At 34.4% G+C, this 72,089-nt stretch overlaps 4 protein-coding genes, 1 long non-coding RNA gene and 1 other non-coding gene across 14 annotated transcripts; 1 reads left to right on the top strand and 5 right to left on the bottom strand.

The window, feature by feature from the left end:
• Window positions 1–15,594: 15,594 nt before the first annotated feature.
• Window positions 15,595–18,523, bottom strand: LOC114182157 (STOREKEEPER protein-like). Of its 8 annotated transcripts, XR_003604039.1 has the most exons (4): window positions 17,206–18,523; window positions 16,489–16,654; window positions 16,272–16,316; window positions 15,595–15,847 (listed from the first exon to the last, which is right to left on the bottom strand). XR_003604039.1 is itself a non-coding variant. In XM_028068944.1 (2 exons), exon 1 carries the CDS (start codon window positions 18,430–18,432, stop codon window positions 17,221–17,223), a length of 1,212 nt encoding a protein of 403 aa, XP_027924745.1. In that variant the 5' UTR covers window positions 18,433–18,523; the 3' UTR covers window positions 15,595–15,847; window positions 17,206–17,220. The 8 variants fall into 8 exon arrangements, 3 of the variants coding, with proteins under 3 accessions (XP_027924745.1, XP_027924743.1, XP_027924742.1); XR_003604040.1 differs by lacking the exon at window positions 16,272–16,316 and having other exon boundaries at window positions 16,489–16,606; XR_003604038.1 differs by lacking the exon at window positions 16,272–16,316.
• A 2,284-nt stretch (window positions 18,524–20,807) lies between these two features.
• LOC114180972 (flavonol synthase/flavanone 3-hydroxylase-like) lies at window positions 20,808–21,992 on the bottom strand. Its single transcript, XM_028067273.1, has 3 exons — window positions 21,538–21,992; window positions 21,114–21,441; window positions 20,808–21,040 (listed from the first exon to the last, which is right to left on the bottom strand). Exons 1-3 carry the CDS (start codon window positions 21,990–21,992, stop codon window positions 20,828–20,830), a joined length of 996 nt encoding a protein of 331 aa, XP_027923074.1. The 3' UTR covers window positions 20,808–20,827.
• A 2,772-nt stretch (window positions 21,993–24,764) lies between these two features.
• On the bottom strand, window positions 24,765–26,708 carry LOC114180977. Its single transcript, XR_003603712.1, has 3 exons — window positions 26,617–26,708; window positions 26,451–26,533; window positions 24,765–25,054 (listed from the first exon to the last, which is right to left on the bottom strand). It is a non-coding gene; the product is annotated as an uncharacterized LOC114180977 (long non-coding RNA).
• Window positions 26,709–29,616: 2,908 nt separating this feature from the next.
• On the bottom strand, window positions 29,617–37,032 carry LOC114181868 (probable ADP-ribosylation factor GTPase-activating protein AGD14). 2 transcript variants are annotated; one of them, XM_028068481.1, is made up of 13 exons: window positions 36,705–37,032; window positions 36,153–36,214; window positions 35,395–35,482; window positions 35,243–35,304; window positions 35,037–35,133; window positions 34,152–34,607; window positions 32,622–33,173; window positions 32,145–32,264; window positions 31,934–32,047; window positions 31,754–31,840; window positions 31,208–31,337; window positions 30,960–31,005; window positions 29,617–30,016 (listed from the first exon to the last, which is right to left on the bottom strand). In XM_028068481.1, exons 1-13 carry the CDS (start codon window positions 36,798–36,800, stop codon window positions 29,962–29,964), a joined length of 1,965 nt encoding a protein of 654 aa, XP_027924282.1. In that variant the 5' UTR covers window positions 36,801–37,032; the 3' UTR covers window positions 29,617–29,961. The 2 variants fall into 2 exon arrangements, with proteins under 2 accessions (XP_027924282.1, XP_027924281.1); XM_028068480.1 differs by having other exon boundaries at window positions 32,529–33,173.
• Window positions 37,033–55,421: 18,389 nt separating this feature from the next.
• On the top strand, window positions 55,422–55,494 carry TRNAA-AGC. The gene has a single exon. It is a non-coding gene; the product is annotated as a tRNA-Ala (tRNA).
• A 12,530-nt stretch (window positions 55,495–68,024) lies between these two features.
• Window positions 68,025–69,636, bottom strand: LOC114181600 (protein PHYTOCHROME KINASE SUBSTRATE 4-like). The gene has a single exon (XM_028068100.1). It carries the CDS (start codon window positions 69,392–69,394, stop codon window positions 68,219–68,221), a length of 1,176 nt encoding a protein of 391 aa, XP_027923901.1. The 5' UTR covers window positions 69,395–69,636; the 3' UTR covers window positions 68,025–68,218.
• Between the last annotated feature and the right edge of the window lie 2,453 nt (window positions 69,637–72,089).

Consider the following 72,089-nt stretch of genomic DNA (forward strand, 5'->3'; position numbering starts at 1 on the left):
CAATTGGCGGAGAACTTGCCATCCTTCTTTCTAGCACTGCTGGCCATTCTCCATACTAGGTCCCCGACGACAATGATCGTGGGTGTAGGTTCGCATTGTACTTCCTGGCAGCTCGTTGTTTGGCAGCTAGGTTGCGTATTTGGGCTTTTTCTCTGAGTTCGGGTAGGAGGTCGAGATGTAAGGCCATGTTTTGGTGGTTGCGAGCTGGGTCGTATAGTTCCCGGTGCAGGGATGGTTCGAAAATTTCTACCGGTATCATGGCGTCTGCGCCGTAGACTAAGCTGAATGGAGATTCGTTTGTTGATGATTGGGGGGTGCATCTGTAAGCCCATAGTACTTCTATTGATTCTTCAGGCCATCGGCCTTTGGCGGTATCCAACCTTTTGCGCAGCTCTATGAGGATGACTTTATTTGCTGCCTCTGCCTGCCCGTTGGTTTGTGGGTGCTCTATAGAGCTTGTGATGTGTTTGATGCCTAGGCCGGTGTAGAATTTGGCTAACTCCTTGTCGATGAATTGTCGGCCATTGTCTGTTATAATGGTATGTGGTACACCATATCTGTATATAATGTCCTTCCACACGAATTGTTGGACTTGCTGGGCCGTGATGGTAGTTAGCGGCTTGGCTTCGATCCATTTGGTAAAATAATCAACAGCTATGATTAGGAATTTTACTTGCCCCTTGCCGGGTGAGAAGGGGCCGAGGATGTCCATTCCCCATTTAGCGAATGGCCATGGGGATAGTATGTGGTGTAGTTGTTCCTGTTTCTGATGAATAAGGTTGTTGTGCTTCTGACATGGCTTGCACTTCCTGACATGATCCTGGCAGTCTGCTTCTATAGTAGGCCAGAAGTATCTGGCTCTGAGAACTCTTGTAGCCATGGTGCATGCACCGGAATGATAACCACAAATTCCTTCATGTAGCTCTTTGATGATATATTGGGCTTGCTCTGCCGTGACACATTTAAGTAGTGGTTGGCCGTATCTGCGTTTGTAGAGGTCATTGCCTATCATAGTGTACCTGGCGGCCTTAGCCAGCCAAGTTTTATCCGCGTCGAGGGGGGGGTTGCCGATTTTGAGGTATTGAATGTAGGGGGTGATCCAGTTTTGGGTTTGGGAGGGGTGACGTTGTTAGCTGGGGTGTGGGTTAATATTTGGCAAGTGTGTGTGATGAAAGGTGTGGATAGTGTTTGCTGCTGTAGTAGGGATCGATTACGGTTTTTGAGCTTGGTGCTGGCCAATTTGGAAAGGATGTCGGCTCTGATGTTGTCGGTTCTCGGGATGTGTTCGACACGGATTTGTTCGAAAGCGGATTGAATAACCGCACGGACCATATGGTAATACTGTAGGAGGATGGGGTCTTTGATTTGGAATTCATCATTTAGGTGACCTACAGTGAGTTTGGAGTCGGTTTTGCATGTTAACTTTTTGACGCCGACTTCACGAGCTAGGGAAAGGCCGGCGAGGATGGCTTCGTATTTGGCTTGGTTATTTGACGTTTTGAAAGCAAAGTGAAGGGATTTTTCGATGAGGATGTCGTTGGGGCCTTCTAAGACGATGCCGGCGCCGACACCCCTTGGGTTTGAGGAGCCATCTACATGAAGCGTCCACTGGTCCTCAATGGGTGTTTGTTGTAGGTCGTTGACGAAGTCTAAAAGACACTGGGCTTTGATGGGGCCGTGAGGTTCATAGCGGATGTTGAATTCTGACAGTTCCACGGCCCATGATGACATGCGTCCGGCTAGATCCGGCTTTTGTAATATTTTTTGGATTTGGTAGTCGGTCTTAACGGTTATGGTATGGTTTTGGAAATATGGGCGAAGGCGGCGTGCTGCGTGGACCAGGGATAGGGCTAGTTTTTCTACCATCTGATACCTGGTTTCAGGATCTTGTAGTGTTCTGCTCACAAAATACACAGGATGTTGTGTGCCTTCTAGTTCTTGAACAAGCACTGCGCTGGCGGTATAGTCGGTGGTCGTGATGTATACCAGCAGGGGTTGGCTGGTGTCTGGTTTGTGGAGGATAGGCGGTGAGGTTAAGGTTGTTTTGAGTTTTTGGAAGATCTGTTCACAATCATCAGTCCACGTGAACCGGGTGGATTTCTTTAGGAGTTGGATTATGGGTTGAGTTTGTTCAGCTAGTTTGGGTAGGAAGCGAGAGATGGCTGTGAGACGGCCAATGAGACGTTGGACTTCTTTGACGGTAGTGGGGCTGCGCATTTCGATGATAGCCTTGCATTTTTCAGGGTTAGCCTCTATGCCGCGTTGGGTTAACATGAAACCAAGGAATTTACCCCAGTCGACGCCGAATACGCATTTGTCGGGATTTAGGCGGAGGTTATATCGGCGTAGCGCGGAGAACACTGCCGCTAGGTCTTCAGCGTGTTGATGATGGCTTGGGGACTTGACAACCATGTCATCGACGTATACTTCGACACAGTGTCCTGTTAGATGGTTGAAGACTTTGTCCATTAGTCATTGGTAAGTTGCCCCGACGTTTTGGAGGCCAAAGGGCATGACCCTATAGAAGTAGTTGGCATCGTCCGTGATGAAGGCGGTCTTATGCATATCTGCTGTGGCCATGGGGATTTGGTTATAACCTGAATATGCATCCAAAAAGCTAAGCACCTTGTTTCCTGTCGCGCCGTCTACGAGTCAATCAATGTTGGGTAAGGGGTAGGCGTCGCGAGGGCAAGCCTTATTCAAGTCCGTGTAGTCTACGCACATCCGCCATTTGCCATTGGCTTTCTTCACCAAGACAACGTTAGAAAGCCAAGTGGTGTATTGAGCTTCTTCTATAAATCCTGCGCTCAGTAACTTGTCGGCCTCCACCTTGGCTGCTTGTCGGCGTTCTTCCCCAAGCTTGCGCTTTTTCTGGGATACGTAGCGGGCTTCTTTATATATAGACAGCTTGTGGGATGCCACCTGGGGGTCTACTCCAGGGAGGTCAGCGGCCGACCAGGCGAAAAGATCTATGTTATTGATGAGGATGGGTGTGATTGTGGCACGCTTGTCGGAGTTTAAACTGGTGCCTAAGTTAATGGAGTGGCCATTGGGAAGCTCCAGAGGAGTGGTGTCCTCGACTGGTTCGAGGCGGACATCCCGGCCTATTCTGGGGTCAAGGTCCTCGCCGGATAGGGCTATGCTGGAACCAGGGGGTCGTTCGATATGGTTGGTTTGTTGGATTGGGAGTTGTGGTCGTAAGCTTGCCATGTAGCACTCGCGTGCCAAGCGTTGGTCACAGTGTATGGTCAGGATGTCACCGGATGGGACAGGGAACTTCATGGCCAAGTGAGGGGTGGAGACAACTACGCCAAGTGTATTGAGGGAAGGACGGCCCAGGAGTATGTTGTAAGATGTTGGCGCATCGACAATAAGGAAGTGGATTGGGATGGTTTTGGTTTGGGTTCTGTCCCGAAAGACGATGTGGAGGTCTATGTAGCCCCGGGTGGATACTTGTTCGCCGGAAAAGCCATATATGGGCTCATCATATGGGATCATGGCGGTGTCAGGAAGTTGTAATTTTTGGTAGGTGGCCCAGTAGAGGATGTCAACTGAGCTGCCTTGATCCACAAGGACTTTCTTAACAACATAATTTTCGATTTCGCCGGTGATGACCATGGGGTCATCCTGTTGGTGGTCGAGGCCGTGGAAGTCATCATCTGTGAATACGATGGGGGGCATACGGCGTCTGTGGTGGGAGTGGGTGATATGGTTGATGGATTGTATATAGCGGAGGTGTCTCTTTCTGGTAGACGAGGTGGAGCCTCCACTTGCGAAGCCACCAGAGATGGTGTTAATGGTGCCTCGTAAGGGGGGGTCGGCAGGGGTGATGTCGATGCGGGCGGGCTCTGGTTGTTGATTGTTGGGTTGGGTGGGGTGGCTATTGTGATGGGAGTCATTTGGTTGACGTCTGTGGTTAGGTCGGGAGGGGTGGCGGGATCGAGATGAGGAGGAATGGTCATCCCTACGGATGAAGCGGCGAAAGTGGCCAGCACGGACCAGTTCTTCTATTTTATCCTGGAGTGCTTTGCATTCTTCCGTAGTGTGACCATGGTTGCGGTGGTAGCAACAATATTTGGTCATGTCGGCGTTGGGAGGTGTAGTTGTCTTGCGTGGTGGAGGGATTAAATCGGCTTGGAGGGCTTCGCCTAGAATGCGGGAGCGGGCTACTGTGAGGGGGGCGTATCTGGTGAAGCGAGGTTGGCGGGGTTCACGTGGGCGGGTATCAGGGTGTGGGTTAGGTTGTGGGGTGGGGTTGGAGGTGGTGGCGGCGTAGTCGTTGCAGAATTTGGTGTGAAGTGTTTGCATTTCCTCCATGCGGACGTAGTCGGTTGCACGCAGCTTGAGTTCGTGCATGGAGGCAGATGGGTGGAGGTAGACGTTGTTGGCGAAGGGGTCGGGTTGTAGAGTAAGAGTCATGCACTGGAGAATCATCTCATGGTTGAGGTGCGGTGTACGAAGGGCGGCTTTATTAAAGCGATCGATGAACGCTTTGAGTGGTTCGTTAGGTTTCTGTCTGATACCGAGTAGGGATATAGTGGTGGTTTGATGGCGACGACTTCCGACGAAATGGGTGGAAAACATGTGGGAGAGGATGTTGAAACTATCGATTGAGTAGGGCGGGAGAGTTGTGAACCATTCTAGGGTAGGGCCTTTGAGGGTGGTGGGGAAAGCTTTGCAAAAGACTGCGTCTTGGGATGTGTACAAGGCGACATGGGTGACGTAGACTTTCAGGTGCTCATCAAGGTCGGTTTCGCCAGTATAGCGATCCAGGGTGAATGGTTCCCACTGGGCCGGGAGAGGGGTGTTGGCGATAAAATCCGTGAATGGGTGGCGGCGTCTGGGCTGGTGAGGAGGGGGCATGTGAGGTGGGGGTGGGTGGTTGATCATAGCAGGAAAAGTGGAGGTGATGTTGTGAGGAGGAATGTGTGTTGTGGGAAGATATTGTGGGTTATAGGGTGGAATATGTGTGGTGTGGAGTGCGATGGGTATGTTGTAGGGGATATGGGTGGTGGGGAAGGTGGGAGCGGGGGTTGGGGGTGCGGTAAGGCCCGGTTGACCAGATGGAAAGTGATGGGGATGGGTAGAGGTAACGGGTGTCTGTTGGGTGGTGGTGAAGGTGTGAGGGTGGGATTGTATTCACTTCTTCCTCTGTAGGCTGGAAAGCCGGAGACTTCACAGCTTCAGAGGTTTCTTTGGCTTTTCCCTTCAGGTTGGGATCCGCCTCGATCCTTCGCCTGAGGCGGGAGTTCTCTTGTCTCAACGCCTCCATTTCTTCAGAACTGCGCTTCTTCATGTCAGCGAGTTCCTGTTGCATCTTTGCTTGGCCGTCTAGGATGGTTGCCAAATCAGGGGTGATGCTAAGAGGTCCAGAGGGACCAGCATCTGCTTGCTTGTTCGCTCCAGCTCTGCTGCGGGTGGAAACCATCTTCAGAGAAAAACGGGTACTAAAGGTGTTCGTCTCGTGCCCCACGGTGGGCGCCAATTGTTCCTGCAGAACAAATAAGATAAGTTAGGCACAAGCGTCACCTTACCAAGTAGTCCGCTATCTCTTCGGTTGGTCTCTCTCTGATCGACACATGTCAGCTTGAACCTAGGAGGGGTTACCTGCAGAAGAATCTCCGAAGCTCAAGTAAGTCAAAGCTCTCAGAGAGTCAAATCAGTGATTAATGAATGCGTACCTTTAAATGATGGGGTCCACGTGTATTTATAGAGCATTAATGACATTTGACCATTCCATGGATTGGGCCTTGACTTGGGCTCTAGGTAGGGCTTGTGAGTGGGCCAGGGCCCTAACCCAGGCCCTTAAGGTTTATTGGACGCGGACGCTTCCATTATGTTGAGTTCATTAGAGTGGTCGGCTTAGGTTCTAAACTTAGCGGATATGCTGGAGTAGTCGGTCTAGGCCGGCTATTTGTCTTGATGGCTTATGCTGGTGTAGGTTATCCCTTTAGATGTTTAGTTTAGGTCAAGACTGGTATAAGTTAGGCTAAGTCGGCCTAGGCTGGATACTTGGCTGCCTTGATGTGCACATTGTTTACTTATTTGGTCAAGTTTGGCTAGGTGTGGTACATATAGTAAAGAGATCAACAGTAGCACAAAGTAAAAATCCTGAGACAAGATAATACATGGGCCATAGCCCTAAAAGAAAAGTCCAAGGAAAAGGAATCCAGCCCAAGCGGGCTATGCAGTAGAGTCACCATTTTTCTGTTGGTCACGGGGATTTCTCGCATTTGCTCACATCAATAAATTGATGATCATCGCAAAAAGAGAAAACCACACAAACAGAGCATACACAAACAAAAGGGTAAGCTAGAGCAGAAAATGATTTATCATACAGTTACATACAATTTTATAGTTCAAGATGCATAAGTCAACCAATCATGTTATGACTTGCAAACAATACACTAAGACTTAGACACGACTCATCCGGATACATATATTTAGTCAGATTCAGCGAATTCTTGCACTTGTTGTGGCTTTTACTGCTCTACCGAGCTAATTGTTCCAGTGTCTCAACCCCCACACACAAGGTTAGCCCTTAATGGGTTCCAGACCTCTTGTTACTCTCACCACTAGAGTTAGTACGCTCTACGTGGGATTAACTGGCTCTTTAGAGCGTCAGGATGCAATCTTTACCTTGAATCCTTACTAAATTATATAGATGGGGCACCACCATGAACTTCCACTAACAGGGGCCATGGAATTACGTCCCGACCAACTAAGGCACCACCATGAGATCTCACCTAGAGATTCATGGAATTACGCCCTAATCAAGTGAGGCACCACCACGAAACTATCATGGAATTACGTCCTAACCAAACCAACCTCATGTTTCCATCAATCAATATAGAATCATTTATCATGCCAAAACCATGCCACTTTGATAACCAACCATCCCATACAGATCACATGCCAATATCATATTAAATTGATCATTCACAACCCATAAACCATTTCACTCATGAATATTCATACACTTCATGCTTCAAATAAGGAATCCAAACCAAGCTCACAACTAACAACCAAAAGCATGAAAAGAACAAATTATTGAGCAATTCCCGCGTCAGTCTTGCTCAAGCTAGGGACCCTTGCTTAGGCAAAAGAAGTCTTTCGCTCAAGCTACAGGTCCTCGCTTAGGCGAGACTGTCAACATAGAGCCTTGCAAGACCCGTGAGTTCTCGCTTAGGTAAGTCCTCCTCACTTGAGCGAGGCCACCCCTCGCCCAAAAGTGAGGTTCCTCGCTTGGGATTCAATTGCAGCGACATGCCTCAAGCTCCCAGTCGTTCTCGCTTAGGCGAGCCCCTCTCGCCTGAGCGAGATAGTACCTCGCTTAAAACGAGAGCTCACCGCCTGAGCGAGAGCTCGAGTGCGAACCTGGGCCTGTTTCTTCTAGTCTCGCCTAGGCGAGACAGGCTCGCTTGGGGGAAAACACCAGATCTCGCCACTCTCCTCCCTGTATCAGCCATATATACATGTCCAAATAACATAACCAGGCATTCCACACATTCACAGTAGCATACAATCCGTACAACACATTCACAGTAGCATACAATCCGTACAACAGGTAGATTTACGGAGAGTACTAAAGACACTACCTTCCCTTACCTGGAAATAAGCTAGTACAAGACTTCGACACTAAAATAGTGAGCACAGCAGCTCCGAGAGTAGCTTAGTGAGCTGGAAATTAGTGGAACGGAAAGGAAACTAGATCAATAAGGGAAACCCCAATTGGATCCAAGGCAACAGAGCTAGAACAGAGGAAATATTAGTTGGGAGACTAACTTACGTGGAACAAAAAGTTCTTCTAGCTCAACGGAAAGCGGAAGTGAAACCCTAGTAGAGTTTAGTTGTTGTTCTGAGAGAGAATAAAGGAAACTGTTTTTCTGAAAATGAGTAGAATGAATGGGTTAGGGAAGATTAGGGTCTTTGGCTCCCTATGGGCCAACCCTAGGCCCAACTGATTGACACAACCCCTTTAAAATAAGGGCATATAATATAAGTGGGCCTTACATTCTCCCCAACAAGAAAAATTTTTGACCTCGAAAATGAAAACTTACCAGGAAAACAGATGCGAATATGACTTCCTCATATCCTCCTCTAACTCCCAAGTAGAGTCACCCATCCTCCAATCCCAGATGACTTTGACAAGACTGATTGGTTTTTCCCGACGTTCCTTAACTCTGCTATCCTCTAAAGCCACAGGTGGTACTACTATAGTGAGATCTTTCCTGATCTGCACATCCTCGGCTTCCAACACATGAGATAGATCAAACACATACTTCCTCAACTACGACATATTGAACACCGGATGAACCATCTGCGAGGGCAAAGCAATCTCGTAAGCCACCAGTCCAATCCTCCTTGAGATCTGATAAGGACCAAGGAACTTAGGAGAAAGCTTCCTCGAGCGGAGATCCTTTCCCACACCAGTGGTTCGGGTCACCCTCAAGAACACATGATCTCCAACCGCAAATTCCAAGGGTCTCCTCCTGTGGTCTGCATAGGCCTTCTGCCTACTCTGAGAGGCCTGCATCCTATCCCTCACCATCCTTACTTTCTCAGTGGTTTGTTCCAACAACTCTGGCCCAATCAATACTACTTCCCTATCCTGATACCAACATAAAGGAGTCTTATACTTTCTGCCATAAAGAGCCTCATATGGCGTCATGCCAATGCTCGTGTAACATCCCGTCAGGATATTACGGGTTTATAAATAAAATAAAATAAAATAAAATACTCAGCGCATTTAATAATACCTAATTTTCCCAAAGCGCGGGAAAATTTAAATTTTATTAAACGATCAAATAAAGTTTATAAACATCCACTACAATACCAAAATCACAATGTAATAAAATTACCCATCAAGGTTTACAACTGTTTTCAAAAGCAATAAATAACATAAGAGTTTCCCAAGTCAAACCCCTCTCCGCGACTAAGCTGCACCAGAGCCACCTGCATCATCAACATCTGCTCCCGTGTACCGCATACACGATCATCGCCAAACACACGCAGATAGGGTGAGCTTAGCAGATAAATCATATATACAATGCTACAAACATATATATCAGCATGCATACATATCACAGCACTTAACTTAACTTCCCACATTGTCCTATACTTTTATTCCTACAATCCAACCCCCAAATCAGATTATTCGTGTTCTACATCGTCTAAGGATTTCTTCAAGGTGACTTGCTGCCATACCTATCGGCCACAACCGATAGAGCATGTGCGGGAAAACATGCTACGGACCATACACCGCAACGCCAGGTAGAGTTCCCATATACGAACATAGTCCGTATCGTCCTAAGACTACCAAACTCGTCAACCAACAACTGAGGAGGGCAATCTATCTAGACCCATCCGTACTGGCCACAACCAGCACACTCACACCGGCAACACTTGCCAACCCGAGCCACAACTCTAGGGTTCCTCGTGTTCATCCGCCATCCCGAGCCACAACTCAAGAGATGTTATTATGAGCCACAACTCAAGGAATACCACGTGCTTAACCCCTATCCCGAGCCACAACTCAAGGGATACGTTCTGAGCAACAACTCAAGGAACACCAGCAACTCCACCTTTAAAGCACCACTAAACACCTCGTAGATCACAAATACATAATCAAAGTTCAAAGCTGCAGCAGTGCAAATCGCCTGGCGGGTGACACGTATCGCCAGGTGCTGCCAGCTCCCAGATCGCCTAGCGAGTGTCACGTACCGCCAGGCGCACAACGCCTTATAATTCCTCTCACCACAGCGACCGTCGGGCGGAACCGCTCCTGCCGCCAGGCACACTCAACCTCGAGACCTCACTGTTGTCTCGCTACCGCCTGGTGGTTCACATCCCACCGCCAGGCGCCATGACAGTACAGCACTTCCTGATTTTTTTGCTCATGTCTTATATAGTTTCTTACCTCATTTCCACCTGCTCAATCCCCGGTATCATCTAATTAAGAGATTACTAGCATTGGTGAGGTCCAATCCTCAACTTCCTAACTTGGTAACAGCACCCATTCAATCATAACATTAAACTCCTCCCTTCTTAACCTATTAATACTCTTAGATTCTTTACCATTAAGTTGTTGCCAAGTCTACTACACTGTTTGAACTCTCATTCCCAATAATTGGTCAATTCTTTAAACCCCCTTGCACCCAACTTATTCAGTATTCAGAATCTCTATTACCCCACAATAAAGGAAGACCCCTAATATTTAATATCACTACCTCCTAAGGTAATTCTCACCCTTGTGGCGCATACACGACTCCCTCATCAAACCTTCCCAAATATCACGAAAATTCCATCTATTGATCCTAACCCAACAGAAACAGAATCCAACCTCAGTGCACGACCCTTCAACCTGCAACAGCACTGCCACTACGCTGGCGCCTGGCGGCCAGCCCCCGTGCCGCCGGGCAGTGCTTACCTTTTGGACTTTTTCCCAGATTTTCCCGCACCCAATGCCCGACCATTTTTCCATCTTCATGAATTCCCATTACATACAAATCTAATCCAAGCACAATCATAACAATTCATTATATACTTTCATTGATCACTAATCCCTATGTCCAATTCACAGTAACACATTCCAAATTGTGATTTCTGATAACACACATTCAACCCTAACTCATATACATTGTTCCATTCATTTAAGCCTTCGATTAGGTGGTTATACCTACTGTTGGTCAACATTACCACTCCATTAGAATCACCACTGACTTTTGCCCCGATTAGATTTCACCCAGAATTCCAGAAAACCCAAAAACGAGTCAAATTACCCCGCGCCGCCTAGCGGTTCAACCAGTCCCGCCAGGCGCTTCATCAGCAAACCCAGAGAATAGCTAAGACGCTTTGCGTCGCCTGGCGGCCAGGAGTGTGCCGCCAGGCGGTTCCTCTTCCAAGAACCCAGAACACATGAAATTGCATGAGTCGCATGGCGGTGGTTCATCACCCACCAGGCGGTTTCTGGAAAATTCCAGAAAGGCAGAATTATAAAGGATTTAACAGTGCACAAACAACCAATATACCATACAGATACACATTATTAATCATACGCATAAAAATTACGGAGTCCAGCTCCCCTAATCTGGTATTCCTTCGCTTAAGCTTGATGATCGAAATTCCTCCCTACGCCAATGGTTCCCTTAGCCTTCTCACAATTGAGTCCCTAAAAATCCCTCTCAACCTCACAAGCTCTCATATTTTCGTGCTCTCTCTCTGGGTATGTTTTCCAGCTTGCAAAACCTTAGCTATTAACCTAGTTTTACCTTTTAAAGTGTGCCTAAAAACTAACTAAATGCCCTAGAACGAAAATTTATTATTTAGTGGTGTTTAATGTCATTCACCAACTCCTTAAGGCAATTTTCTAGCCACCCCTCAGCTTCCATACCACTAGGGTTTCCTTTCCACCTTTCCATATTTAAGTCAAAGCCAAAAATGCCAAAAATAAAGTTTAATGTAAGTTCTCCAAGGCTTGAACCCATAACCATGCAATCGTCAATTCAATATCAAACCATTTAACCAATTCATATTTCATGCTAGAGATCACAATTCAATCATCATAACATACCAGAACATGTTTTCATAGATTTAAATAATAAAACAATAACACAAAAGTTAGCATACATAGGACTCGAACCCAAGTCCTCTCACACAATCAAAGTACTCTCAACCACATGAGCTAGTACTTTTCTACGTCATATCAACCATAATTTTATGTCATAATTATTTCCCCTCCCGCATTTATTAATTAATTATTTATTTAATTAATTAAATTCTACGGGTCTTACAGCTCGCATGAAAACTGTTGTTGTAGGTGTACTCTATCAAAGGTAGGACCTCATCCCAAGCACCCAAATGATCTAATACGCACGTTCTCTGTAAGACCCGTAGAATTTAATTAATTAAATAATTATTTAATTAATAAAGGCGGGAGGGGAAATAATTATGACATTAAATTATGGTTGGTATGATGTGAAAAAGTACTACCTCATGTGGTTGAGAGTACTTTGGTTGTGGGAGAGGACTTGGGTTCGAGTCCTATGTATGCTACTTTTTATGTTATTGTTTTATTATTTCAATCTATGAAAACATGTTCTGTTATGATATGATGCCTGAATTATGATTGTTAGCATGAAACATAATTGGTTGAATTGATTATGCACTTGAGTGGTAACAAAGGGGTCATGGGTTCAAACCTTGGAAATTCTAAATGGAACTTATGCTTATTTTATTTTTGCTAATGGTAACTTTAGATGGAATTGGAAAGGTTAACAGAAACCATTGGAATCAGTACGGCCAAGGAGGGACAAAGGTGAGTAAGAGGGGTCTGACGTGAGGGAGTTTGGAGGCGGAATTGAGGGAATTCAAGGGTGGCTATTGGTGATCAAGGGAGACTAAGACAACTTTTGTGCCCTTCCTCAAGGATCAACCTCTTCACCTCAGCATCATCTGGTATACACACCCTACCCTGGAATCTCAGTAAATCATCGTTACCCAAAGCAAAACCTTTGCCTCGTCTGACCCAAGTTGCTCTCTAACTCTGTTCAAATTGGCATCCAACAACAATGAGCACAACAGCTCTGAGAGTAGCTTAGTGAGCTAGAAATTAGTGGAACAGAAAGGAAACTAGATCAATAAGGGAAACCTCAGTTGGAGCCAAGGCAACGAACTAGAACAAAGGGAATATCAGTTGGGAGATTAACTTATGTGGAAGAAACAAAGTTCTTCTAGCTCAACGGAAAGCAGAAGTGAAACCCTAGCAGAGCTTAGCCACTGTTCTGAGAGAGAATAAGGGAAATTGTTTTTCTGAAAATAAGAAGAATGAATGGATTACGACAGATTAGAGTCTTTGACTCCCTATGGGCCAATCCTAGGCCTAACTGATTGGAGCCTTCCTTTTAAAATAAGGACATATAATATAAGTGGGCCTTACATTTTTTGCATTACATAAACTTCTCACTTTATAACTATTTATTATTCAAATTTTATTTATTTTTACTTTGAATAAAATACAACAAAGACCATATTAGTATTTCATTATATAACATAATTACATATTTTTAATTTATTTTTTTAAGTCACATCAATAATTTCTACTACAAATCTTTTACTCAAATCCATTCGCTTTCTCATTTCAAACAATCTCATTTTACATTATCTATCCTCTTTTTTTTCTTTCCACCTATTCTGATTCAAACAAAACATAAAAGTTTAGAATCATGGTGTAAAGTTATGCAAGTTTTGTATATGATACTTCTTTATCTTCCTGAACATAAATTTCTTGTATTATTGAACTCAAACCAAGTTCCCTGTGGTGAATGTTAACAACTGAGAATGAGGGTTATTTCATGACCTTGAAACTTATCAAAGTTTCAAATCTTTTTTCAAGAAAATAGCTTGGAATAAATTGTCTTTTGCTGAAGGTATATCTATTAACACACCACCTGGGAGAGGGGTTATTACCAATTTTGAAAAGTGAAAATGAAGAATCCAAATCTATTGATGAAGACATTTGGGATGGCATTGTTAATGACTTATATATTTTAATGCATAAATTCTAAAAAAATGATTTTTTAAAAATTAGATTTTGACAACTTGATCTTAGATTTATAATCTAAGGTGAGATTTTCTAACTAGATTTTTATTTTATTTTTTATTTTTTTATTTCAAAATCATTTAGAAAAATATTATAAAAAAATTGTTAAAATTTAGTTGTCAAAAAGTTATTATTTTAAATTTTATGATTGTTCTCGGATCGATGAATTTTTTCGTGTTTATCAATGTAGGAGTTTCAAGGAAATATAGAATGTCTTGGAAGTTGCTCATGAAGACAAAAATGATATTAAAAGAATAAGAAACCTACTTTAGTGCAAGAATATGATATTTTTCGTTTGCAACAAAGCGAGACTATTTTAGATGTGTGGAAAAGGTTTATCCACGTTATAAATAATCTTATTGAACTTGTAAAGATTTTAAGAAGGAGGATACTTCATAGATCTTGGAAACCAAGTATTATTGCAATATTCAAATCAAAGGAATTTGTGTTTGCAAGATGAGATATCAAGAACTAGAAATAAATAGACATGTTGGCCAAAAATTTAATGATAAAAGAAAGAAAGGAATAACACTAAAAAATAATTGTATAGCAAGAAGAATCAAGTGAGGAAAATCATTAAGGTGGAAGTGACTCAAAAAAAATTGTCCCACTTAAAAAGTTTGGAAGATTTTTTTGAAAGCAAGACATCATATACTACTTCCGTATTTATGAGATACAGTAAAATCTACTAGAAAAAGTACTCAGATACGAGAAACAAATAGAGTAATAGTAACATTTAAGAAAAAAAAAAGTGGGCGTAGTAGACTCTTAAAATATAGAATTAAATAAAAGTAAAATTAAAAATATCATTTTTACATAAATTTACATATGTGAACTTAGTCCTTGTTTGGTTCAAATACGAAAAATAGGGGGAGCACTGATTTAAATTTGAAGTCCGAAAAACAAAGCAGAATGGGATGTGATATTTTTTTTTTTAGCTTTCCTTATGGGAAAGTATGTATATAATATAATAATAATAATAATAATAAATTAATTCTATTAAGTTTTATAATTAACGATAGTAGTATATTAAATAAAATACACATCAATCAATTTTTTTAAAATTTTTTATATATTTTTTTTCATTTCTCTTTATCTCTCCTATGATCCCCAAAACCTCACATCATATCTTTTTACTTTTAAATTTACTCATTTACATTCCTTTAAATTTATCTTTCAATCCATATACACTCTTAAAATTAATATATATATATATATATATATATATATATATATTTTTTTTTTTTTTTTTTCTAGACAGCACAATAATTAAGGTTTGCCCCTAACATCTTTTGTGTATGTTCCTTCTAGGAAAAGAAATATTATACACTTATTAAGATTTGGAAAATAAAAACATGAAGTAAAACTCTAACATATTTTATCCTTTTCTTATTCCCGCCTTAACTCAAAGAAATATAATATGATAACGGTAGTTTATATGCATACTTTTATTATACTTTTATTGATATTTATAATTTTATCTTTAAAAAAGATGACATTACAATATTTTTTATATTCTTAATTAATATATATTTGAATAAGTTACATTTATTTATCTGAGGGTATCTATTACTACATTGAATCAAATTTCACCTCTAGTAAACATATTTATTATCCTAATTTCCAATTATTTTTAATTTACAAATAAATTTTAAAAGATATACCTAATTTTAAAATCAACAGCAAGTCAATTTCATAAAAATTGACTATTTTCTTATAGAAAAATATATTTCGATTCTTATCCAATTATTTAATTAGAATCTATAAAAACTCAATCTAACCCTTTTTTAGAAAATACAGATTTAAATTTAGTTTCAATCCAATTTATTTCTTAACCCATATTATGATTTTTTTTTTGCCTACATATAGTAGCTGAAGGGTAAGAGGGCAACAATAGAAAACAAAGCACGAAATTTAGAAAAACAGTTAAAATCTAAAGAGAAAATTTTCGTAAAGGAAGGCACTCAGTATATTAGTTACAAGGACACCTTGAATGATTTTATAATATAGAAAAACTTGACATTGACCTTGCATTGATCTTGCTTTGGGCATACCACTTAGTTCATTTCCAAAAGACAGAACACTATTGAACCTCTTTACAAAGGGAAGGAGTCACAAAAAGAAAACAATGTTTTACAGAGCTACACGCAAAAAAAAAAAAAATAATAATAAAGCAAGGATAAATAGTGATGTTTGTTCCAAAACGGCAATAACTTCATTTACCACCTTCACTTGCTTTCAAAATATCTGCAAGTTCAGATGATAGTCAATTCAAATTCATCCAAAACGAATCATTAAATTATACTACTTTATGATCAACACTAGGGTTAAAAATGTTCAAAAACCAAGTTGTTGCTGTTAAGGCTCGTAGCTATGAAAAGATGCTTTCAGCAAACCTAAAACGGAGAATAATGTCTCGAAAAGACTCATTAAACCAAATGTTGTGAACTGGAAATAATGACAATAGAGGTGTACTAAAGCTTGATTTGCTTCCATCAGAGAAAAAAATAAGTGAATTTCAACAGTCAGAACGTTGGATTCTGGAATCATCTACCTTGTTTGGAGCATCAATGCCTTGGGGGAGGAGTGATGAACTTTCCTAACTAACTAACATCTTTCTGAATGATTGCAAGAGAAGTTGTAAAAAAGAGATAAAAAAAAAACAAATAACCTGAAGAGAAGTTTGATTCTTCCCTTTTTCTTCTTCAACTAGTAGCTATATAGTATTGAGGGGAGGTTAAGAAAAATAAAGAGGCTCGTTAGTGACATTTAAACAAATATCAAGGAGGTTAATATGATCTGTCCAAGAGATCATGAGCAGAAAACTACACTTTGTAAAGAGCATATATGCATTAGCAATTTTAGAAGTATCACAAAATAAAATGCACCTTTGAAAGACAAGTACCAAAGGAGCAAAGGCAAATTTGTATGACATTGCGTTAGACAGTCAACACAAAACACTTCATTCCATGATCCCCATCCAAGCCTGAATGACAATGAATGTTCCTGCCATCCCAAATTGCAAACCCAAACATTTAACAGCTACAGTTTTGCCTAATTGAAAATAATGTCAGCACTGGCACCACATATTCTCCATCACAGAGTTAACAAAAGTTATTACTTGTTGCTTTGCTAGAATTAAAAGAGCCTACGATAACAGGTGCATGAAATGGCCTCAGACAGCAAGATCAAAGATTATAACAAAACCCTCCATGCACAATTAATCAGGACCACAAACTTACTAAATCAGATCAGTACTGCATTTCGTGCAAGGTAGTTTGGTCTATTTGTTCAAACTTTATATAAAGAAATATTCTTTAATAGCATAATCACTTATCAGCAATTTTTTACATATTGGGCTAAACTTGTTTTCAAAAAACAAAAGCAATTTCCCGCTTTCTCTTTTTTTTGTATTTAAGCACAAACAAACAGACCCAGCGATAAAAACGGTAAATGTGTGTAGTTTGGAGTTAGAGAGAAGACGCAATGGACTATGAAGAAAGTTTTCAGAACACTTAGCAAAAGAGACTATACCACAGAACCAAAATATCAATAATCCACAAAAGGTATGATACATAGAGTACCAAAAGGACCAATAAACGTACCTAACACAATGAATCCTAATTGTTGGATGACTGTAGGGCTTCAGATACCAACTTAATCTGTTCCCCAATCAGTAGAGAGCGATTCGCAAGAAGTTCCATCTCAGAATATTGCAGCACTTTCCACCTTCTCTCCAAGTCCTTCCTCTTGGATTCTCCAATCAAAGTAAGTCCTCTCTTCATCTCATCCTCATCCAGCTCTTTAAAACAAGAAATATTGCTGTAGAGCAAACTCACGTCACCACTATCACTATTTTCCGGCGCCGGCAAAGCCAGCAGCGACGGTGATGGCTGTGACGGCGCTTTGGCGTTGGGTTTTGCCACACCCGTGGTGGCAGATTCCTTCTTTGGAGTCTTGGTAACGTATTTGGCAAGAGGCTTGGACTTTTCCACCAGCCCGTTGGGCCATTCACCCCAAATCTTCTTGGAGAATTCAAACAAGGTCTTGTGGTGAGGTTTGAACAACCGAGGCTCCTTCCCATTCTTCTCTCTGGCCGCATGAGTGAGGAACCTCTTCTTCATCCGTCGAATCTTCTCCTTCAGCTGATGGCTGGAAACCTCAACGTGGAGTGACTTCTTAATGAAGTTGTGGAAAGCGTCGGCATACCTGTAAGGCTCTTGCCCAGTCTTTGAGATGAACTCAAGTATGCCCTTAAGAATGCCGAGCTCGTCTTCTTCGCTCCAGATCCTCTGGAACAACACCTTCGCTTGCCCGCCGGCCTTCTTCCCGTCCTCCTCCGTCCCCTCGTTAGCAAAGGAGGGAGAAGGAGCCTCGGTTGCTTTCTTTTTCGCGCGTTTCGGCTCTGTTACGTCGGCGGGGCGCTTGGATCCCGGCTTCACCGGCGTGGAGGAACGCTGGGCTTGGACCTTGGGCTGGGGCTGGGGCTGGTCCGCGGGCTTGGGCTTGGATTTGGGTTTGACCTGAGCAGGTTGGGAGTCAGTGTCGGATTCGGATTCGGATTCAGAAGAGGAGGATTTGGGGTGAGGAATGGAGGGAGCGTTTGCAGAAGCAGGGAGAGTGGAACGTTGCTTCTCGTCTTGGTCTTCTTCTTCGGAAGAATCGTCTTCCTCTTCAGAGGAAGAAACCTGTGCTGCTGGTGCTGGTGTTGGTGGTGGTGCTGCATGCGGTTGAGAAGAATGCCTTCGGTCATCATCTTCCTCGGATTCGGAGGAGGAAGCAGTTGGAGGATTTTCCACGGGTGGAGGGCGCTGCTTCGGCTTCTTTGCCATGGTCGAAAATTTGGGAATTTAGGGTTAGCGGGGAGTAGTGACAGTAGTGAGAGAGAACTCTCACACAGGAAATTGAACTTGTTGTGACACAGGGAAACAAGAGAACCAACACAAAAAACATATATATACACATATATAAAATTATTACTAACGGTAATTAGTTCTTTTTATATAATAAAAGAAAAAGAGTAAACACTCAGGACAAGTATTGAATTGTCATAGGAAAAATTAATTAATTTTAGTATGTAATTACCTTTGAAAGGGACAATTAAAAGTATTTTAAATTTTTGAAATAAAAATAAAAATAATATATATTTTTTAAAATAATTGTACATTAATATTATTTTTTTCTTTTAATAAATATTTGATAAATTTTTACAATTTCAATTTGATGTCTGCATTAAGAAAAATCAAACTAAAAAGAAAAAAAATTAAATTACATAATTTTTGTGAAATTATATATCAATAATCTATTATCTATTATAATATAAAAAATATTAAAAATTTTAATTAATAATTCATATTTATTTTGTTGATAAATATCAATTGATTTTTTTAAGTTATTTTAATTTTTAAATAAATTTTTAAATTACTTATTATCTATTATAATATAAAAAGAAAAGATACTAGAAAATTTTAAAATAAATAAATAAATAGTTAGAATTTATTTAATTACTCATATTTATTTGATTAACAAATGTTTCAAATATTAGTTTTTAAGTTATTTTAACTTTAAAATAATTAAATAGTTAATTTTTAAAATTTATTTTAGTATTCACAAGAAGTTTACTTTTTTTATTTTTGTGTCAATTGTTTCAAATATTAATTTTTGAGTCATTTAAATCTAAAATAAATACATAATTAACATTTTTGAATTTATTTTATTGTCTATATTTTTTGTTGACAAGTGTCCAAATATTGGTTTTAATTTATAAGTATAACACTTTTTTATTAAACTTATTGTATAATTAAAGTTAAAGATTTCTTTTACGAAACTAAAACAAAACAAAACATATGATACATAATATACATAAACATACTAAAATTATTTTCATAAAATATATTATCTATCATTTACTATCTATTATCTATTATAATTTATTATCTATTATAATTTATTATCTATTATTCATTATTATCTATTATAATATAAGAAAAAGAAGATACTAAAAAATTCACTTAACTATCCATATTTATTATGTTAAATGTTGGGTTATAAGTCATTTTAATTTTAAAATAAGTAAATAAATATTTTTTTTAAATTTACTTTTATCATTTTCAACTTCAAAATATAAAGCTTACAACTTTAGTAAGATCAATACAAAAATTAAAACTAACAAATTAATTATTTTGAAATATACTACTAACAAATACAACAAAAAAACATTAGACGAGTCTAACATTATACACATTAGACGAGTCTATCCATACATTAGTTAAACGAATATAACAAAAATCATTAGACAACTCTAACAATACACAATCAACAAGTTTGTCCAATCATTAATTAAATGAGTATAAAAAAGTATTAGATAAATCAAATCATTTCATACATTGATTAGACGATCTAAGGAATACACACTGATTAAACGAGTATAACAAAAAATATTAAATGAGTTTGTCGATGCACTGATTAGACAAATTTAATATATACATTATATGAATCTATTCATACAATCACTAAACAAATATAGCCAAAAACATTAGACAAACCATTCCACACATTCATTAGATAAGTTTAGGAATACTCATTAGATGAGTTTGTCCATATACTAATTAGAAAAATTAACAACAAAACATGGACAAATACGTTGATATACTGATAAGACAAGCTTAACAATATACATTGTACAAGTTTGTCCATGTGCAAGTTATACGAGTCTATTAATACACATTTTACTTACATATAACACCATATACTTACATTTTACTTAAATAATTATTTGTGTATATGCATTTCATTTTAATATAACATAAAAGTGTTTATATCTAAATGTGTTTCTATTCAAAAAATTTAACATCAATTTTATGTTGTATTTAATTTATACGAGATCATATTACATAATATATCTACATCTTATACTTTAACAACGATCCGTACATATGTATTTAATTTTAATATAATAATATTATTATTAATATTATTATTAAAAACTATTATTACAAATTGTTATAATTAATTAAATCAATAATATATTTAAATAATAAATTAATTATTATATATAATTAAACCAGTAATAATAATATTCAAATCATTGATTTATATATAACAAAATAAAATCAGTTTTAAAAATTATAAAATATAAAATGAAAAAAACACGTATGCACGGGTCTCTTACTGCTTCATTCCTAAAATTGGATTGATAAGTCCTTCTCCATACATGGTGGTCTCTTATTACTGGGGAAGCTTATTGAACTTACGATAGCGATATTCAGCAAAGGTTTTTGTGGAAAACTTTGGTGGATTGTGATGATTTATGAGAGAAGAAATGGGTCCTATCACTGCCTCATGTGGAGGCACAACAAACACTGCCCATGACATGCGCATTCGTTCCTTATTCACCACGCTTCTATGCACAACACTCTTATATTTTCCGTTACTTAACACCTATCACCAAAGTAAAACAACACAAAATCAAAACCAAAATCATGAATAGAATCCAAATTTTCATAAACATTACCTCTAGTTGATCACCAACAAGAACCATGAGTGCATCTTGCAAGTAATTGACTGCAACCCAGTTATTGTCCTTCCAAACTTGCAGACCTGGAACTTCATTAGGGAGAAGTAGGGTAAGGGCACTCATGTCGGTGTGAGGCTCAACACCCAAAGCCAAATCTGGTTGTGGACATGGTGGATACATATTTATCTTCATTTCAAGTTCTATCAATTCACCTCCTAACTGAGACTTCAAACTCTTCTTCTCCAACCCTAACCCTTCTGATAGAACCTCCAGAACCTTCTCTGTTACCCTTAACATCTCCTTGCTGTAATTTTCTGTCACTTCCCTATCACACACATAATTCCTTATAAAGTAATTACATGCTGTAATTTGTCAATGTAGAATTTTAATCACTTTCAATATGTTTGGATGATAGACACACCTGTAGGAAGAAGGGTGTTTAGGCCACATGTGATAGTTGAGCTTAGAAGGAGGAGAGATGAGATGAAAAAAATAATCAAGCCACTCCATCTTTTCTTCAAGGTTTTTGGTCATTTTTGTGCCATAGCCATCAAACTTACCATTGGAAGGGTCATTTGCATAACCTTCTTTCTCTTCTTGAGGGAGGCCAAAAAACTCTTCACCAACCTCTCTCAAACTTTGGATCAATGTTTGTGATATATTGTGATGAGTTATTTGAAAAAATCCCCATTCAGAAGCAGCTTCAGATATTTCCTTCACTAAAAGATTGTGTGGGTGAGATAGTGAGATTAGTGGCACAGTTACACCTTCTATGGCTTTCGTGTTCTCTGGCCTTTCATTGGGTGAACGGATGAACTCTGGTGGAACCTCCTTCAGCTGCTTCAAAGCCAAACTTTGTATTCTTTTCACTTCCATTAAGAAACAACTTTCTTCAACATTCACACAGAAAAAAAAAATGATTTTTTTTTACACTCCACCAATTACTTAACAACCCATCTTTAGAAATAACGTGATCTTTAAAAAAAATTAACTTTTATGAAAAGTGAATGTAAAAATTTATTGATTTGTTGTACCTAGCAATCAACAAAACCTAAGAATCATTCTAACTTGGTATGGTCTTATTAAGCATTCAACAAAATCTAACAACCATATTGTATTCACTTTCCACTATGATGATTTGATTTTTTTTTCCCTATATACGTACTATGTATGTAATGATCTTTATAGAAGTAAGTATGGTTTCTACTATGGAAGTTAAATGATAAAAGTTAACTTATGCTTGAGTATGTTTAAGAATAATCGGTTTATTTTTAACAGTCAGTTACTTCTATGAGTAAATTTTGGAGGATTTTGACAAGAAACTGTCAATATTTAATGAGGCAGTTGTTTATTATTTACGTTTTAGTCTTAGTTTTTAAAGTTATCAAATATACAACTATAAGACTCTTCGAATTCAAATTATATTTATTAGTGTAAATACATATTCTGTTACGTATGTGTACGGTATTTTTTTTTTTAATATGTATGATATTATAATATTATTAGTAAATTTATATTTATTAAGAACAAAATGAAATGAATGGATAAAATAAGAGTAAACAATTGTTGATGAATAAAAAAAGATAGGTTTAATTATGCTTTTGGTTCTCATTTTCATAACAAAATATTAATTTGGTCCATCTATTTTTTTATCTCAATTTGGTCCATATCTTGGAAATTTTGATACAATCAAGTCGTCATTTCCGTTAGTGGTACAGTAACAACATTAAAGGAGTACGTGTCAGTTTCTGAATTTTTTGAATTTATTTTTTATACGTGCCACGTGGCAGTGACAAAGTGATATGACAATAGCAATATCATGTGTCACTATCATGCCAAATGTCATTTCTTTATTCTCAATTTGGTCCCTGTATTTTAATTTGTCTCAATTTAATTCCAATTTTTGTAAAAATTATGCAATTCCGTCCCTCTCCAAATTGAAATAAAAATTAATTTGTATATAAATGTTATACAAATATTTTTATTCAAATTGATATTTTTATTATATATTTTTAACATATCTAAGTTTATTTAAATTTGTGTTTCACATTCAACTTTGCTTAAAGTTTTTTTCAAATTTTAAATTTACTTGTTTTTTATTGTTACATAAACTAGTTAAAATTATTTTTAAAATTTTTATAATTGTTATTTTTACACCAACTCAAACATTTAGATAGAAATTATTGAACTTTACACATTTTAAAAATATACAATTATTTGAAATATAAATTCAAATAAAAAAACAATATTAATGTATGATGTAATAAAATATCAATATAATTTATGAATTTTTTTCTATTAACATTATTTTCTATTAACAACTTTAAAACATTTTAAATAACATTCAATGTAAAATATAAATTTAAATAAACTTAATTTTGTTAAAAATATTTACTTGAAATATCAATTTTGGATAGAAATATATTTATATAGAAATTAAAGTTGGTTTTAATTTGGAGAAGGACAAAATTGTTTCATTTTTACAAAAATTGGGACCAAATTGAGACAAAAATTAAAATACACGATGTTAGTGTGAAACATGACAATTTTTTTTAAATATCAAAAATAAAAAATTCAAAAAATTCAGGAATTGACACGTAACACCCCCTTTAACAATGGTACTATACCCCTAACAGAAAGGAGGACCAAATTGAGATAAGAAAAAATAGAGGGATCAAATCGATATTTTGTTACGTAAATGGAGACCAAGAGTATAATTAAACCATAAAAATAACTGTTAAAACAATTTTATAGAAAATATCTAAAAATATGTTATTTAAAAAAAATTAATAAATAATTGATTGTAATGGGCAACATAGGAATAATAATTGTGAGTACAAAAGAGAGAATTTTTCTTACATACAAGTATAAATGTAAAAATATTTGTTTTTTTTAATAAAAAATAAATAAATAATTTATTGTAAAGAGTAAAATAAGAATAATGATCATGGACAAAAGATATACTCTATATATAAATACAAATAAATCTTTGAATAAATTTATGAAGAAATTATTTTAAATTTACAATATATTAATATTTTTTCTCTATTTATTTTTTATTTTTTACTTTGTATGATTTAATATATTTTTTATAAGATTCAATATAGTTTCTTCCTTGTCATCATTTAAAAGACGATGAGTTGACGTATGGTAATATAATTACTCACTCCTTTTACACATTAATTATTCAATGAATTATTATATTTGATACAATCATTATAATAAAATACTTAATTGAATAATGATAAATTTTAATGATAAAAACTAATTAATAATTATAATCAATAATTTAGATATCAATTTATAAATTAAATTTTTTTGGCAACTATAATAATTTCAAAAAGTTATAATTGACTCTAAATTGATAACTTATATTAATTATCAAAGTTTTAGTTATTAAAAAAAGTTGGTTTCTAATTATAAAATTGGTCTTTAAAGATATTTTTAATCATTAAAATTAATCATTATTTAAAAAATTTATTAACTCGATTTGGTTCTTATATATTTTTTAAAAAATTTTCAATATGATTTTCTTCGTTGAATGAGAGTCAACAACATTGTTCAGAAGATGATAAACTGAAAATTGCTAATGTAATCATCCATTTTTTTTCGTGTTTATTGTCCGATTTAAAAACAAAGTGAAAAGAATAAGTGTAACACCCCATTTAATTAATAGCGTAATTAAAAGAAGCGTCACACTAGAATAATATCTTGGTGCAGTTCCGGAGTTTAAAAGTAATTTCATACAACCAACCAAAATGCGTAACGGTGCTAAAGGAAACAGATATAAAATATTCTACAGAAATCAAACTGAAATGTAAATGACAGATGCTACATAGGCCGTGGCCCTAAAAGAAAGATCATGGATCAGGATCCAGCCAAGGCGGGCTACACAGCGGAGTCACCATTCCCCTGTTGACCGCGAGAACCTCTCGCTTCTGCTCACATCAATAATTTGATGATCATCGCAAAAGAGAAGAACCACACACGAGACAATCAAACAAGCAAAGGGTAAGCTAGAGCCAAAATCATTTCATCAATGAAGTCAGATACATATTCACAGTCCACTATACATACATCACACAAGCATGTTACGACCTTCCAAGCAATACACTACGACTCGACTCGACTCATCCGGATACATATAACTTGGTCGGATTCAGCGGATGCTTGCACTTGTGGTGGATACCTCTGCTCACCCCCGAGCTATGTGTTACAAGTGTTATAATGAATCAATTTTCCCTCACCACAAGGTTAGCCCTTAATGAATTTCGGACCTTCTGCTACTCTCACCACAGGAGTCAATCCGCTCTAGGTGAGACTAACTGACTCCTTAGAGTGTCAGGATGCAACCTTACCTTGAATCCTTACCTAGTTATACAGATGGGGCACCACCATGGACACCCACTAATAGGGGCCATGGAATTACGTCCCGACCACTAAAGCATGACCCTGGGAATCTCACCTAGAGATCCCAAGGAATTACGCACTGACTTGGACCAAACTTTCTTAATCAATCAAACAGATTCAGCATGCATACACACAAATATATACATATACATCTCATATAGTTTCTCATAATTCACCTCTTTCGTATTCCCAACCAAACCATGCCAACTCATTATTCTCAAACCCAGAATATGGAGCTCCGTCTCATATCATTACCATGCCACATTGATACCAACCCTTTCATGTCTCATGTCGAACTCATACCACACTCATCATTTCAATTTCATGAATCATCTCATACAATTATCATGCTCACATCATGTTAAAACTCACAAATCACAACTCATACCCCACCTCATTCATAAAGGCCATTCAGTTCATAATATTAAAGGTAATACTCATACAAGCATGTTGTCCACTTTTGAAATCAAGGAAAACATCAAGGCCAACCACCTTCTCGCCCAACATCTCGCTCAGGCAGAAGAGTCTCGCCCAGGCAAGGAGAACCCTCGCTCAAGCGAGCTCCCTTTGCCTAGGCGAGAGCTCGACTTCCAGTATAGGGACCTTGCACGCGTTCTCGCTGGCGAGACCCTCCTCGCCTAAGCGAGACATTCGCTCGCTCAAAAAGTACAGTGGGTCGCCTGGGCGACCATTCATGGAAAAATACTTAGGCGAACCCCTGTTAATTTTGCCTAGGCGAGACATGCCCGCTTGGGTGAGTTTAACAGTTATCGCCACTATTTTCTCCTGCAGCAGACAATATGACATACCAAACAGTGATCCAACTATTTTATACATACATGACAATACTCAACACGCAAATCAATCGCAAGACCAACACCAAACAACCACAAACATCTCAGACATTTAGGAGGGTTCCCTTACCTGGAAGGGTTTGGCAGAAGACTCCTAGACCAAACTGGATTAGCATCATAGCTCCGATACTAGCTTTGGGGTGACTTAACGAACTGGAAAAAGAATGGCAGTAGAGGCATGAGCTACACAGAGTAACAGTAGCAAGAGTTACAAACACTGTGGAGGGAATACTTACGTGAGGAGAGAGACACTGGTTCGAGCTCGCTTGACCATAGTAGCACCAAACCCTAACCGAGCGGGAGACGGCTATGGCTCTTAGGATTTTCTGAGTATGAGCAGCAAAGTGAATTAGGGCAGACTTGGAGTTCGGTTATAACACTTGGGCCAGCACTAGGCTCAATTACAAGGGGTAGCCCTTTACTTTAGGGCATTAGAATGTAAGACAAATTTTAATGGGTCTTACAATAAGGTTAACGTAATATAACAAAAATAATTATTGAATCTTTTTAAATAGCACAATAAGTAAAAAGTAAATAGAAAAATATTGAATCATTGCTATAAATATTGAAATAAAAATAATATTAAACTTCTATTTTACTTTTTTATTAACCTCTCACCACATCTTACTGAATTGAACATGAAAGTGTAGGTACACCACCTATCACAATCAGAAAAAAAAAAGGAAGAAACCATGACAATATATAGTGACAAAAAAAGAGGAAGATCAATAGACTGAATAATCAAGAAAAAATATGTTGATTTTATAAAAACATCTAAAGGCTTGAGTTCAAAAGAGGGACTTAAATTGAACTATCTCAAATTTTCATACAATTCAAAATGATAATTTTATTAAACCAGTTAATTGTGGGATTCAACTTTAATTAATATACATAATAATATCAAGAACTGAACGCTAAAGAAAGAGAAAAAGATGTTGGACCCTACAAGATTGGTTTTCATACCTAATAAGACTCTCTTACTACACTAAATTTAGAAATCCTATCTAAAGACAAGTTAAGAACTCAAATAAATACAGAAAATGAAAACAAAATCACTTGAAACAAGATAAGCACAATGAAGAAGTTCTAAACATGATATTGATCCCATATTTTTCCAAAGAGAAAACTTCAAGTTTTAAGCTCAATTTGAACCATCTCTCTCAATAATAAAAAACGATTTCAAAAACTCGTGTTTTTATTTCATGTAAAATTGATTTTGAAATGAAAGAGTAAATCAAATATTAAACTATTTTTAATGGATTTAAATTGAATTTTAATATATTAATTTCACATGTAATATTTATTTATTAGTTCGCTATTTTAACAAATTAAAACAAAAGAATTCAAAGTCTTTATAGCGCTTAAGAAATTTTAATTTATTCAAAAATCGTTTTAACAAAATAAAACGAAAAGCTCATCGCTGTTCATGGTTAAAAGTGATTCTAATCGGTCAAAAGGCCTTTTTCAGTCATTCTATACTCTATAAGAAAATTTTAACATATTAAAACATCTTTTAATCAAAACATGAAAGACAAACTCTAATACATTTTGAAAACATTTATAATTATAAAATCAAAACATGAAAGAAAAACTTACAACAAATCCTAATCAACGAACATAACCTAAACGTATTTTAGTCTTCATGAACAAATTCAATCTTCAAATCCTTCAAGAGAGATGATAGATTCATCAAACACACAATAGTTTGAACAATTTTCATCTAGTAGAATATGGTTGTCTTTCTCTACCACATCCAATAGATCTATGTGACACAAGAAATCAAGCATCCTCTGCTTCTAGTAGTCATATTAAGCATTAAAACATAGGCACATGATTTTCAAACTCCATGAATCTTGTTATGGATCATGTCTCTTATCCTGTTAAAATATTTATCCCAAGATTGTTTTAATTGATCAGGTTAATTTTGATATCACTGCAGTAATAAGTTGAATCTAGAAAAGAAAGTTCATTATAACCACAAGAATGTTCTTAGAAATCGATAGATTCTCTAATAGAAAAGAAAAAAAAATTATATTGATTCACTTGCAACTCTTAGACTACATTTAATTCTATAAGAAAATTAATTAAAAGGCAATTACAAAAGCACTCTTATCTTTTTTAAATCTTTTCCCTAGACTTCAGAATTAAAGTTTTCTTAATTGTCACTCTTGACTACAAACACATAAGATAAAAGATAAAGAAAATAATTCTCAAAGGATATAACAAACAACACTCTTTGCAGGTCGATGATTTGAGAGAGTGATGATTTCAGACAAGTTTAATACTTATTCACAAAATCACATCCAAAGTTAAAACACTCTATATCTCTGTAATTCTTAATCTGTTATTTTTTATGTCTAAGAAAGACTAACATCTTTGTCCTTTATATAGGTCTTGGAATATGACTATTGCATTTGATAACATAATTATTGAATTTTTACACAATTATAACTTCACTTATATTTAATTTCATATTCATATCCAAGACAGGATATTTTGACAAATATATTTCTTGATTTCATACAAAAGAAAACAATACTTAGTGTTCCTTAAAATTAATTTATTCTTAATATAGGATTTTCGAATGTTGAAATATATTGTTTCCATATCTACTAATTGGAGCTTTTAATGTCGATACAACGTTTAAATTTAAGTGTCCCGAATACTAGTTTCTCAAAATGAATTTACGAATTATGAGAACGTCAAATTTGAATAAAAGTTATTCTCTGACGCTAAAAACCAATCAGCTGTATAAACTAGTAACAAAATAATGAAAAATAAAGGGTTGGCTTAGAGTGAAAGCATGGAATTGTATATGGCATAACAAATGAGTAAAACTACAGATAGTAGCTGCAATGGAGCCATTGAGAAACAGTTCAAACAAGATAAATTCATATCACCCCTTTTTGATATCATAAAAAAGAAAGCTGAAGGTAATGGATGACCAAGTAAGAACAGTGAGTGGTTTGGTTGGTTAAAATTTAATTACAAACTCAATCCTATTGGATCCATGTAATAAATATTCAATTCCATTATGCATTAACTTTTCTTTCATAAACATAAAAAAATTTCAAAGATTACATTTTAAAACATTAAAAACAAATTGCAAACATTCAAAATTAGAATTTTAAAATCGTTCGAAAGTTAATGGGAAAATCATTATAATTTTAAAAATGATAGATTGATCATCTATCATCTATAAATTAATTAGATAAACACTGATTAAACAAGAAAAAAAAACAAACAAACAAACGTAACCCTCATTAAACATATATTTGGCTGGGTGTTGTCCATCTGAAGCTCTCATATACTTACAATTATATTATAATTATGAACAAAGGTGGAATACCCTCAATCGTGGCTAAATTGGTGAAGTTCAATCCCAGCCAGATCACAAAAATAAACGTCAAGAAATCTAATGTCACTCAATTCCAGTACTGCAAATGCTGGATCAGGGCCGAATAATACCTGGAACTATAATTGAAAGCACTACTCCACTTTTGCTCCCACAAAGCATTAAATGATTCCACGCCCAACTACTGGCTACCAATAAATTTCTATATGAAAGGAACAGCATAATCCTATGCAAAAGGGTTTCCCCCAAACGAAGCAACTGGTTCTGGTGTCTGGATGTTCCTGTAAATTGCAACTCAGTCATTGAATACACACACACACACAATACTTTTGACAACATTAGAAGACATAGAAACACCACATTGTAATATACTACTGTATCAAAACCATATATGAACCAATATCAAAACCATATATAAAACTTTGGATATAAATAATCTTGGGTTAAATATGTTTTTATCAAGTTAAAATTGGAATTAGTTTCTATTCGAAACTTTAGACCAATTTGATCTCTCATCTTTAAAAGTGCGTAAATTTAGTTCTTTCAACCAAATTTTATTAAGTTTTTTTGACGTTTCAAAAGCATTTATCAACTAACATTAAAGCGAAAATGTGTCAAATGATGTAAACAAACTCATGCTATTATGAAACATGTTTGAAACATCAAACAACTTAACAAAGTTTTGTTAACAGAACTAAATTCACGTATTTCTAAAATTGAAAGATTAAACTAAACCAAAGTTTCGAAGATAGACTAATTTCAATTTTCACTAAAAGTTAAGAGACTTAAAACATATTTAACCTAATAATCTTTGAAGACACATGTTGCTCAATGAAAGATGTTCATTGAGTGGACTACCAAGCAGCCAACTTCCTCTTCCTTTCATATCCATATGAAATTCATTCTATATACTGTTGAATGGCCAATCGTATCTACACAAGGGTGTTTAATGCACAAGCCTGTAGACCAACCATTTACTCGCCTGACACCCTTGTGAGTATCGTAGTGTAAGTGTAATTTTGATGAATTGATTATGCACCAATGATATCACTACATTACAGTTACAGCTAAGAAACAGATGCAAAAAGTTTCCAGTCTTGGTAGAAAGAATGATATACAAAAGGAAAAAACCCATAAATTTCAATGGCTCTCAAGCAACATATACAAAAATAAAGACGATGGAAAAAGAAAAGCAGAGGAGAAACGATCATGTGTGCAACTTACTGTATTTGAGAACCTGGTGATTGCACAGCCATGAATGACAAACCACCTAAATCAAATTATCAACACATAAAAAATAGCATTACAGAAAGAAAACTGCACTAAAACAATTATTTGAATTGCATTTACTAGAGTGATATAGAAAACAAACTGGATGATTCAAAACAGTAAAGAAATGGAAGTACGTAAGACGAAAATATTTTATTGGACAAATAATGTTTTAATTTTCACTAGATGTTTTCAAGTACTACCTTCACCAGAAGAGGAAATATAAGGGGTCACCGTGTTTTGGGGAAGCCAAGATTCAGCTATACCACTATGGAAGGAGGTTGGAAACAGGGCATCTGGCAGTGCATCTTGCAAAGAGCTCATATCAAGAAACTGTAATTGAAACACCAGACGTGTTAGATATAATAGGTGACTGAAGGTAAGTCACAATCTCACTGTCTTCTACATCCCATGATTCAAATTGTCATATTTATATCTTTTCCATAGGCATAACACCAGAGTATTAGAATCCATGCAACAAGGATAAACTAAAACCCTTTAAATTTTTTGAGCTGTGCAGTGAAATTTCAATTCAGAACATTAAAATGAATCAGATAGAAAGGCTGCTGCCAGTTATAATGCCAGATTGAAATGGTTAAAATCACATGCTAGAAACCTTGAAGAGAAAGATCCCAGGAACTATAACCAATGAGTTAAAATTTTGCAGAAATATGATTTAGGAACCAGTTTAATGAGGTAATAATAGAAATATTAAACAAACAGCTAGCTATTCACTGTTCTTGGCATACCATATTGTTGTGAGCTACATCAGATTCATGAGGAAAATCAAATGGATTAGTTGATTTACATTTCATTCCAATAGGTTCAATGTCTCCCTGAAAGAAGAAAGAATATTAAAGACCAAAATTATTTAAAACGTATCACTTTATTGAATATAAGAAATTTTTAATCAACCTAAGAGAACACACCATTGAAGGAAGCATGGATGGTGGATATGCTGAATCACTGACATGCGATGGGATGTCATGATTTTCAAATCCATCAACAGGGACAATGCCTTTATCGTCGTTACTTTTGGACCCCTGATTTTTTATAAAGGAAAAGGTGGATGAGTGAATAAAATAGGAGAGCTTGTGAATTCTAAAAGCTCATAAGGTAATTAAGGATTCGTATAACAACCTCAGAGTCTCTTAATCCCAAAATTTGATTATCAGCTGAGGGAAAATTGTGCAATTGTAATCCTTGACCAAGGGCATCCACAGGATGATGGCCACCAGAACCTTCAAATGCATTCCATGGCTATACAAAGTACAAACAAAACATGAAACCTTATACAAGTTTTTAATATACTCCATGAGATCTTTCAATTCAACCAGGAACAAATGCAAAGGTGTCCATAAACTTATTCATTTCTGAACAGACACTACATACAAAACCTTAAATAAGTTTCAATATATTCTATAATATCTTGAAATTTCTCCACGAAAAAAAAAAAAGCAAGGGAAACAAATTTCCTTCATAAGAATCCAAAACCAGCCATTGACCAAACATTCTCGTACTTACTTGAGTGTTTGCTGACATAGCGGAAACTTGTTCTTCACTATTCCACACACCATCATGCCATAAATTAGATGTAAGTGAAGAATGCATACTCACACTAGAAAAATCAAAAGATGGCCATTGTGTGTTTGCATTTGAGGTGGAAAAGGGATCAAATCTTTCTTGTAAAGATTCAGTACTTAAGGGTACAGTAGCTGGAATTTCCACTTGTGCAGTGGATGAGGTGCTCTGAGGCATATCAAAAGTTGCCCATCCTTCATTTTTAGGGACAGTTAAATCCAGTGCCTTTTCATTTAAGTTTACAGTAGAAGGCTTCTGAGAGAGATCCGCAAAAAATTCAATAGATGCAGGTTGGGATGCTTGAGTAAGTTGATTCTCATTGAAAAATGGAATTGCAGATGAAAAAGATGATTGAAACAGATCCACTGTTGGAGCTTGAGATGCCGCTGCTGCTGATTCCAATGGTGCCTTGGATAGGTCCATGCTAACAGATCTTGTAGGACCAGGGGGTCGTGGAATGCCAAATGCTTTATTCTGAAGTGGTTCTGAAGGTTGAACTGGTTCAGAGAAAAAATCAACTAAACTGCCAGAATTATAAGATCTCAAGGATGAAATTTTGTTGTCTCCTGATTGCTCTGATGCAGTTATCTTGGGTATGAGTGCAAATTAATATCATGCAAAGAGAAAACACCCAATCAGCTTTCTACAGAAATAAGGCCACAACAAAAGGACATGGAAAGTGCAATAAACAAGATCATTAAAAGAGAATGCTTATTCACCAAGGAGTTTGAATCAATGTTTTAAATCCCTGATAACAGAATGTAGTGGTCAGCCTAGAAATGGTTAAGATAGTGTACAGTGGTATAGTTATTATTTTGAATTTGTTTATAGTTCATATAAAGTATACAATATACATAAGTTCTCAAAAGTGATAAAAACTGCCCAATATTACTAAATTCAAAACTGATATTAGTTTATTATTTTCAATATCACTAGATCAATAGATTTCAATTTTGAAATTAAAACCCCAACAATAGCTACAGAAAAAAGCCCTAACGTCTCTGTTCAGAACTGCACCTCTATAGCACCACAATGTGTCAGCAACACAGCCAGCTATTTGGTCTTCTACAGCAGCTACACTAAATTGCTCTATGTGTGCGCTATATAAAACCTGGGTTTGAAGAATACTCAAGCTAAGCTCATGGTTATTTTAGAAAGGTTATATTTGGATGCTTGGACTTAAACAAGAGATAGTAATGAAAAAACACCATATCTCAACGTTTCAATACATCTCTGAATGGTGCTGACCAATCAAAAAATCCATTACTAAAAGGAACTCAAAGACTCAATTTTCTCTCTGTACTAGATTTGTTATCCTGCTGCCCTGAAAAGTTGATATCATTATCTCTAGAGATTAGAAAATGTAATGCTTCACTAATAATATTTTTATTTTTCCTGTGTTCATATTCATATAGTACCATATTACCGCAATAATAACTTTAGATACATAACTTTACATGATAATAATTTTCATCCTAAACTAGAAACAGCTTGCAAGCAATATATTGTTTGATTCTTACAGGAACAGCCAAATATCCTGTGGACAATATTCCAATTGTCTGATACCTGTGGAGGACGAATTCCATTTCCATCTATCTTGGCATTGACATTAGTTTCCAGAGATGCATTTCTTGCTTGGGACCACACATCTTCACTTGAACTGGAACCAGAGCGTCTTTGATAGGATGGACTGCTAATCTTAATATCTTTATAGAAATTGGGAGAGTGAACATCAGATTTGAATTGTTCGCCACCACTAAAAACAGAAAAATCAGAAATTCTTGGACCAGATCCTTCATTTGCAAATCTGTCATCATATGCATGATCACTGAAGCGGCCAGGACTGTAGATAATACTAGATATTTTCCCTTCATATCGAGCTTTATCTGAACCAGGCTTCCTGGTGAGTGCAGCTGCTTGTTTTCCATACTTCCGATCCTCATATTGATAATCATATGGAGGACTTTGAGAATATGAATGATAAGAACTGGCACGCCTATCATCTTCATGAATCCCAGGGCTCTACAATTAGTTGCAAATATAAATGTTCAGCAATTAACCAAAGGATTAAATTAACTTGGACTACAAGGATAATTAATGCAATTAATTATGTAAAGCTGTTTATCTTAGTAATTGCTAAGGCACCATATACTTCATTACATTGACAAATTTAAGTTTCATTAAACAATTAATTATACGCATAATAGTAAGAAAAAGATCAGTGTGATTGATTATCTTCTTCATTTTTTTGTTTCTGCAAAACGAATTGAATAGAATAATAATAATAATAATAATATTACTATTAAGGGAAGCCCAAAAACTATCATAAACCACAAAAAATATTTCTACAAACCCAATATTTCTTTTGCAGGGGAAGAAGAGCATATCCAATAAAGAATAAGCAATGCTACTCTTGAGAAAAAAAAAAATCAGTATTTAAGTATATATTGCCTGTGCATCTCTTGGGGGCTTTTCTGAAGACTTCACTGCAGCATATCTTCCATCCACATATACACTCTTTATAAATTCCCTTATTTTATTAACATTGCTGCAAAAAGAATGAGATCATAATGCCATACAATAAGTAATACATATTATTAGAGGGACATCAAAGGTTACTTAAATAGCTTTAATTGCAAACCATGAAATAATTATACCTGTTATCTGGCAACCGCTGCCTTTGGAAATCCCAATTTTTCAAGTATATTTCCCTTGCACGCTAAGTCAAAAGAGCCACAGTGAAATCTTATTTCAACAATTAAACATAGGTAGCTTCCAAAGTCAAAAAGAAGAAAATTCACCGTTTTACCTGGTTACCTCCACTTTGAAGAGCATCAACTTCTTGTGAAGTGAATTTTGCCATTGAGACAGACTTCACACGATGAGTAAACTCACGACTGCATTACATGAAAATAATCAGGTGATTTTGAGAATCATGCAATATGTAGAATTACTACAACAACAATCACAAACATGCCCTTTCTAACTAGATGAATTTGACTCCAAGAAAAACATTAAAAGGAATACTAAATTGATTATATAATAAAGCATAATTGATCAGTATTCTAGAAACAGAAACAAAGCTTCTAATATTGATTATAAGATTAATTCATATTATATAAACATAGTTTAATATACTAAACATACAAGGATTTCACTTTTTCTATGATTTCAACTCATGTTAAAATGTTCAAAAGTAAAGCAGAAATGTATAAGAAGACCATTATGGAATTAAATATTTTCTCAAATTATTATGAACTACTGCAGAACACATAGTTTCTTTTTTATTAAAAAAGCAGAAAGAAACTTAGTATAGTTAACGGAATAATGCATGTTCATGATTATTTTCCACCACAAGAGTATCTAACATTCAATGACATACATTCATGTTCTGACTTAAAAAAAGTACATATATAATATGAAAATGAGCCTAAACTTGACACCAAACCTCTATTTATTTTTTTTATTTCTGAATCAAAATCCCCATCTCCTTCAAACATTGAGCACTTGACAAGGAAACCAAAGGGAAGAAATATAAACAAGATAATAAAGTGAAAAGGAACTCACTGTATTCCACTGCATGTCATGCAAATGAAAGTCCAAAAACTTGTACATACATATTGTGGTCCCTGTAAAAGTGACGGGGGAACCATTAGCTAGAAACCATCACATAACAATGACAAAAATGGTTCACAAGTTCTTTTCTCAACTACTCTAGCAATCAAGAGTAAAACAAACAAGAGAAAGAGAAAAACACAAACAATTTCAAGTTTTCTTAATAATAACCTTGTACAATATAAAACTATTTTTCTTAATAATAACCTTCTACAATATAAGACTCAATTTTGTCTAAACTCTAAACCAATGTAACTTTGGTAATCGCAAAAGAAGAATGAACTTAAAAATTAAAAATAAAAACATCCACATCAAATTCTTGTAATGTGTCTAATTCTTCAAAGTTCCCAACAACTATCCCCACTTCAACTGAAAGGCTTAAGACTTGCTCAGCTTCGAATTAATCATAAAAGCCAAAGTCCAAAACCAGAGAAACTACAACACAGTTTCACTGAACCAAAGAGAAAAACGAAAATCAAATTCAAGCACAGGAGTTGGATTTACCAAACTGTTGCAGTTGATACATCTTCGATTCGGCGGAAGCTTCATGAGACCTCTGATAATTTTCTCATTCTTCTCTTCTTCCTTTCTGCTCCCCATCACCAAACCCCAAATCAGAAACAAATAAACCCTAGAAACTGCAATCGAGGTCACAGCGAGACAAAAAAAAATCAAGAATATTCAAACTTCGGAAGCAGAGAACGAAAATTTTCCACCACCAAACGGTGGTGGCAGCGTTCGATCTAGGGTTTTGGGGTTCCTGAATTGGGGAAAGGTAGAAGGCGAAGAACCCAAAAACCCTTTGTGAGTTGTTTGGTTCACATAAAATGGATGATCCAGGGAACAGAGAAATACAAGTAAGAGAAACTTTGCTTTGTCACATTTTTTAAATTTAAATTTTGTCTGAATTTTTACATGAATGTTACAATAATTTTATAATTTTATTTTGATATAAAGTTATAAATCACATTATTTTTCTTTTTTCTATGACTTAAGTCATAATATATTATCTTACCCAGCTCAATAACAAAAATGTCAATATTACAGAGTTGAATTTCATAAACGACATTAATTAAGAAAATAAAAATTAAGTAAAAACATTTTTTTAAGCAAAAAAATATCATATAACAGCAAAACTATATTTATTTTTCTTTATTCATACTTGCTTTACTCTTAATCACAATTTTTTCTAAGACATATTAAAAAAATTAATAAAATAATATAAGTTATTGATTATTAATTACAGTTCTAAAGTTTTATTTTATTTGTCTTTGTTGAACTTTTTTAGAGTGTATTTTGTTTCTTGAAAGGAGGGAACAAGGTTCGGGTCCCACAATTAACGTGTCTATAATTTGAACCTTCATTAAATGTCTTCTTATATTAAACAAACTAATATTAAAAAATACTTTATAATAAATAATAATGGAGATAGATTTGTAATTTACCCTTTTACTTCTTTTATAATTGTGTAAGATGTATTTACAAAACAACCTTTTAGTTTTTATTATCCGAAAATACATAAAAAAGTTTAACAGTGATTTTGTTATGTAATATAAATCAAAATTAAAATATTTATAAGTATTTCTATAAGCATTTTATTATAATTTTATTTCTTGTTTTAATATAATTATAAAAATTAATAATGTTTTCTATAATTATTTCTTAACTATATTAATAACACCTTATGATCACTATTTATTTTTTTAAAAACATCTCAATTTTTATATTAAATGTAAAAAATAACTAGGTTTTTCAAAGTCATTAACATGTTTTCTTAAATGATTGAAACAATGGTAGGACTTATATTACCTTTACCTTATTCTCTATATTTGAATATAGTGACCTCCTTATATTTTACTTGAACTTGCAAATTTAAAAAGGTAATTATTTCTTAAGTTCAGAAACTGTGCAAAAAGTTAAAAGACATAATGATAAAAATCTAGAGAAAGAAATTAAATGTATGATTTATAGCATAAAATAAAATAATATACATTTTAGTATTTGGGTATAAAAGTTAATTATATAACAGAGCTTCTCCATAGAAATAAATAAATAAATAAATATATATATATATATATATATTTATATCATTTAATCATGTATTTATAATAAAAAAAGATTGAGTTTTAAATCTACCAAAACATTAAAGTTTATTAAAGTGAGTAACAACATTGTTGATAAATCTTATATGACATTGTGTGATGTATCATACTTTTAATCTAGAAGAAAACCCAACCTTGTAGCCTGTAGTGAAGTCCATAGTTGTCATGGAGAGGGTTATATATTTTTGGATTCGATAATATATCTAAAAACAATGAAAAGTTAGAAATTCCTTATGAATTATACCGACATCAATCATGATGTACTTATACTGATGTTACTATTCTCTAAGGAGTATGAATCGTGCTTCCTAAAAAAAAATTAAAGGTAAATCTTCTAACTATTGCTCAACTTTAATTTGAAAAATTTATCTAAATCAATTTACGCTTTTACCTAGTTATACACGAATTATTTTCTAAACGAAAAATACATTCTTAAATTAGAAAATCTTCACATGCTTAGTTAAAAGAACCAAATGGTGTTAAATGATTATATTCATTTCTCTTTGAAATTTAGTGTTGTTTAAAAGTTTTCCTCACAAACATATTAATATCAAGTTATATATATATATATATATATATATATATATATATATATATATATATATATATATATATATATATAATTTGTTAGATCAAAATTTAACGATATCTAATGTAAAGTACAAAACATGATTTTATAAGTATTAGATCTCGACAAAAGAAAGTGTTTCAATTAGTAAAAGAAAAGTCTACCATTTTGTTGTTATAACTTCGTTTGATAAGTAAGATGTCTAGAGAAACAATGTTGATACGTAACATAAAGTATTCATAGTATACATCAATATGCTTATTTTATGTTTGTAGAAAGTGTTTGTATCTTCGTGTCTTACAAGAAAATCTCACAATGATGTGTTTATATCAAAGATCTCTTCAAGAACACACTTCAATATGTTGCATGTAAACAAGTTTTCTAAAAAGATGGAATTATAACAATGAAAATTATAATAAAACTTTTGTACAATGTGAATTACAAAAATTAAAGGGCAGCAAAACTTCTACAATGAGAATTATAACAAAGCTTTTATATTCTTTAGCAATACTTAAGCTTTCAACTTATGACCAACAACACTTTTGTGTTTGATAGCAGCCTAAAAGAGTGCTTACGATCTTGTGTCCATCTTAGAACGTGTTGGGATCTCGCCACACGCGAACTCCACTGCAAATCCAGCACGAATAACAGTTCTTGCACCACCACAAACTCAGCTACAGATTCACCGTGTCAACACAACACCGACAATGATCCTTCCATCAAATTTCTCGTTGTAACTTCAACAACCAAGGATGATTCTCTAACAACAAGGAATTAATCTTTTTTGATGTGGAAGATCAGACCACACTGCAACCACAAAGCATATTAAGAAAAAAATACTACCAACAACAAGGAATTAATCTTTTCTGATGTGGAAGATCAGACTACACTACAACCATAGAGCATAAAAAATCCTACCGAACCATAGAGAAATAAAATAAACACAAGGAAACACATAGACAACACACGCATGTCCTTTGGCCCCGAGTACACCCACACTCTCCAAAGATATAATTTAACCCAAACCTTACAATGCTCTTATTACAAGAGTATTAACAAATAAGAAGAGTCAAATATAAGTTTGAAGTGTCTTTGACTCGGGGCAAGAAACATCATGGACTTAGAGCCCATTATATAATCACTAACACCCACTTCATTGGTTGTCCTAGGTGATGTAGGACTTTTCAAGACATGTTATTTTCATTAGCTCAACAGAACGTTACCATCTTTTAGTTAGCACCTTGTGATTGCTTAAATCACAACCTTTGTGTAAATAAAGTTTTTAGTTAGGAGTGATTGAGTCAAGAGAATACTTAGGTTTTAGCCACAAGTGATTGAGTGCTAAAATAGTACTCTATGTTTAACTAGGAGTGATTGAATTAAAAAAAACGTTTGTTTTTATCTAAGAGTGATTTTAATTCAAATAATACTTGTATTTTATCTTGCATTATTAGTTTATTAGTGAAACTAGACTGTATTGATCAAGAGTTGAATGTAGTATGGGTTTTTAGACAAATCAACATAAAAATACTTTGTGTAAATCTCTCCCAACTCTTATCTTTTTAAATTGCATATTATTAATTATTAATCACAACTAATTGAAGAAGGATAGCATTGCGAAAACAATTTTTGAAAACAAATTTTATAATGTCTATCAAACTTGAAGTTGTATCTTACAAGATTCACCAAGTGCACCTCTTATGATAAAATTCTTGACAATGTGTGTATATGTCAAGTTTTAAGCTTTGTTTGTTCACATTTATTAGACATGGTTGGAAATATTAAATACACAATTTAACCCTTCATCCTTATGTATTTGACCTGCTTTCATATGCTTTATTCACACACAAAAAGTATGCAGACATACATACATGCATTTCCTACATGCCTCCTAGGTCACATAGGTCTTACTCAAAGTACAAGTAGTCATAGTTCAAATAAAGCATTTGATGAGCCTTTAACCCCTACCAAAGACGGGGAAAGTGTTTAGGGAAAATAAATATATGTAGGAGGAAAGTTTATTAACCTTTCTTTTATTTGTTTGTTTAGTTTTTGCCTTAAATAAATTATAGACTTATGTTTGTGTCTTGTGTTGTGTAGATTTGCTAGTGGCACCTCCCCTTTTGAAGTCGTCACCCTTACTAGAGTCATGAAGGACTTAGGAGGAGCCTAGCCCAAAGGAGTGTACTCACCACACCCCTAGTTTTGCTAAGGAAGCCCTTTGGAAGTGGAAAAGTAGAACATCTTTGAGAAGGTACCACATGTTAAAGGCATCTTGACCTTGGAGGAAAAGAGAATGTACCTTTTCACAATTTTGTAATAATTTGAGAATATTCTCTCTATCTGTCATCATTAGGATTTTAGAAATATACTTTTTATTTTTTTCTAAGGAATCCCTTATCTTTGTATTATTGCTAGAAGGTCTCTCTCTTGACCTATGTGAAAGGACCTCCTTTTCACTTGAAAACATTTGAACATTGAATAAAAAAGTCATTTATGTTTTAGCCATTAGTGAGAGTTAAGATAGTGCACCTTTGAGTGTTCTTGAGCTCTCATTGTCTTGTCTTTACTTGTAGACACTTGAACGTTGAATAAAAATGTCATTTGTGTTTCAACCATTGGTGAGAATTGAGAGAGTGCACCTTTGAGTGTTCTTGAGCTCCCCTTGTCTCGTCTTAAACTAAGGTCCAAGAGGCAACGACCACCACTTATCTTGGGTTGGTCCATCCCCCAAGTGGCACGCCTTCTTCCCCATCTTTTTCCACCCCATTTCTTTTCCATTTTTGCTTCTTTAATTCAAGTTTTCCTTTATGTTTATGTTCTTGTCATTTTGATTCATTTCCCTTGTGTCATTTAATCTTCCTCTTCATCTTTTTTGTTCTTTATTTCATGTTCTTTAAGTTCTTGTTCTTTATCTTATGTGCCTTTTTATCTTGTTCATGTCTTCTTTCATTTTTTTTTGTTTAATTGAATCATCTCATCTACTTAGAGTTTTCTTAACCAACATAAACACAAGCACTATAATATCCTGATCAGATATTGTCAACATCCAATTTCGTTTGGGTAAATGCATTTGTTTTGTTAAAATAATAATAATAATAATAATAATAAATAATATATAAAATAATAGTAATAATAAAATAAAAAAAAATATGTTTTGATTAATGGTAGGTTTTTTTTTTTAACTTTAATTCTACCATGGAAAAAAAGAAAAAAAAAAAGAAAAAACCAAGAGAAGGGAGAATCTAATTTATTTTTAATTATCACACGTTTTTCATGAGTCCAAATGTTTTGTACATATTTTCACCCCCATTGTTTGCTATTTACACTCTTCACATGACATGTCAGAAAAAAGACGTTTCATAATTTCTGTTTTTAGAGAAAGGGTATAATATTAGGAGCAATACTTTTTTTAATAATTTGAATAAATATCTTGCATTTACACTTATGTGATGTGTCTCTTTGCATTGTCTGTCTAGGAAGGTATTATTTTAAATATAAGCAAATATTTCCGATAATAATGCTTTTAGATAATAGTACGATTTTAATAGTTAGAAGAAAATATTCCTGGTAATAATTAGAATCAATTATATGAATAATAGGTTATGATTTGATCACGATCTTTATGTGACGGAAAATATGATTCTAGTAATTACAGACAATATTTCGTTAATAATTATAATCAATACCGTGGATATTATGCAACGATTTAATAATATGTTCCTTCCTCATATATTTTATTATAATTAAATACTAGGATTTCAAGGGTACCCCAAGGTGCCTATATAAGCACATGTTTTCTCCAATGCAAGATGTAAGATCCGTGAAATTTAATTAATTAATTAAATAATTAATTAATAAATGCGGGTGTGAAGATCATTTATGACAATAATTTTTGATTGGTATGATGTGGATAAGTACTAGCTCAAATGGTTGAAAGTACTTTGATTGTGTGAGAGGATTTGGGTTTAAGTCCTATGTATGCCAATTGTGTGTTATTTAATTATTATTGTTTTGATAATATGTTTAACCATGTTTCTTATGAGAAAATGCTTGAATTGTATTAGTTGGTAAGAAACATGAATTGGCATGATGGTTTGACATTGATTTGGCATTTGTGTAGTTGTGGGTTCAACCCTTGGGGAACTCAAATTAAACATTTTTTTTGGCTATTTTTGACTTTGGCTTGAATGTGAAGGGTTAACGTAAACGCTAGAGGAACTAGCAGCCAAGAGTGGCTGTAAAACAGTCCATAATGGGACAATGAATGGCCATTAACACTCAAATTAAGTTGTAGTTCGTTTTTTATCCTCTCCCTAGCTTTAAGTCACCATTTAAAAGGCAAAAATGAGGTTTTGGAAAAGGTTTTACAAGGCTAAAATTGGTTCCAGAAACAGAGTACGAAAATTGTTGAGATTAGTGAGTTTGAGTGTGGTTTGGGGCTGGATTGAGTGGAAGCCAAAAGGAAGGCCATTGGTGATCGTTGGGAGCTCTCAAGCAATCCATTTATAGGCAAAAGGATCCAAGTTAGGGGAGCTTTCATGTAATTTTTATATTGGAATATGAACTATATATATGATGGTATGAAATTTTATGCATGTTTTTGGTTCTGATTGCAATTTATGTAATTCTGGAAAATTTCCAGAAACTACCTGGCGGGTTGCTCATAGCCGCCAAGCGGCACATGCTCGTTTACATAATTTTGGGTTCTTGGAGAGGAACCGCCTGGCAGCACATTCCCGGCCGTCAGGCGACGCATGGAGTTTTTACAAATTTTTGGATTTTTGGATGATATGCCTGGAGGTATTGGCTGAATCGCCAGGCGACGCGAGTCTGTGATTGATTTTTGCTATTTTGTGAGTTCTGGACGAATTTCGATCGGGGAAGAAGAAAGGGTTAGGGGTCTATTAACTATATGATGTTATACTTCATTGAATTTAGTACGAGGGGTGTATAAAATGAATGAAACAGTGTAGGAAGGCATTAGGGTTGATGAATTGCGTATTGTCGCTTATGAAATTAATTAGCAGAAACTTAATTTGGGTACTTGCTGTTATTACATGGAAGGATTAGTATATTTGGTACTATTAAATAATTAGAAGTGTGGGATGAATGAGCATTGGAGAAATTGTGAGAGGGAAGAGCGATGCAGGTGCGGAAGTTCTGGAAGAATTGTTAGAACTGTATACATTGCCTGGCGGCGCGGGGCTGGCCGCCAAGCGCCATCCCAGGAAAAAAATCAGAATTTATGCTTTTGCGAGAGTTGCTGGGAAAGGTTGGTCATAGGAAAGTGTTGACTGGTATTATTTTGGGAATCCGAAATGGTTTAACGATGATATCTCCAATTATGAAGGTGTTAAGAGTGAATGGAATAAGGTCTTGAAGGATTAGTGATAGGATGAGTACGACGGTGTTGGCATTAACAAGTGACTATGGAAATTCGGGAAGGGAAAATAATAAATTTCCATTTGAGGTGAAACAATTAGAGTTTTAGTGTTAAAGGAAAAATGGATGTGATTCGGGTTGAGGTAGCAATAAGCTATTGTAGTAAGTTAGTGGTACAGTGTTGTATACATGAATGTGGTTGGGCGGGTGAATGTTGAGAAGGTTGTCACTGGAACTTAGTTTGGTCTGACTTGGAATGCAAACAGCGTGGTAGACTTAAAGTGGAGGATCTTAATAATAATAAGAGGTACAACTAGTAGGTTAGATCCAATAATGGTAATGGATGTGAGGCATTATGGCAGTGTGATAAACTGATGTTTTAACTATTAAACTTGGTTGAGTGACTAACGAGGTCTGGACGTGAACCCCTGTGCCTGAATTCAGAGCAGTACCGTAAATAGTGGTGAAACTTATGACGCCTGGCGGTGGGGTTAGGCCGCTAGGCGATAGCGAGGCAACAATGAGGTTCTGGTGCAGGTGGCGCTTGGCGGTGGGGAAGGTCTCGCCAAGCAATAGAGGCAGAAACAATAGCTCTCTAGAGTAGCGTTCGCCTGGCGGTGTGGACGGTTCCGCCGGGCGGTGGTTGTAGACTGTGATTTTTGAGGCGCTTGGCGCCTGGAGATAGGCGTCCCCCGCCAGGCGGTTTGGAAGCTGTAGCGCCTAGTGGTACGTGTCCCCCGCTAGGCAATTTGGCTGTTGTAAGTTCTAAGTTGTTGGACTTTTTAGGCGTGATCTACAAGACTTTTGGTGATGCTTCAAAGGTAAGATTGTTGGGTTCCTTGAGTTGAGCTCGAAACGTATCCCTTAAATTGAGCTCGGGATAGGGGTTAAACACGTAGCATTCCTCGAGTTGAGCTCAAAATGGCATCCCTCGAGTTGAGCTCGGGATGGCGGATGAACACGAGGAACCCTTGAGTTGAGCTCGGGTTGGCGAGTGTTGCCGGTGTGAGTGTGCTGGTTGTGGCCAGTACGGATGGGTCTGAATAGATTGCCCTCCTTAGTAAATAGCTGACGAGTTTGGTAGTCTTGGGACAATACGACTTATGTTGTATTTGGGAACTCCACCTGGCGTTACGGTGTGTGATCCGTAGCAATGGTTTCCCGCACATGCTCTTTCCGTTGTGGCCGATAGGTTTGGTAGCAAATTACCTTTGAGTAGTCTCTAAGAGAGGTAGAACAGGAATGATCTGGTGGTGGCCAGGTGATGAGATTTAAAAGAATGGAAACACTTTGGGATGTTTGTGTGGTTTATATATATATATATATATATATATATATATATATATATATATATATATATATATATATATATATATATATATATATATCTGTTGTATATGTGTATGCCATTTTATATATTTTATTTGTTAAGCTCACCCTATCTGCTTGTGTTTGGCGATGATCGTGTGCGCGGTACACGTGAGCAGAGGATGTTGATGCAGGTGGTGCCGGTGATGCTTAGATACGGAGCGGGGGATAGCATGGGAGACTTTATGTTATTTATATTTTGGAAATAAAGTGTAAAATTTTATGAGACCGTTTTGGATTATCCAACTTTTGTAATCATGGATTTTGGTTTTATCTATTGAATTTATAAAAGTTTAAATTTCTCGCGCTTTTGGGAAATGAGGTTTATTCATAAACGCGACGTCTTTATGACTTTATTTATTTTATTTATTCTAAATCCGTAATATCCTGACGGGATGTTACACAAGGCAGAGAAAAAATTGAAAAAACCTCTCTCCTTTTTTTTTTACCAGAGCACGCGCAAAAGGGATCACCTTAAGGTAAATTCTCTTAGCTCCTAATGTTATTCATGATTCTCTTATAATATCAAATGTATGATCATTTGAACTGTTGTATGATTAAATGTGTTTGGGGTTCTCATGTTAGATAATTTTGAGTTTGTCATTGATGTGCTCAACCTTTCTCTTTCCCTTTATTTTTATCTTGATAAATAAAAAAGTTTCTTTCGTATGCTTTAATTCTCTCTAAAAAAAGGAATAATAATAAATAAAATAAATAAATAAATTATTTTTTTTCTTTTATATAAGTTTTGAATGTCATGTCAAGTCTTGGACTTGCTTGATAATCAAAACACTCTTTAATAGGCTTTTAATTTTTTTTTAAATTAGTAATAATAAAACACAAAATTATAAAATCATTTTAAATATAATGTCAAATCTCGGATTTGCTTGATAACTAAATCTTTCATCAGGTAGAATCTCGAGTTCTCTTGATATTAATACAAAAAATATATATTAAAATCTAAAAAATTAAAAAAACAAAATAACAATAAATAACAACAAAATTTTTTATAAAGAACTACGTTATCTCTGATTTTCCAAATGGAAATATGTAGGAGCGAGGTACAATCCTCGGCGGGCCAAAAAAAAAATTGCTTTAATCTGTAATATTTTTGTATGTGTTTTTTTTTTGTTTGATTTTTTGGGGGAATAATAAATATTCTAAACATCAAAATTCTACTTTACACACTTAATTAAAGAGGGAACCGTCTTAAGACAGGTGTTGTGGGGTGCTAATACCTTTCCCACACGTAACCGACTCTCGAATCCAAATTTGGTTTTGAAGACCATTCTTTTAAGGTTTGGTTTTTCTATAGTTTTACATAATATGACCTATTGCTGTCCCTCCGCGATCTTGATTGCGACAGATATTACTAATTTAAATAAAATAAAATATAATAATAATAAACTTGAATTTATTATCAATACTCATTTCCAAAGCGTGGGAAGAGTTCAATTAAAAGTGGTAAAACCAAAATTCATAATTTAACTCAAAATTTACACATTCAAAAACTGATAGTAAATCATGTTTACAAAAAAAAAATCGTAAATATAAAACCATAAAATAAAACTCTCATGTTGCCTTTCTTCGACTCTATGCCTCACTAGCTCCACCTGCAACATCATTTGCTCCTGTGTAACAATTACACGATCATCGCTAAACACAAGCAGATAGGGTGAACTAACAATATAAACAATTAATAACATAATAAAGTGAACACAGTCTCATCGAAGAACCTTACATCTCCAAATGATTACCTTAAGATATATTTTGTTGCCACAAGCCACAACTCATGGTTCCACCATCTACAAGCCACCACTCGTAGGTACACGTGAGAGACTATCCTGTTACGAACCATTATCCGTAACGCTAGGTGGAGTTCCCAATACAAACCACAATTCGTACTCTCAACATAAGATTAACAACATCACTGGCCATAACATGTGATTGTCTAATCAAGTGGAGACCAACCGTACGAGCCATAACCCGCACTGATTACCAGTATCATCAGGCCACAACCCGAGATCACCACGTATTTTACCCTTCATTCCAAGCCATAACTCAAGGAATGTCAGTCACAACTCAATGAATGCTTCAGCAAGTCTCCACCCTAAAGCCATCATCCAAAGCATTTAAAGATAACCCAACCCTTTCTGAGGACTACAACCCTCAGACCAAAGCATTCACTTCTTCCATTGTCTACCTCTGGATCCTACAACCTTTGATGATATCCTTAAGATGATTATTGTCGCCACAAGCTCCAACTCATGGCCCTTCCATCTACTGGCCACCACCGATAGATCACATACGGGAATTATCCAATTACGGACTACAATCCGTAACACCGAGTGTAGCTCCCAATACGGACCACAATCCGTATTCATCACAAGACTACCAGCCTCACCGGTTCCGACCATGAAGAGCAATCAATTGAACCATCTGTATTAGCCACAATTAGCATGCTCACACCGGAATTCCAATGCCATCAGGCTCCAACCTAATATGGCCATGTGTTTAACTCCTCATTATAAGCCATAACTTGTAAATGGGTCCCCAACAAGTCATCTCCTCAAGGCTTCCATCCAAAGTTATCTAGAATCCCTCAATGCAAACCCCTTCTACATTCAACATCGCCAGGTGCAATTACAACATTGCTAGGCGAAACAACGCTCCAAAACACCTAGTGGAACACTTGGTGTCGCCAAGCACCAGCCCATTGGATTCAGGTCCAAGCCCAATTCCACGAAAAACCGCTTGGCGAGACCCCCTTACGTTGCTAGGTGTTAACTCTTGGGTTTTGCCCTAGAGTTCTATTAATGACCTATTGCTTGGCAGTCCAACCCATACCGCCAGGCGCCACACCAATAAACTCCAGACTATTGGTTTATGCAATACACAACAGTTTCTCACACACCAATGAACACAGGCACACATTCCAACACAAAGGTTACAAATATATATATTCCAACTAACTCAGTCACTCACCATTGTACATAGATGTTAACTAGCATATACTTATTCATAGGTCTACACATGCATTCCCGCTTTGTATACATATAGGCATATGCACTTATACATAAATAATGCACCCAAATTCAAACTTTATTATACTAGTTTGTACCTATAAAATTATAATATAAAACCTATACGTCCATTCCAATTCATAGATCAATCATATAATCCCAATTCCATTTTAGCGTCATCACCCAAGGCCAAAACCTCCAACTCGCAACCTAAACAACTAGTCCCAACGGACTGTTAGCGGCTAACTTGTACCGCCAAGCGGTGCATCAGTTTCTGGGTTGAACCTAGATTCTTTTGCACCAGCGAAAACCCCCAAATTTTCCCAACTCTCTACCAATCATGTAGTTTCATACAATATGGCGCTAGGCGGTTCATAACCAATCCATAATATTGGGTCATCCTTGATGTGTCGCCTAGTGGGCCTTCAATGTCGTCAAGCGGTTCATCCCCCAAAAACCCAGAACTGCATAACTGGCTCGTGTCGCTTGTCGGACCTTTAATGCCGCCAGACAGTTTCTGGATAAATTAACACACTAATGACATACACAAGACTCTAAACCAAGTCCTCTCAACACCACTCCGAACGCTTAACCACTTTAGCTACCATTGCTCCTTATCATAATTCCCTGTATTAATTACTATAAAGGTTCCTTCACTTGCATTTATATTAAATAAATATTTATTTTTCCCGAGTCTTACAAGTCCCACAAACACACTAAAAGTATAGGATGAACTCTTATCATTTGGTGTTAAAGCTTTAGTTTAAAGTGTTTTTTTATGCTTAATTTGGTTTTGTGTAGCTATCTAAAAATGATCCAAATTATCCTATTTGTGGCTAAGTTGGTGCAATTTCCACAAAACTAAATTGTTGATTATTAACCTCCTAGCTATATAAGAAATTAACAAAATTCCCAATTTCCCCTCTCTAATGTAGTAGAGTGGTAATCGGGGTATCAATCCATGAAAATAAAAAGGTTTTAAGTGATTTAAGAGTGTGAAATTTTAATAATATGTCTAACAATTAGGAAAGACAAAATAATACTTCAAACTACATTAAATTGGGATTTTAATAATATGCAAATGATGAAAGAAAGTATACCTCAAATTGAACTGAAACCTAGAAAAAATGCATGGTCTACTATTATGAATGTAATGGTTTAATTTCCTAAAATGAATTACAATGTATAGAAATCAAATATGAATAAATGGAATGTGTTAAAAACCAATATGGAACCTATTTTAAACTTTAAAACTAACTAAAATAATGTTTAAATGCAAAATCCAAAATTGCTTGATAAAATGCCTATACAAAACACAAGCTTAACAGGCTCAACAAACATAAACACACCATCAATAATAAGGTTTGCAACATTAACAACCAAATTAGTCAAAATTACACTAGAAACACCTTTAAAATCATGAATAATATTAGAATTAGCATGAAATTCATCAACACCACCAACCACTAAATTATTAGATTAAAAAAAGTCATCAACATTAGGGATGTCAAAAAAATTCATGCCCACGAGTAGTTGCAGATAAAACCCGCAAAGGGTAGGAAATAGATATTGTAAATGGATAATCGCGGGTAATGGGTACGAATATTTTTTATACCCGCATTTTCAGACACAAATGTAGTTCAATCATCATAGCTAGGGATCAACACAAAGTCTTTCAATGGATTTTCCCGTTTTAAAGTACAAAATTGTATCCTCCCAAGTGTTCAAAGTATTTGCACTCTTAGCACCTTTGCTACTGTCCAATTAGCTTTGTATTTCATTTTCAACTACCATGTACACACAATTAACAAAGATCACTTAGGGCTTTTGGTTGGGCCATCAAAGGATTTTGTTTTACAAGGCAAGCAAGACTCACTGCTAAAAAGGAAAACAACAACGTGCAAGTTGTAAAACTAATTAAGGATCTTTAAGATTTATAATTCTCACACGATAAATCATAATAGAGCACTAACCTTGATCTGTGAGAGATCATGTGAATATGCGTTCTTCAATTTTTAATCTTGTATGCTCTTCAATCATCGTTTCCCAATCTATCTTTTTGCCTTTCTTTCTCTTCTCACACGTTCTTCATGGGGTACTGTGAAAAGAACCTTATGGCCAAAGACAGAACCCCAATCCCTTTATAAACCAACGTCCATCAAGTTGGTTTTTATTTTATCTTTATCTTTATTTTATTTTATTATCACTTCCCATAATAATAACCAATAAGTCTTTATATTTTATTAAATCACAATTGGGCCCATCATAATATTTCAAATGAGTCACTAATAGAATTAATTCGTCAATTAATTCTAACACAAGTGTCTAAGCCTATTCCAACATTCTTTTTCTTTTGCCTTCTTTTCTCTTGCAACTCAATTTCTTTTTCTTTACCTTCCTTTGAGTACACCTTTTCATTGACTTTGACTTAGTACATTATTTTTCTATTTGAGGCGTCTCATTTCAATTTTCTTTTGGCTACCTTATGCATTTTTGGGTATGCCTTCAACATACCCCAACTTTGTTCCTTTTCATCCACTTCACAACTCACCATTTCCCTTCATGACACACACACATTTTTTGCATCCTAATCATCAATAATAATGGTTGGATTGCCTACATTTTAGGTTCAAGGTGTGTGTATCTCAAGCCAAGGTTCAAAAAGGGTATTTTTATTCAAAATCATGCAAGGTGGTTGTTTGACTATAGTTTATGCAAAGTATTCAGAATAAAATTTGCCATAATCATTTCCATGTCAATCATGCTTAACAGTTATAAAAAATTTAACAATTTGATAAAGCCTTTTAATCGCACAAGACTCTAGTCAAAAATCCAATTTCCTCCTTGAATGTAGAATAGGGTCAACCTTGGTATCAATCCTTGGACACAACAAATTAAAGATGCAAATGCTTGTACATGAACTGTGGTGAGGAAAATTTAACTAACTAAACTAATTAATGGAATAAGCTACTATGCAATGCATGAGCTAGAACATGAACTAATTCTAGAAACAACTAAAACTATTTAATGGCTTTTAACATGTGCAAACAATACCTAAAATATGAAATATAAGGCTTAAAACTAATTGAAACAATGAATGATTTACAAAATGTTTGATGAAATGCTCATCAAATCCTAGTTTCCACTAGGTGTTCGATGAAATGCATAATAAGGTTTAAATGTTTTATTTATAATAGAATTGGTGGAACATATCCTAAATAATTAAGACAATTACTATGTGCTTAAGAGAAGGATTATAAACCTAAGGAATAAAAAATCACAATGAAACCAAAAAGTCACAATTTTTATACAGTTTTTGTAATGCTCATGCAAGTGTGCAAGACAAATGTAGTTTCAACTATAAATGAATCATTGAACGAATTAATGATGCAGAGTGACTCGTATTAACATAAATTAAACATAGGAATTGAATTGAAGTAAAATGATTGAGTAGAAATTAACATTGAATTTAAGAACCAGCTTCTGAGAAAAATTGTCTCATTGCATTTTTATGTTCTCTGCAAAAATTCAGGATACAAACATGTTCAAAACCATTATCTGAACCTATAACAATCAATTACAACTCACAAAAATCAAAATTCATACACGAAATTGAAAATCATAGTTATGCATAAGTAAAAAACTCTTGAATTTGAGTTTTTTCACATAATTGCTTCCAATAACCACGTTTGCAAGTGAAACAGTGATGTGGTTTGGTCTTTTGGACACACTAGGTCATAGGCATGAATCCATAACCCAAATCTAGCAGATTATGGAAAAAATTATGATCAAATCATGAATTTAAGAAGACCTTGAGTGAAAATTGCACATAAAACATGAAAACATAGCATAATTGGTACAAAATTGAAATTGAATGTGTATAAGAGAAATTGAATAGTGAAAATGAAAAAGAAGGGTATATTATTGCATGATACCGAATGAAGTATACAAATCTTGGAGTTCTTAAGCCTTCCTCTCACCAAAGTTCTTTATCTTCAAGTCAAAAGATGAGAACAATAAAGAGAGAAAATGCAAGAGAGTATTAGGTGATGTGGTCGTGGAATTATGGTGTTTTCTTGTGTCTTCCTTCCCTTCCTAATATATTTACAAAGATTCACCCTCCTCCAATCCACTAACCAACCTAATTAGTTCCTCTCCTATTTAAAACTAAGAAACTAGCTAAACTAACTATCACTTAACTAGAATGGTTAACCAATCTTGTGTATGAAGCAATCTCAGTCATTGACTCTACTTCCAACCTTTTTTTGATGTTTCTCCACCTCGGCACATGTCCTATTTGATGTCTATTAGGGTTTCCAATGGTTGGTACAAGCTTTAGGATTGAATAGCAAAAGGTTAACTCATGGTCAACTACATAAATTTTTGGCCAATTTAGTGCATAATTTCTTCATTGTTGTTGGTTTTAGTCTCCTTGGCTCTTGATCAAGCTTCCAAAACATATAAAAAAATGTTATTGAAGGTCTTCAACAATTGGAACATGATTTGGAGTTTTAACTTGAAAAGTAAACCCTTGGGGTAACTTTGCCTCCTTAATCCTTTACATCACTAAGTCATATATGCACCTTTGCTAGTTTTTCTTCTTAATCATCCTCCAATCACCTTTAATTTACTTAATAAGGATGGCTAAACTGCACCAAATGCACACTAATGCAATGAAATAAAACTAGACTAAACTAGGCTAAATAATTAGTAGGCTTTATTCTAACTATGCTACACTATTGCAATGAAATAAAACTACTAGAACTCACTAACTATTATAGACTATAAACTCCAAAACAAAATTGATATTGCCTAATTAAAGTTCTAACACTACCAGACTCTAATTATAAAGCTAACTAAGTTGTTCTATTATAACTAAACTAGTTTACTATGCCAAGACTAACTATGACTAACTATGACTAACTAATTTTAAGGAAACTAATCTGAAAGTTTGAGATGTAGAGGTACATGTGCTCGAACCTAGTTGGGATAAAATTGTTGGTTTTATACCCCAAACATTTAAAACATTTGATGGTACTTGATTTTTGAGAAGTGGAATGGTGAGTGTGACCACTTGGTGACTTATTTTTACTTGATGGTTCCTTGTGAGACTTAGAAGGGGTTTTATCATGTTTCTCTTTATCTTTTCCCTTTCATGAGTGATTATAGTAGTGGTTGGGTGAGTAACTCTTCCTTGCCCTATTTTTTCTTTTCAAATGAGTTTCAATCCTAAAGGCAAGTGTGAAAACATTTTTAAGAGTGGAGTACTCATACAACTCTACTTGGTCTTGTATGTCTCTCCTAAGACCATTCACAAACCTTTTCAATTTTTCTTTGTTAGTTTCTTTTATTCCAACCCTAAACATTTGAGACTCTAATTCTTTAAAGTACTTAGTCACATACATAAGACCTTAGTGAAGCCTTTGGAGCTTTAAAAGAAGTTCCTTCCTATAGGAGGGAGGAACAAATCTAGCACGCATAAGAGTTTTAATGTCCATCCAAGAAGTCGTGGGTGGCCCTTGGTCATAATATTTACAAACTTTATGCCACCAAGTTTTGACATACTCCAAAAATCCTTACACTACTTGATCAACTTGTGTTTAATCCTTTACATGATTTTCATTGAAAATTTACTCCACTTGAACTTCCCAATCACGGAAGATTTTGAGATCACTTCCACCATAGAACTTAGGAAACACATTAAACAAGATGAAAACCAAAACAAAATAAGGGAAAGAAACTTAAAAATGGCCAAGCAAGGAATGGAAATTCACTACCTAAGGAGGAAAGCTTCTCACAAAAAGGTTGATACACAAAGGTGTTTAAATTTTCCAAAATGTTCAACCCTTGTCCAAGTGGTAGAGGTCCCCTTAAATAGAAGTGTATAAGGGCCTCTTAGCATAAACAAATAAGCTAAAAAGGATTACAATGCAAATAACAAATCCTAGAGTCTAGAAAGTTGGTCAACATAGGAGCACATGGACACCTTCTAGAAGCCTTCTTGGCCAAGGCAAAGTGAATGCTCTTTCTAAATGTTTCTAGACTTCTTGGTGGCCAAGGCATGTGGTCATCCTTTCTAGATGTTTCTAGAAAGCTTTGTTCTTTCTTTTTCCTCCACACGTGCTCTCCAAAAGTCATCAAAATGTGCCACTTGTCCTTCATTGTCCCACCTCTTAATGAATCTATGAAACAAGTTAAATTTAAATTAACATGTTGGATTAAGTTAAGCTAATCTTTAAGTCAACTAATCAACCTAAGGTCAAGGTCAACAAGTCAACTTAAAATAGTCAATGAAGCTAACTTCATGGAATTCAAACTAGAGTAAAATAAAAGCAAAGGATGAGATTAAGGAACTTCATTTCTCCTAAGCATGTGCCATGGGCCATCGTGCTTGGTAGGAATCAAGCCTTCATCATAAGATTAATGGCCATCAAGTTCCACTCTTCTACCCTTTTGGCTTCTTAGAAAAGGGCACACGACCATGCGTACAAACAAAAGAAAATAAATAATTAAAACATCATACTAATGGTATACACAAGACTTGAACCAAAGACCTCTCAACATCACCCAAAACACTCAACCACTTGAGCCACCACTGCTTCTTGTTATCTCCAATCCACAATTATTGGTAATTAAATATTTATTCCTTTTTTAATTGTCCCGGGTCTTACAATACATCCTTGATTAGACATGAACTAATGTTATAAAGTCATAAAATTAGAGATTTTTTTTTGTAACATAGTATTAGCATAAATATATCTCATAAACATTGAATGGGGATGTAGCTCAGATGGTAGAGCGCTTGCTTAGCATGCGAGAGGTACGGGGATCGATACCCCGCATCTCTAAGTGTAAATATATTTTTTCCTTTTTTTTGTTTTTTTTAAACAATCCTTAACTTTTATTCCTAGTAGCTGCTCCTCATACTGTTGTTTTGATTCATGGAAAAACATTATGAATCTTAATGTCACTACTCAAACCAACAACTCTCATTCTCCTCGATGTTTCAAAAATCATGTTTCTTCCTAGGGGTTTACTCAGAGGATCTGCTAGATTCTGTTTTGACTTCACAATATCAATGGAGATAGTTCCCCTCTTTAGCAATTGCTTCACCAAATTATGTCTCAATTGTATATGTTTATTCTTTCCATTGTAGTTCTTGTCTTTAGCTATAACTATTGTCGATTGGCAATCACAATGTATTGACACATATGAGATTGGCTTCATTCCTAGTGGAATGTTTGTCAAGAAGTTTTTCAACCACTTAGCTGCAATACTAGCCATTTTGAAACCAATAAACTCAATACACACATTTATTAGCAACGTTAGGTGAAAAACTATCATAGAGTAGCACATTATCAAGTTTTTCATGCCATTGTTTTTGTGTTTGTTTCAAACCGTACGAAGATTATAAAAGCTTGAACATTTTGTTCTCATCACCAGGTACAACACACCCTTCAAGTCGAGTCATATTAATTTCCTTCTTTAATTCACCATTCAGAAAAGTAGTTTTAACATCCATTTGGTGTATCACTAGCTTTGGGATAGTAGTTATTTTAGATACATGGAAAACTTAATTTATTTAATTGAATTAAGTTGCGGTTTAATTAATTTAACTATTTAATGTAATTACGATTTATTAAAATGAGTGTTTATAAATTGATAATGCACTTGAAATCATGAGAAAGTAATGGGCTTGTTGGTTGGAGAATGTGTTTGAGATGTGGAGGTACTTGTGCTTGAACCTAGTTGGGATAAAATTGTTGGTTTTATTTCCTACATTTATGGAATTTTCCTTTTCTCCTTTAATGGTGGGGCTCACATAGTTTTTTTGTTTTTAAGCTTCCAAAATGTATAAAAAATTGTTATTGAAGGTCTTCAACAGTTGGAACATGATTTGGAGTTTTAACTTGAAAAGTAAACCCTTGGGGTAACTTTGCCTCCTTAATCCTTTACATCACTAAGTCATATATGCACCTTTGCTGGTTTTTCTTCTTAATCAGCCTCCAATCACCTTTAATTTACTGAATAAGGATGGCTAAATTGCACCAAATGCACACTAATGCAATGAAATAAAACTAGACTAAACTAGGTAAAATAGTTAGTATGGTTTATTCTACTATGCTACATTATTGCAATGAAATAAAACTACTATAACTCACTAACTATTGTAGACTATAAACTCCAAAACAAAATTGATATTGTCTAATTCAAGTACTAACACTACTAGACTCTAATTATAAAGCTAACTATGTTGTTCTATTATAACTAATCTAGTTTACTATGCCAAGACTAACTATGACTAACTAATTCTAAGGAAACTAAACTGAAAGTTCCAAGCCACTGATTATAGAAACTAGTTATAGAACTAAAACCTAAAACATATATTAAGTCCTATTCCTAATACCATACTAGACTAGATTATCCTATCTAAGGATAAAATCTATAAAAACTAAAAATCTACACTATAAATATCGAAGACTTTCAAAACCTAAAAATGCACAAGTGCTATGGAAAATCTGGAGGTTTTGGGTTACAGGGATTTGAGAAAGGAGGGGAAGTGTGGAAGTGATAATGAGTATTATGATGTGTTCTGGATTGTGTGTGTTGGGTGTTTGTACAGTGCATTCTTTTATGGCTAAATTTGAAGTTATGATGTGGAGGATGGTGAAGATAAATGGGGGTTGAATGTGGTGATTGATCATGATGGCAAGGGGATTGTGCAATGGACCAAAGAAGAGTGGGAGATGAGGGAGTTCTCATATGGTGATTGATAATGAAAATATTTGGTGATAATGATAAGGACGAAGAAGAAACCTTGATCCTTGGTCTATATTACAGTGAGACTGTGAGTTTAAGAGTAATGAAGAGGGGATGATAGATTATGTTTTTTTGGAGACACGTTAGATAATATAGATCACGTAAGAAAAATGAGTCACCCTACTCACAATGTTATTAACTATTTAAACTAAAAATCGATTAAATTAACAAAAAGTAGGACTTAATTAAATAAGAAAATAAAATTATGATTAAATTAAATAAACTCAACAAAAATAGAAACTAGATCAATAGTTAATCCAATTTTTAAATTTAGTATAGTTTTGTGTCGGTCTAACTGATACTAAAGTATAACTTTTAATATAAAATTTTAATTTAGTGTTTGAGTACCAACACGTTGCATTTAATTTTTTTTTAATATATATTAACATGTAGTGTCATCGATGATAACATTTAATTTTTTAATATAAAAATTAACTTTGTGTCTCATTTTACGAGTTTATTTTCATTTTTCAAATTTCGTAAATGTAATTGTCGTTTTAAAGTAGTTTGAGCCTACATTAATTGTTTTATTTATTGTTCTTGTTTGTGTCCGTTTAGATCCATTTTGTAAACCAGCACTAACATGTGAAAACTATTACTCCATAATATATATATATATATATTATAAACTCAATATTTCTTTTCTTTAAGTTATTAAATAACTAAATTCATTATATTTGAACAATTTTGTACTCGTAATTTTAAGTTTGTATATATAACAATAGAAAAATATAAGTTCTTTAAATTAGTAATTCTTTAACATTGACTGTTTCAATAATTTTATACATATAATTTAAACATATATAATTTCTATTAAAATATTATTAATTAAATAGTTAATATATATATATATATATATATATATATATATATATTTAGATTATTAATGATTAAATTATTGACAAATATCTGTGAGTAAAAAGGCCTTTGAAACACATCCCAAATAGGTACTACATGTTTCATTATTTAACGACAAGTTTATTGATATAAAATTCAAAAGTAAATCACTAACGGATTTATCAGTCACTAGGCATTTGAAATTGCTTGTGCTAACTACCTTTCCTCTGAAGTTTCAAGGTCATTTATTCGAATGATTATTTTAAGGAATCATGAGATATGATTTTAATAGGCTTAAATACCTTTTTTGTCCTCATTTTCGTAGTGTTTATTGCGAATAGTTCTCATTTTGACAAAATGTTTAAAATGGTCCTCATTTTCACAATTTGTGTTTTATTTGGTCCTTTTCTGTAACACCGTTTAAATCATTAACGGAGCATTATACAGGTGGCACGGTTTGTATTAGGGTGTGTTACGTGTACTGTGCATGTGTGGTAATTAGATATTTGGGGATAAATAAATGAGCTAGGGTTTTGGTAAGGAATGATGAATATCCCTTGCTGCCGTGATATTGCAGCAATGAATTTCATCAATGTCAATGCTGAGGACTTCATACCAATCTGCTTCAGGAGATCCATCTACGAAGAAATAAATCAATCTATCATCTTTCCAGTCAATGGTGAAGTCTTATAGGAAAGAACTCCCTACCATGACGTCCATCCACCACATAAGAGGATCTTACCAGGAAGACCCAAGAAAAAAAGAAGGTTGGAAGAGTGGGAGTTGAGTAAGGATAACACACAAATCAGCAAAGGAGGTCATAGAAAAAAATGTAGCATATGCCGTCAGATTGGACATAACAGGAACAATTGCCCAGATAAGCCTGTGGATGAGCAGACTGCAACACCTACTGAGACTGCACTAGATGCCCAAACTGTTGAGAATGCACCAACTGCTGAAACTGCTGAAAATGCACCAACTGCTGAAACTCAAACAACTCAACCACCAAGAAATGAAGTGGAGAGTCAAGCAGCACCACTACCAACACCTGAAGAACCATCTCATCAGTTTAGAATGAAATTACAGATTAGGAGGAGGCCATGATAGCAGCTACAAACGTCTTAGTTATTTTTTGGAATTTCTGATGTAGAATTTTTTATTGATGTACTGCATTTTGACTTTCCTTAAACTTCGTTCAATTTCAATTTTGCCAAACATTGATGTAGTGCATTATGAATTAACGTTATGAATTTAACTTCTTCCAGACTTAGGTCAATTTAATTTTTCCCAAGCTTATATCAATATCACTTACTTCAATGTTCAGATTAAGATGTCATTTTGAACATGTTGGGACTAATATTAACATAATCAAACTAATTCATTTCTTCATTTAACAATAGTACAAAACAGATTGGACTTTAAAAGATTACACACAATAATAGTACGAATAATACAATAACAACACAAGTGAACCCTAATAATAATTGCAGCCTCTTCTCAGCAACCTTCAATGACTTCTCCAAATCATTAATCTGCCTCATTTGTGTCATGATGATGATGACATCCTTTTCATCAACACTACCATTTGAAAAAATTGTAGCCCACATTATTTGAACCACCACTTTGTAAATCAATAAACCAAAAATTAAAACCAATTTATTATTAACACAAAAATAAAAACAGATTGTACCCCAAATTTTCTACCAATATTCTTTGGAGTTCTTGTCATCCTTAAAGCTGACATCTTTCCGCAGCTACAAATCGGGGTTAACCCATTTCTCGTTGAACCACCAACAATGCACGAAGTGATACAATACGATTGCCTCCAATGATTACAACCAGAGGTAAAGGAAGAAGATTGAGACCGTAACATACCTAGATAATGGGATTGCAGGAAGAAGAAGATTGCAGCAACACCAATTGGGAATGGAGGAACAAGATTGCCAAAACTCACCAACTGTCCAAACATTCCTTACCAAAACCTTAGCTCACTTATTTATTCCCAAATATCTAATTACCACACCTGTACAGTACACGTAACACACCCTAATACAAATCGTGCCACCTGTACAATGTTCCGTTAATGATTTAAACGACGTTACAGAAAATGACCAAATAAAACATGAATTGCAAAAATGAGGACCATTTTAAACATTCGATAAAAATGAGGACCATTTTAAACATTCTGTCAAAATGAAGACCATCCGCAACAAACACTACGAAAATGAGGACCAAAAAGGTATTTAAGCCATTTCAATATTATAGAAAAAAAGAAAAAGGTTTAATAATTTACAAAAATAATATAATGCTAGGAGTTGGGAGAACACCTTGTCCCAAACTTCATGAGATAAGCGAAATGGTGATTTGCCAATTGTGACTAGCCTACAAGATAAAAATCAAGAATGTTAAACATTAGAAAGAACCTTGATGAGACAAGCATGTATGGATAATTAGCTAAAGTGTAGTTAATGTATATAGTTAAGTCTAGTTTTGATTCTTTTAGGTAAATAAGATACTAAGTTGTGTTTGGTGACTTGTGTGCAGGTAAAAATACATTCAAATCAATGGTTAGAAGCTGAATAAAATATGAGAAAAGAAATTTTGTAGCTGAAATGAATTTTGGAAGAACACTTGAATGTTGAATTTTAACCTCATGGTTCACTTTTACATTTAAGGTTTCAATTGGTGATATAAAAGTTGGAGACATTGGAGGACATTAAAATGGACTTGTGCAAATATGATTTAATATGGAGGAAGTACCAATTCTAGCAAATTCAGAATATGAACCAGTGGAACGAAGTGTAAATGCTAAAAAGTTGACCAAAGTTTAACTTTCTAGTTTGAAGCTTAAATGCATGTGCAAATGGATGGAGATTGTGAAAGGCACTTAAAGACATTTACTCAATGTAGAAGTGACCATTGGAATGCTTCTAAACAATGCCAGCTAAATCAGAGTTACTCCATTACAAGTGTAATAACTAATGTAGTTAGTTGATGAGTATTTTTCTGGTTTTAGCTTTTTGAAGTTGTATCTGGAGGAGTTAGTTGTCTTATATATACATATATATATATATATATATATATATATATATATATATATGTTAAAATACATTTTTGGTCCCAATTTTCGTCGAGTTTTTTCAAATAAGTCCTAATTTTGGTTTTGTGTTCAAATAGGTCCCAATTTTCGTCAATTTTGTTCAATTGAGTCCTTTTTTGCTAACACCGTTTAAATCATTAACGGTCATGAACAGTGACTGCCACGTGTCACTTCATGGTTTTTTTGAATTTTTTTATTTTTATTTTTATTTTTTTAATTTTTTTTTAAATTTTTTTTAAATGTACACGTGTCAACCCAGGAGTGTGCCACATGTCACTTCGTGGTTTTTTTTGAATTTTTTTTAAATTTTTTTAAATTTTTTTTAAATGTCCACGTGTCAACCCAATAGCGTGTCACGTGTTAAAGTCAATGTTCTAAATTCAATTTGGTCCCTATATTTGTTAGTTTTGTTCAATTAGGTCCCAATTTTTGTTAACATTAAAACCAATTTGGTCCCTCTCCAAATTAAAACCAAATTTAATTTTTATATTAAAATTCACATTTTTTATTAAATATTTTTATATAATATATTAAAATTCACATCATTATAACTTTGATATAAAAATTAAATTTGGTCACATCTTCAATAGGGACCAAATTGGTTAATGTTAACAAAAATTTGGATCTAATTGAACAAAAATAACAAATATAGGGACATTAAATATAGAATATTGACTTTGACACATGGCATACTACTGGGTTGACACGTGGACATCTAAAAAAAATTCAAAAAAATTCACAAAAATTCAAAAAAAATAAAATAGAAAATTCAAAAAAATCACGAAGTGACACGTGGCACGCTCCTGGGTTGACAAGTGTACATTTTAAAAAAAATTAAAAAATTAAAAAAAATTAAAAATAAAAATAAAAAAAATAAAAATAAAAAATAAAAAATTCAAAAAAACTACAAAGTGACACGTGGCAGTCACTGTTCATGGTCGTTAATGATTTAAACAGTGTTAGCAAAAAAGGACCCAATTGAAAAAAACTTGACGAAAATTGGGACCAAAAAGATATTTTAACCTCTTTATATATATATATATATATATATATATATATATATATATATATATATATATATATATATAAGACAAAACACGCTGATTCATTTTCTCTTAAGTTTCATAGTGCTCTAGGTGGAAAATTCCTTAGTTTGGAGGAGTCTTCCAAGTGCAAACCGCATAGTAGCCTGTGCTTGGAGATTTGATCCAGATTTTGGTGATTTCTGCCATTTGTTTTTGTGGTTTGTAAGTTTTCAATAGATTATATCATGTTTCTAATTCAATTCCACCGTTCATTTTCTTCAATTTTTCTAAATTTTGTGTTCTTGTGGACCAAAACAATGAATGTTAGTTTTTTTATTATTGATGAATATCTTCACTTCTTGATGATTTTGAGTATGGAAACACATTCAAGATTAGAAAGAGTACACAGTGATCAAATTAAATCAATTGAATGGACAATCATCCTTGATTAAGTGAAGAAATCAATTGAGAATTTAAAACCAAAGCATTTTTTGTCTAGTTCTTCAATTTCTCTATTTCAGATTTCAATTCTTGATTCAATTTCGCATTTCCAAGTTTGATTTGATGCTTTTATTTTCAAATATGTTTAGTTTGCCTATTACAATGTGTTTAAATGTTTAATTCATAATTTAGAAGTTTAATTCAAAATTTGATATGTTTATCGCTGTTCTTCATATTTTCACTTTGCTATTTACTGTTTTTTATTTGCATTTCAAGATTCGCACTTCTATGTGAAACTCAATTTCATAATTTCTTTGGTTCAATTTGTGATTTTTAATTTCAGTAGTTTTTAGTCGGTTTTAATTACATATTAGGATTAGTTTAAATGTTTAGGTTGTGTGTAGGATAGTTGCATTGCATAATTTATATTCATAGTTCTCTATGTCATTTTCACAAACACTTTGCATACATCTTATCTCTCTTAAGCATTTTATCAAACAATTTGTATTTTGAGCATTTCCACATTGGTTTAGCTATTTTTGAGGCTCTTAATAGGTTACATATCGACTGTTAGGTTAGTTCATATCTTAATATACCATTTCCATGCATTGTAGATTACTTTAGGATGTTAATTCATGTATTTCCCTTTGTTTTAGGTTCATTATAAATATAGATTTTAGGATAGTATTAATTCATCATTTTCATTACATAATATATTTTTAGATAGTTTAGTTTTAATAATAGATAAATCTACTCTATTTACATCACAGTAACACACTTTGCTTTGTCACTACACTACATTAGGAAGGAAATCAATGAATGTTAGATCACTACGAGGTTTATCAGTAAATTGACTCATAAGATAACAATCTTAAAAGAGAAAATTCTATATTTCTCAAACTTTGATTAAGCACAATGTGCCTCAAGAGAAAAACTAAAAAGAAAATATCATTCTAGGATAAGAAAAAGAGGCACGCACTAAGATAAAAAAACTCACAATTTTATTCAACCAAAGTTATAAAAAAATTTATTCAACCAAAGTTATAAAAATTAGTACATAAGCTCTCTTTATATTGAGAGTGTGGTAAGAAATGATTAGTCAACCACTTATCTTCCATAACTTAATGTCGAAACAGAATATAAAATACACAAATATTAGAGATAACCATTTCATTCTTGTTAGGTAAAAAAACAATTACGTATGCATTTCAATTTTTCAAGTCATATAAAAATTGTATATACAACAACAGTGGTTCTTATTATAAACATTTGTTTTATGTCATTTTCCATGGTGATACTTATTGTAACCATTGTTGTTGAAAGTGGTCAGCAAGTTCAAACGCAAATGATACAACGAAAACTATCAACCATCGCCAAATCACCTTTTTAACTATAAAATCTTGTTAAAACTATCTCAATTCTATAACTCTTGTTAAAAGCCTAATCATTGTTAAAAGCTCTGTTTGAACTGATGTGATAATCTAAATTTGTTCAAAGATGAAGTTGTTTGTTAACCCATCATATTGTCATGCCCTTGTCACTTTTACAAAAGCGCCCCTACCTTCAATTTAGAAGAGTTTTATAGAGCATAATATTTGTAATAGTGATAGTTCTCTTGTGATGTCATATATCCTCATCTTCTTCTATATTTTCTCTCACTAATCTTTTGTTAGAGTAGGAATATTTTTACATTCTTTATCATGAGTGCCAAAATATTACAATCAATATCTATATATTGAGTCTTAAGCTCTCATTTTTAAATCATTTAGTATATTTATTTATTGATTGTTTTTTTTACTATTTAAAGATATTCTTTTGGCAATTGTTTTTTTATAGAATAATGGTAAATGCATATTTAATTAGTTGCCCTATTGACCCATGTACGTAGTGACATCTAATAGACTATAATTTTCTTTAATACGTCAACCACTTAAGATGATAAATTTATAAACCCTAGATTGGTACATCAACCTTATGCTCAAAGTACATCCTCTAGTTATGTAATAAGCAACCATCGGATAGCATTTTCATCACTCCAAACTATCCCAAATTGACATGTCTTCCAAACACTATATGGATCAACACCAACCCAAATGGAAGACATAATCCTTTATCCTCAAACTTTTCATTAAAAAGTTCATGCACCTTCATTTTACAAAATTATCAACAAATTTTATACGAAGTGATCACTTTGTATAAAAAATTTTATGTTTAGGTTATATGATCTTAAGAAGTGAATTTTAAGTCTAATTCAACCTCACAAAATTAGTTTGTAAAGTGGGATTTTCATCTACATATATACTTTAAATTGACCTTATCTCTAATCGATATGAGATTTTTCACACACCCCCTCACAAAGAGGTATATATATCTCATGCCTGAGACTAAATATTAATGGGTGATCCGATAACAAATAGAACAATATATCTAACAAATAACAAATCTCACTAGGATAGGGTCTAACAATATAAACTTATCATTTTTGCTCTTCCTTTTTAGGTTATATTAAATGTTGATGTTAGGAATTGAACTTTTAGTCTAACTCATCCTCATAAAATCGATTTGAAAAGTAAGTGTACATCTACTTATATATATATATATATATATATATATATATATATATATATATATATATATATATATATATTCTAAATGAGTCTTATCTCTAGTTCAAGTGAGAGTTCGGTATTTTGGTCTTTTGGTGTCCATGAATAATTTTTGGAAATAATATAGAGGATTGAATAATGACTCTGAGTGTAGCAGACGTAAATGTGTCTGGATGCTATCAATGTAGCAGATGTAAATCCATGTAGATCCTGTGATAATACAGCTATAAACAAAGGAAATGAATGCTTTAGCTTTGTTCTGGTCATTGGGCACGGGGATTACGAAAGGAAAGGAAGTATTGAAGGTGGGTGTTATCCACATTTGACACGATGATGGAGACGTAATGAGAAGTGGATTATAGCTCAGCATGGTGAATGGAGGAAAATCTAAATCAGAGTCTCATAATTGTTGTTGACATGTAATGGGCACAATCATGCATTGCCACTGTTCAGAAGTACAAGACAAGCCACAGAGGAGACAAAGACTTTGGATCAAAAGCGAATTTGAAAAGGACTCAACGAACCTATTTGGAAACCCTGCATTGGTGATTTTATAGGTGCATGCTGATCCTCCGGAAAGAAAAAAGAGTAAAGAATCATTTCCGAAAAGCCAATTTCTTTGCTAAACTTTTTCATTGGCGTGAATGTTTGTCAGTTTAAATTCCTCTTTGATAGAGAGCAAATAGAGAATTGAGGATGACAACAGTACGTGATGTTTAATGAAAGAGGAGAATTGAGAATTGAGAAATTTACTCAAAACTAAATTCTAGTTCGTAGAAATGATAACTTAGTCATCTCCTCTAGAAAATAATGAGAATCCACTTCAAAAAGTTAGAAAGATCAGAGAAACAGTTTAGAAAAATAAAATCTAGAAAGAAGATGATTTTTAAAAGTAAATAAATACATATAATTTATATTCTTAAAATGCAAATGTAATTGTAATATTTATTATTCAAATAATCTCAAAGTACCACTATAAGAAAATTCCTAAATAATGAATAATTTTAATGACAAAAAATAATTAATCACTGTAATGACCAATTTATATATCAATTAATAAACTAAAGATTACTGTAAATAAAATAGTTTCTATTATGAATAATTAGACTCTAAATTGGTATCTAAAATAGTATGTATTATGAATTGATCTCTAAATTAGTCACTAACATTAGCTACGAAGGTTTTGCATACCTAAAATTTGTCTCTAATTAGTCAATTGGAGACCAATTCCTTGGATAGCCAAATCCTTGGTAGCTAATATTAGTAACTAGTTTAGAAACCAATTTATAATAAATATTATTTTAGTTACCAATAATTTTTAATTTATAAATTGGTATCTAAATTAGTCACTATAGTGACTAATTATTTTAGTCACCGAAATGGGTCATTATTTATGTATTTTATTGTAGTATATATGTTCTAACAATATTTTATACAAAAATTATTAAAAATTAATGTAAATTATATAACATCACTGTTTCTCACTCTCTTTATATATATTAGTGCAAACACATACACTATTGCACTTGTGTGTACATATTTTTTAAATATACACGATATTATATTAATAGGTGATGATAGTGTAATGTTATTAAGTTTATATACAAAATAAATTTATATTTACTAAAAACAAGATGAGGTGGATGAAGAAAAGATGAGAAAGTAATTGCTGATGAATATATAGGAAAAAGAAATGCGAGAAGACAGACAATTAAAAAAAATGTAAAAGTAACTTAATTTTAAAATTTAACAAATGATTATATTATTATAAAGGATAAAATTGAAATTATAAAATATGAACACCGAGAAAATTATGTTATATAGTCCTCTTTATATAGTTGTAGATTACCCAAAACACATATGTATCCATTTTTTTTATGATAATAAAAATAATAAAATTTTTATTTTTATAATTGTAAAAGGAAATATGAATGTTGTTTACTTTTATTATAAATAATTATTTTAATTTTTAAAAAATGGTTAAAATTTGAAAATATAAAATATCAATTTTAAAAAACAATGGATAAAATTGACAAAGTAATTATTTTAATTTAAAAGTATAATTATTTAAAAGATAAAAATAGAAAACAAATGTGTCACTAAAAAAAGTTTCTTTTTGTATAATTGTATAAATAGTATAAAAATATAGATAGTATTGTTACCATAATAATAATAATTTACTATTCAACATTTTTAAGAAAAAAAAAAAGAAAAACTCCCGTCTCTCTTCTCTCCTATGTTTGTCTCTCATCCCCTCTAAATCTCAAGATTGTTTTCTTTTTCACATTCTTGTTTGTATTCCAAAACCGGAAAAAAAAAAAAAAAACTCTAGATAAGATTATTCAAATTGGGCGCAAGAAAATTCATGAAAAAAAAAAGAAAAAGGCGTTTTATTTGCCTTATAAATTTTCCAACCCGTTTAATTTAGGATTTAGTTTTCAATTTTCGGCATAGTTTTTTGTTGTTGGAATTATTGGCTTATGAACATCCTAATTCTGACTAATTAACTTGGCTCATTCAGATAAAGTACTTCATCAAACACAGTAGTAACAAGCTTTCAATTTATTCACAAATTTGACTTGACATTTTCCTCAAACACATTAAAAAGAATTTACTTTTACAAGCACCAAAAAGAAGAGATTAATTAACATTCACACTTACTGAATTGCGACATAAAAAAAAAAAAAAGTATCCATTTGACTCTTCAGCCAAGTTCTTTATTGGTTGACTTCATGGTTTGATCTTAAAGCGGTGGCAACACCTCCGTATCCCTAAGCCGCCGCCACAAACTGCTGCCGGCGTCAACGGCGAAGAAGAACTCGTGGTCGGTGGTTTCATGGCACTCAGCAACAGAGGGTGTAACAATGGGACATGGAAGTGTTGCAGTGGGTTGAGTGCAGAAGCTCTCAATCTCAAAAAGATCAGAACTTGCATCACTGGCCGCATCATCATCCACCATGGCATGTGATTTGGAGGGGCTCAGAGGTTGGAACACATGCAGGGACTCTCGTGGTGCTGTGTCCTCTTCTTCATGAACAACGTTGAGAGGTTTTGCGGGGATTGTTGCCATGGCCGAACGGAAAGTGAAGCTTTCCTTTGATGGGCTTTTGGATTGGTTCATGGCAGGTTGGATTTGGAACAGCCTTTGAGATTTCAAGTCCTTGTTGGACGATGATGTTGGAGGTGATGCTTTGTGATTGAAGGAACCTTTGTGGATTTGGTTGGGTGAGAGGGTTGTTTGAGGTTGTGGGGGTGAGGTTTTGGGTTTTGCAGAGTTTTTCTTTGTGTTTGCTTTGACTTGCACTGACTTTTTATCATTGCAGGGGCATTTTCTTCTGAAAAGCCAAATGGGTTTTGACAGAGAAGTTCTGAGTTTGTGTGTGAGATTGGAGGAGGTTTGAGGAGGGTTTAGAACTGAGATTGGGTTTTTCTGAGGGTGGTGGAATAGCAAACCAGCTTTGTTATTTAGGGTGGGTTTGGATGAGGAAGGTGATGGAGTTGTTGGAGTTGCAACATGGAATGAATGAGCTTTGTAGTTGTTAATGTTGTTGTTGATGATGTTGTTGTTGTTGCAGTTACCATGTCCAGCAAGAACTGATGATGAAGCAGAATCAGAGAAGGAGGTTTGTTGTGGAAGATTGTGTTTGTGTTCTGTGTCGATGTTGAGCAGGGGAGAGACTCTACTGTTGCTGTTGATGGTTACTTTTTGGAAGTTGTCATGGTTGAAGTACTTGTGTGCACCAAAAGTTCTGAGCTCTGAGGTGGGATCATGGTGAAGGGTTGCAACTTCATTATGGTGTGGTTCAGATTTGTTTGGTTTATGAGATGAGAGATGATGAAGAGAGGGAAAAGATTCATTATTTCTGGGTTTGGAGGTTGGTGACTTTGGATTCAGGTTGGTATGAATTGCTCTTTCCATTTTTCTTTAGTTGAATGTGGGAATGGAAAAGATGAAGATGAAACCAAACATCGGAAGTACAGACTCTGAAATTCCTTGTCCTCGTATATATTTATGTGATTGTGTGAGGTGTTCTGAGACTAGGTAGTCATAGATAGGCTGAACAGGAACCTAAGTGTGAACGGATGTGAGAAAATTTTTAGTACTTTAAAAAGTAATGGTTGGAATTTGTAGAGTCATTGTTCATTTTATTGTTAGTTTTAGAATTTCATTTCCATGTCAGGTCAGAACCATTTTAAGTATAATTTTAGAAAATATGTATTTACAACTCACAATCTTAGCATATATGTAACTATGTACCAGTTAAAAATTATTTTAGAAATACTTTTTAAGATAGTTGATGTAAAAGTAAATAAGTATCAGTATAACGTTCCATTTAATAAATAAATATAATTAAATGAAATATCACACAGAATAGTATAAAAAGTATTGTCATGGAGTGGAAATATCACTCTTTCCAGTTATAAAAAAGAAAAACTTAAAAAGAAAACTAAGGCACACCACAATGTCATTAACAAAATGGGATAAAGGTTTAACGGTATTCAAAATACATGCTCAAGGAGCAAGATGATACATAGGCCACAGTGCCTTAAAAGAAAACTTGGAGCAAAGAGTCCAACCCAAGAGTAGCTACGCAGCAGAATTTCCATCACTCTGACGACCACGAGGAGTTCCCACATCTGCTCACATCAATAAATTGATGATCATTGCAAAAGTAGAAAACCACACACCAGACACACAAACAAACAGAAAGAGTAAGCTAGGGTGAAAAAGGTTTTATCATGCAATTGCATACAATTTAAAAGTCAAAGATGCATAAGCCAACCAAATAGGTAATAGCAGACAATTTAAGACTCTAAGACTCAATTATCCGGATACATATAATCAGTCGGATTTATTGGATGTTTGCACTTGTAGTGGCTTCTATTGCTCTGCAGAGCCAATTGCCAATGGGTTTCACCCTACCACGCACAAGGTTAGTCTTCAAATATTACTAATATTTAATAAATAAATTCTGAAATAAAATAAATATCGCATTTAAAATATAACCATTTCCCAAAAACACGGGAAATTTAAACTTTTAATGTATATGTCATAAAACCAGGAGTCCATAATTATAAAACTGAAATAATGTTCATATGGCTCCCAAAAGATTACATATTTATCTCAAAAGTAAAATAACAACATATAAACAAAATCCCTAGCTATCCCTCGCTCCGAGTCTATGCATCTCCTGGCTCACCTGTCAAATCATCTGCTCCCGGATAACAAGTTATCCGATCATCGCCATACACACACAGAAAGGGTGAGTTATGCACAATATATAGAAATAGATACAAGAAATAAATATGTCGCTCATCCCAAAATAACATAAATAATATTTCATGCTTTTCAAATAACCCAACCATGACCTCATAGTCCTTCATGAGTCATATGCATGTACTAGGTCTTGGGACTTCCCTGTGCTCCCACGAAACTAACTCATTCGTGGTCCAACCCTATGAGCCTATCCTGCTCATAGTCTTGCCCTACAGACTCCTCGTATGTAGTAAAAACATCCAAGTCTCATACTTGGACCCTGGCACGCACGCAATCACCACACTATGGACTCCTCGCCCAATAGTAGCCGATGAAAACATAATAGTTCCTTGCCCATCGTGCGCCCGACACATGCAATCACCATACTAAGGACTCCTCGCCCATTAGTAGCTGACTGGAACTCAACCAGTTTCATGCCCATCATGTGTCCAACCACCAAGCACATCCCAGACCCCTATTGGACTTAGTCCTTCAAGCCCAAACACTACACCACATGCATATACATCCTATACCTAGAAATAAGCAGCCAAATCACACACATAAGCACACACAAATATGAAACTTCACATAAACTCGCTTAAGCTAGGGACTCTCGCCCATGCTAGACCCTCAGTCTCGCTTAGGCTAGTCCACCTCGCCTGAGCGAGCTTAAAATAGTGGCATAAACACGTTATCTTGCTTAGGCGAGATCATCTCGCCTGGGCGAGCCATATTGTAACATCCCGTCCGGATATTACGAATTTAATAAAATAAAAAGAAATAAAATATTAGCATCATTTATTTCTAAAAAAAAAAATAATAACGTCGCAGTTAATAATACCTCATTTCCCAAAACGCGGGAAATTTAAGTCTTTATTTCATATATCGATAATAAAAATTGAGACAAGTATTCGTCAATTATAAAATAAAAATTCCAAGAACATTTTACAACTGATTCAAAATCATAAAAATAAAATCCCCAAGCTATCCCCTCTCCGTAGCTAAGCCTCACCAGCTCCACCCGCATCATCACCTGCTCACGTGTACCATGTACACGATCATCGCCAAACACAAGCAGATAGGGTGAGCTAATAGTTAAAACATACAAGAATATATATATATATATATATATATATATGTATATATATATCAATATACACATACATGTTTAACCAGTACAAATAATATAACAACAACACCAATTCTTTCTTTATACGGCATGGCCACCACCATATCAAGTATCGTTTATTTTCTCATAGAGTCTCATTCTATTTCCATCACATGTACACCGATGCACCTAATGGAAGTCACGTTACCTTCCCTCCACATGGCCACTACCATGTATATTAAGTACATC

The sequence above is a fragment of the Vigna unguiculata genome, chromosome 4 (assembly GCF_004118075.2).
Source record: "Vigna unguiculata cultivar IT97K-499-35 chromosome 4, ASM411807v1, whole genome shotgun sequence".
NCBI lineage: Eukaryota > Viridiplantae > Streptophyta > Magnoliopsida > Fabales > Fabaceae > Vigna > Vigna unguiculata.

Bases quoted from the DNA above. Each gene is read 5' to 3' on its own strand.
- LOC114182157 (XM_028068944.1), bottom strand. From the start codon at position 18,432: ATGGCAAAGAAGCCGAAGCAGCGCCCTCCACCCGTGGAAAATCCTCCA.
- LOC114180972 (XM_028067273.1), bottom strand. From the start codon at position 21,992: ATGGAAGTGAAAAGAATACAAAGTTTGGCTTTGAAGCAGCTGAAGGAG. The intron at 21,442-21,537 runs GTGTGTCTATCA...TGTGTGTGATAG, and splicing joins AAACACCCTTCTTCCTACAG to GGAAGTGACAGAAAATTACA. The intron at 21,041-21,113 runs GTAATGTTTATG...CTTTGGTGATAG, and splicing joins TTGTTGGTGATCAACTAGAG to GTGTTAAGTAACGGAAAATA.
- LOC114181868 (XM_028068480.1), bottom strand. From the start codon at position 36,800: ATGGGGAGCAGAAAGGAAGAAGAGAAGAATGAGAAAATTATCAGAGGT. The intron at 36,215-36,704 runs GTAAATCCAACT...TCACTTTTACAG, and splicing joins GTATCAACTGCAACAGTTTG to GGACCACAATATGTATGTAC. The intron at 32,048-32,144 runs GTTGTTATACGA...ATAAAAAATCAG, and splicing joins TGGGATTAAGAGACTCTGAG to GGGTCCAAAAGTAACGACGA.
- LOC114181600 (XM_028068100.1), bottom strand. From the start codon at position 69,394: ATGGAAAGAGCAATTCATACCAACCTGAATCCAAAGTCACCAACCTCC.